This window comes from Taudactylus pleione, unplaced genomic scaffold (genome assembly GCF_031769625.1).
Source record: "Taudactylus pleione unplaced genomic scaffold, aTauple2 ptg000454l, whole genome shotgun sequence".
Taxonomy (NCBI): Eukaryota; Metazoa; Chordata; class Amphibia; order Anura; family Myobatrachidae; genus Taudactylus; species Taudactylus pleione.
The window spans coordinates 4023873-4095961 of NW_028284856.1; the positions used below are offsets into that span (position 1 = coordinate 4023873).

The 72089-nt window shown below is 43.6% G+C and overlaps 1 protein-coding gene across 1 annotated transcript; it reads left to right on the forward strand.

Moving 5' to 3' along the window:
- The first annotated feature begins 3783 nt into the window (after positions 1 to 3783).
- On the forward strand, positions 3784 to 31103 carry DCK (deoxycytidine kinase). The gene is made up of 7 exons (XM_088448240.1): positions 3784 to 4076; positions 4686 to 4801; positions 8499 to 8692; positions 9103 to 9250; positions 25563 to 25678; positions 27409 to 27508; positions 28945 to 31103. The coding sequence occupies exons 1-7, from the start codon at positions 3962 to 3964 to the stop codon at positions 28969 to 28971; spliced, it is 816 nt and encodes a 271-aa protein (XP_088304366.1). The 5' UTR covers positions 3784 to 3961; the 3' UTR covers positions 28972 to 31103.
- The last annotated feature ends 40986 nt before the right edge of the window (positions 31104 to 72089 follow it).

Here is a 72089-nt window from a genome sequence, read left to right on the forward strand (position 1 = left end):
AAGTTGGCACCTCGCTTAATTATGTGACCTGGGCCTATTGCCCAGGGTCAATTATAGCCTTAGGAGCACGGGCCTAATGCCCGCTTATTTGTGCCACAGGCTTAAGGCCTCATGACCCCTACGTGCCTACTGCCTGACAACCTGGTGGTCTAGGGAGGGGTTAATGATGGTAAGGCCTCAAAGAGGGTCTACCTGTCGGGTGGGAGAGGCTGCAGTGAGGATCTTCATTCGCGCTTTTACTTCCCAACCACTGCAGTACTCTCCGGTCCTCAGCCGCATTCTTCTGTCACAGTGCCCCTTATACAGTCCCCCCTATGCAGTGCCCCCAGTAGTGGTCCCTCTTATGCAGGCCACCAGTAGTACCCCTTATACAGTACCCCTAGTATACATTGTCCCCTGTAGTGATCCCTCTTATGCGGGCCCTTAGTAGTGCCCCTTATACATTACCCCTAGTAGTGGTCCCCCTTATGCAGTCATCCATTAGTTCCCCTTATACGGTGCCCCCAGTAGTGATCCCCCATATGCAGTGCCCCTTACACAGTTCCCCCTGTCGTAGTCCTTCTTATGCAGCCCGCCATTAATTCCCCTTATACGGTGACCCCAGTAGTGGACCCCCTTATACAGATCGCAGTAGTGGTCCCACTTATGCAGGCCCCCAGTAGTGATCCCCCTATCCAGTAGTAGTCCCCAGTAGAGCCCCCCCGATGCAGTGCCCCCAATAGTAGTTACCTCCATACTTTAGTAGTAGTCCCTAGTAGAGGTCACCTCCCCCCCTGATGCAGTACCCCCATTAGACAAACACACAAGTAAAAAAAAAAAAACTAACTTGAATCCCCGCTCCTGGTCACGCCGCCGTCCGCACCACTGCAGTCCTCCCGGCTGGCGCACTCTGCATTATGGGAGAGACGTCATGACATCTCTCCCATAACCCACTACAGGAGCTGGAAGGCGGAGCTCATGAGTGAGCTCCAGCCCAGCTCTTGCACTGGGCGCAGCAGCAGACAATGAGAGTCTGTCTGACTCTCATTGGCTGCTGTAAATGCACTGGCGGCTCTATGGGCTAGCCTTAGCCCGCCTCCCACCCTTCGCCTGGTGCTATTAGGTAAGCACTCAGGGGGAGAGAAGGGGCGCGGCTGTGCAGCACAGGACAGTGCTGGGCGCAGGGAAGCCTAGCGCCGGTCCTGAGGAAATGCTGACCGCACTCAGGAGCTCATTCAGAGCCACTCGCGAGCGCACAGCGCTCGCAAGCGGCTCGATGTTTGCGTATGCGCTGCGTCCAGCAGGTGCATGTGCGAGACCAGCTGAGCGACTGAAGGTCAGTCGCTATGGGGCTCACAAGACGGGACGGTTGTCGATGTTGATTGACAGCTCGCCCCGTTTTGTGGGCGGACAAGCGCATGCGTTCCCTTAGGAACGTCTGGCTTTTTTAGGAGGGGTTACTGACATCACTAGTGATGTCAGTAGTGAACTTCCTGCTCTATTAGAGCAGGAAGTACACTCGGGCTCGCGGCAGCAAGCCCCTACCCCAGGGTCTCGTCGCAAGCCCGATGGTCACGATAATTATGACTGTCTCCAGCCCGCTCGTACAAGCTGTGGATGGTCACCCACATGCAGAGCGAGCGGCCGCCAGCAGCCTCACTGCGGTCGGCACTACACTGTTTAACTGGGATGGGCCAGTACCGTGGCTGGCGGGGGCGTTACGCCACTGAGCACTGGACATCAGCTCCCCCCTCTACTGGGCTTGTCAGATGGTGCACAGGGCAAGGTGTCCCACACGCACCCCCTTATTACGCCACTGCCGGTGTACCAGCTTTCCTAGAGATTCCAGAAACGTGCTGAATAGTCTGGGGCTGGTTAATGTGATGGCACCACGCTAAGTGTGTGTCCCTGCTATATGTTACCCCCTTTCTCCCTATAACCAGCCTAGTGCTGGATAATGTGATGGCAGAAGGACGCCACGCTAAGTGTGTCAACCTGCTATAGTGTTACTCCCTTCCGCCCTATAACCAGCCTAGTGCTGGATAATGTGATGGCAGGAGGACACCACGCTAAGTGTGTCTCCCTGCTATAGTGTTACCCCCCTCCTCCCTATAACCAGCCTAGTGCTGGATAATGTGATGGCAGGAGGGCACCACGCTAAGTGTGTCTCCCTGCTATAGTGTTACCCCTTTCTCCCTATAACCAGCCTAGTGCTGGATAATTTGATGGCAGGAGGACACCATGCTAAGTGTGTCTCCCTGCTATAGTGTTATCCCCTTCCTCCCTATAACCAGCCTAGTGCTGGTTATCGGAAGAAAAGGTGAACCCCACACAATTTTTTTTCCTGTATTCCAATACCAGACCATGCTCAGAGGTGTGGGTTTTTTACTAATTTAGGGAAAGACCCCAATTGTCAAATTTGTTGACCAAGGCTATTTAACCCTTGAAAAACTACAGGTAATTATTCAAAATTAAGAAATCTGGTGCATGTGCCCACATTACTGCCCTATTTTTGCCCAAATCCTTGCTGGTCAAGGCAAATGACAAGTGGGTCACATGTACCTGATCACCCTATGTGGGTTTCAAGTGTAACATTTGATGACCAAAGCTAGTTAACCCCTGCACAACTACAGCTTCTTATTCAAAATGAGATAATCTGGTGCCTGTGCCCGCTTTACTGCCCTATTCATGCCAAAATCATTGTTGGTCAAGGCAAATGACAAGTGGGTCATATGTACCAGACCACCCTCTGTGGGTTTCAAGTGTAACATTTGATGACCGAAGCTAGTTAACCCCTGCATAACTACAGCTTCTTATTCAAAATGACAATATCTGGTGACTGTGCCCACTTTACTGCCCTATTCATGCCAAAATCCTTGTTGGTCAAGGCAAATGATAAGGGGGGTCATATGTACCTGACCACCCTCTGTGGGTTTCAAGTGTAACATTTGATGATTGAAACTAGTTAACCCCTTCATAACTACAGCTTCTTATTCATAATGACAAAATCTGGTGCCTGTGCCCACTTTACTGCCCTATTCATGCCAAAATCCTTGTTGGTCAAGGCAAATGACAAGTGGGTCATATGTACCTGACCATCCTCTGTGGGTTTCAAGTGGAACATTTGAGGACCGAAGCTAGTTAACCCCTGCACAACAGCTTCTTATTCATAATGACAAAATCTGGTGCCTGTGCCCGCTTTACTGCCCTATTCATGCCAAAATCCTTATTGTGCCAGGAAAATAGTAATTGTAAACTGTGTGAGGGACACAATTCTTTGTTTACATAGTGTTAGTTTAGTGATCTAACTTTTTTTAAATGTTTTAATGTAACATTTTCTGAATAAGAAGCTGGAGCTTGAATAAGAAATGAATAAGAAGCTGGCCGAATAAGAAGCCAACTTCAGCCTCGTACATCAGACTGGGTTCTGATAACCATAGTGCCAGCTTTGCATTGCTCGCACCAGGATGCTCTCAGCTCTATATAACATTGCATAACACTTCTTCGTTTTATAAAATGTCATTCATTCCTATTAGTACACCCCCACATAAATACTGTGCGCCAACTTGAGGTGTAGACGGATCAAAATAAGATGGTAAAAAGCAGTATGAAAAAGAAGTCCTGAGTGGTGCTCCGTGACCTGTGTGGTGTTCCTGAGCTGTATCAGAGATATTTAAAAACTGCTATATTATTTGCTTTTAGCTTCCGTGCCCCCAGACAGTACTGTATCTCCGGTCATTCTGAGAATACTTCCGCGTGTGACGTCACCAATGGCAGCCAGCCTCTGCTTCCCATTGGCCCATCTCGAAGGTTTGAAGCTCAGTGACACCCAGCCGTGCCGCGGGCGGGAAAACTCAAACCCAGAGAGCGAGCGGGAGAGACGAGACTGTTACTGACAAAGATCAGTAGTAGCTGCCGCATTGCCCTGTGCCCCCAACCCGGTAACCATCAGCAGCCGTATTGCCCTGTGCCTCCAGCAGTCATGGCTACCCCGCCGAAAAGGAGCTGCACTGACCTGCCGCCTTCACCCTCCTCAGCGAACTCATCCCCGGGTAAAAGGAACAAAGTGAAGCGGATCTCTGTGGAGGGAAATATCGGTAAGACGGGGGTCGGGTCCTCTCCTTCCTGCCCGGTGTCTGGGTGGCAGGCATGTGTGCGGTAGTGCGGGATATACTTTACATAGTATACCCTGCCGCCGTCATGCCTTCCCGCCAGGGGCAGCTGATCACTAGTGTCCTCTCCACTCAGGATCCCCATCCTGCCTGCGGTCACCAGTGTTAAGTTGTCTACACATTGATATTACTGACTAGACCACAGGTTCTCAAACTCGGTCCTCCGGACCCCAAACAGTGCATGTTTTCCATGTTTCCTCAAAGAATCACCAATGAAGTAATTGGCTCCACCTGTCGATATTTTGAAATGTGTCAGTGAGTAATGAATACACCTGTGCACCTGCTGGTTGATCTGCAAAACGTGACCTCTGTGGGGTCCTGAGGACCGAGTTGGAGAACCACTGCACTAGTGGATGTGTGTAACCAGCAACTGTAGATGAGACAGCACGAGACTTGCTGCTGCAGTTGTTCTCTCTAAACCTGATTGACTGGGGAGCTTTGTCATGTAAGCTAGTAGCATGTGACACTGGGCACACTCGCCCTCACCTAAATATTAGTTCTGGTACCTTCACTACTACTTTCTTCCTTTCACAGCCGCTGGTAAATCTACTTTTGTAAATCTTCTGAAGAGATGCAATGAGGACTGGGAGGTTGTTCCTGAGCCAATAGCGAGGTGGTGTAATGTGCAGAGCAGCCAGGATGAGTTCCAGGTAATACCGTGCACTTAAGCGATGGAACGTTACATTGGGGAGATGTAAGAAGCCCTGAAGCTGATACCGCTTCTCCCCGATGTATGATCAGGAGGTTGGGCGGTAAATGACAGAGGCGATATGCGCCCCTGTCATTATCGGAACTGCTATCTACAACAGGGGTGGGGAACCTTTTCTTTGCCGAGGGCCATTTTGAGAGATATATATACACACACATTATTCGTGGGTCTGGTGCAGACCATGCCCCCTCTCCGTATGATGTCACAAGGGGCGGTGCTACAATCACCGGTAATTACAGCAATGCCCGGAGCATCCAGAGGTTGCTCTGGGGAGCTGTAAGGGCAGCGGTGTGACCATCTGAAGCATTTTAAGGGCGCTACAGATGGCACTGCTGCATAAATTCTGGCTGCAGGGTGCCATTCTGGGCACCCCGCTAGCCAGATGAGACTAGCGCAAAAAAGTTCAGAGGGCCAGACCAAATGATTCCGAGGGCCTTATATGGCCCCCGGGCCTGAGATTCCCCATCCCTGATCTACAAGATAGCTGCGCCGTTAGCCTGGGCCATGTATGAACGGTCATATCGCCTGACCGTTCAGCCTGCTGTCGCTATCGACAGCGACAGCCTGGCTCTACCCTATACCAACGGCAGCTGCACGCGGGGATGTTGCGAGATCCCGCGCATGCTCAGTGGCGCCGGCCGGGACTGAGACAGTGCATCAGCACAGAGTTAACGCTCCCCCTCTCCGGCTGATGAGATGTTCATACATCTCATCGGTAGTGCTTCCTGCTTCGCCTTGGTAAAGAGTCAAAGCAGGAAGCGTTATAGCTGCATGTTAAGTGCAGCTTCAATACATCTACCCCATTGTGTGACGTACCCACTGCATGATCCGGAGTACGACGGTTATGTGCTGCATGTAGTCGTCCCCCTCTTATTTATTTTTTTCTAGCAGTTCCAATAAGTTGTTGGGTTTTGTCTGTGCATCATTTCCTCAACACAAGAGCCTCGCTCTCAAGCCTCATTATGAGGCCCACTTATAACTATTTGCGGCATGTTCCCTGAAAATGGTTTTCGGGTGATATCCACAAATAATTAGCATCCCTACAATGTATTATGGAATAACCGCAGCAGATAACTCCGATATTCGCTGCTGTCTCTCCCATTTACGACAGCAGCCGCAACCCCCATAGGTTTGTATGGGGGATGCAATGGTGTCAGATTTACCAAGCGCTGGAATGCGAAGCATTCTGGTGCTTGGCCCCCACAGCTGATGACTTTTTAAAGATAACTATGGGCTACATATCACAAAATGAATCGTGAGAGTGTTCCGGCGTGCACAGGAGTGAAGAGACAGTTTCTTCACTATGAGCACCTCGCAGGGATGGGCTCCTATTAGAGCCCCTGTCCCTGCGGGGGTTATTTGATACATGCTGGCACTAAATTCACATCTTGCAATGCGATCATGGGTGCTAGTAACTCGCCCAGATTGCTTTGCAAATGCGATTGTTGCTAAATGGGCCCCTATCAGCGAATGTGTGTGTAAGCTGTGTGGTAATATTGTGCTAATGTAATGTCTCTAGTCAGACCACATTCATTAATAATGGGATTGCCCACGTTTGTGTGAGACATCTAGTGGATTGGCAGGTGTGTACACCTTGTGTCTGTGAACGTCAGAGTTTATAGACATATCATGTTGGCCCTGCAACACAGCGGATATCAATATACAGACTCATGCAGATATATTGGTGCATGTGTGTACAGCCGACTGGCTGCAGGGACTGCTAACACTGACATCACAACTGGACAAACAAATTTAAATGTTGGCCCTACTGGTAAATGTGTGTGTATAGCTTACCAAATCGGCCGCAGAGTTGGGTTATACCCCTTTTCCACCTAAATTCCGGGTCTGACCCGGAGTTGGAACAAAGTTCCAAAGTTCCTATCCGGATCAGACCCGGAATTTTGCCGGCGCCGGCGCCGATATTCCCGAGTCAGCGCCGCTCACACCGCAGTCGGGTCTGCATAGACCCGGCTTTTGCGGAGTGAAAGTGGACGCTTGGAGATGACGTCATCTCCAAGCGCCACTGAAGCCGGACCAATCGGCCGGCTAGCAGCGCACTCCAGGTCATCGTGACCCGGAGTGCGCTGTTCTCACAGCAGGGTTTCACGGGCTAGGCCCGTGTTAAACCCTGCTAGTTACCTGGGTTGGATTGCCGGGTCACTCGACCCGGCGATCCAACTCTCCCTTTTTACACCAGGGAGCTGCCCGGGTTAACCCTTCAAAAACCCAGGTTTTAGCTTCGGTGTAAAAGGGGTATAAGTGTGTATCCAGCTTTCAGAATAGACCTCGTTATATATTCTGATTGCTAGTAAAATCATCTGCATTATCCAACAATATAGAATCCCTGTAGCATATTATTCCAGAGTTTAGAAATTAAAAACCATAAAAAGAACTTAAAATCAAACAGAACTTGAATGTATGCAGGTGACATTTTACATGCTAAATTGATACATGATGACAGGACCCTAAGCTGATAAATTAATGTGTGTGACATATTGTACAGAAGAATGTATCTCCTGATTAGACTGTAAAAGGTCTGCAGACAGGCGCTTGTATTCTTCCCACACTTTGCTGCACAAACTTCAATTAGTCAGCATGATACTCTATAAGACAATATGCTCCAATTTGTGTTTAGAGGTCAGCAAATTCTAGCGGTCAATTCAGTGAGATAAGAGTTGGAATTTAATTCCAAACTGTCAATGCATTTTCCCAGCAAATTCTCGTTTTTTTTTTTTTTTTTGTATGCAGCCCCTTGAGCAGGTGGAAAGGCAAGGAAAAAATCTTATATTAAGGTAAAAATGTTGGGACACAGTACATAACCCCTAGTACACCCCTCATAATGACCAATCATACACTTGGAGGGGATTAAATAGCATCCTTTGGCCAATAAAGACATGGAAACTGCTCAATAATTGATTAAATGATGTGGGACAGGGACGTGGAGGTGTTGTATGGATGGGAGAGGGGTTTTTGAACTTTCAGGTGTCAGGTAAAAGTATTTATTCCAATGTTTTACAAACTTATAGAAAACGCACTGGAAAATCGCCTTAAACACATTTTTCTGTGCTCTGCAATGCTGGGAAGACTTGTTTTGTTGAAAAGCACTTGCTCATTTTTCACCCATTAATAAAAAGTGCTAAAATCAGCTATGAGACACAAAACCTCCAGTACTTTCCTTATGGCCGCTAACTGCTTATATACAGTATATGGTCCTGCTATCTCAGTAGCCACTGTTTTTGAGTCTAGGATGGTTTTCCTACTTTTTCATGCTTTCTCCAAGGCTGGATTTTATAGAAAAGCTGCACACCCTCGCCACGATACAAACGAATCAGCATTTCTAATTGAATCTCGCATTTCTCAGGTAGTCATTTGTGAGATGTATGAGAGATTTTAATGCAACAAACTTGCACTTAATTGAATTGACCCCTAGCTGTAGTCACACCTTAATGCATCCTGCTTGAGCACAGCAAAGTGTAGAGAGAAGACAGGTGCTGGGCCAGCAGACGCCTATACTGTATTATGTGCTGAAGTATATGGTTTATTTTTATTATATCTTTGAGACACCTTTTAATTACCACAATAACCAGTAGATGGCAATAGTGTGTAAGTGTTTTCTCTTGCCATTTTTTCATGAGCAGGAGTTGACAGCATCTCAGAAAAGTGGGGGCAATCTCCTCCAGATGATGTATGAGAAGCCTGAACGCTGGTCTTTTACCTTCCAATCCTACGCTTGTCTCAGCCGTATTCGGGCCCAGCTGAAAGCTTTTGGAGGGAAGCTGAAAGAAGCAGAAAAGCCTGTACTATTTTTTGAACGCTCAGTCTACAGCGATAGGTAATTTGCTGGTTCATGCTGTTTATTAAAGTAGTCTAAACAAAGCATCACACAATACATAGGCTCATCAGTACAAATATTCATACTTGTGACCAGTTCCTTAATCCACCTGAATGGTTGTTCTTTGATATTGATTTCAAGCACAAACTCCAAATTGATTTTTGTTGTATGACTTTTGTTTTGTTACACACAACAGGTTTAGAAAAATGAAATCTGATAATTGCATAATTAATCCCTATGTTGTGGAAACTCTAAAAAAAAAAAAAAAAAAAAAATGTCTGTCAATTGTGTAGGTATCAGAATACTGTTGCTGAATACTGTATGTATGTTTAACATATAAGGGGGTAGTATTGATGTATTTCGTATATTTGTTTAATACTTTACCATATTTTTCTTTCTCCCCCCTCCAGGTATATTTTTGCCTCCAACCTGTATGAGGCAGAGTGTATGAATGAAACTGAATGGACTGTTTATCAGGATTGGCATGAGTGGATGAATGACCAATTTGGTGGTGATCTTGAACTGGATGGAATTATTTATCTACGAGCTTTGCCTGAGGTAATTATAGTTTATTTGTAAACAGTCAGATTATCATGCTCTGCATACACACAAAGCCCCAAACACTTTCTGTGTGAGCATTTTTTCTGTAACTAAATTAGCTTGGTTTTTTATTTTTTGGTTAAACTAGGCAACTATGCCATTGTCACTTTAATAACCTCATACTATAGGAAATGGCTGTAGGCTTCACTCCAATGAAGTGGTAATTGTGATGCCGGTCACGTACAGTAATCGCCAGTAAAGTTGAACTCTCTCCTTAAGCCTCCCTCCCCACACAAACCCCTTTTTTATATATATATATAGTTTTTCTTAAAGCATCAATTGTTAACATAACATACAGTATTGTGCATCCTTTAGGCACCCATCCACTGGACGATTAAATTGAACGATATCGTTTGAAAATCGTTCACACCGTTTAAAAAAAATTCAAAAAGTACAAGCGATGCGCACTCCCGCTGGTCGTTTAGACATCTATCATCCGGCAAATGTTGTACAACCTGATAACGCCAGGTTCAACATGTTTGCAGATGATTGATGTGCCTACACTATCCCGAATGCTCGTTCAGTGTAGGCACATCAGACTGATAAACGGCTGTCTTCTAGTGGATGTGTGCCTTTTACAGAGATGATAAACTATAACAATGGGAATGCAAAAGATTATAAAATGAAACACCTGCGCTGCATGGAGAAACAGCTGGTAAACTGAAAAGTGGGAACACCAAAAAGCTCACAGAAATAAGCACAACACAAGAAATAAATGGTAAACCGGCGCTGCATGGATAAAAACCCCTTTCTTTCTCCCAGGGCATTCCAGAATAAATGAGGCAATTTTCTCACACTCTGTCACAACTGAAACGACCACACTTACATGATCATACTTTCACGTGTACATCTCAAGGTATCTGTGCAAAACAGGATAAAATAAATATGAATCTCCGACTTACATTGGTGTCCTATCCTGCATGCACGTAAAGGTATCTTTCAGAGAAAGGTGGCCGTGGTGGTAAAAGGAAAAAGTCTTGTTCCAAACAAATGAGAAATTTAATAAAAAGGTATCCGATGAAAAAGTAAATGTCCACACTAAAACAAATCCAACACAGGGTCTGGGTGTCCCAGCGGTTTCCCCAGTCTGCAGTCCTAGGGAACCAGGGTGAGATTTTTCCAGGAAAGATCTCTTTCTGATACCTATTTATTAAATTTCTTCATTTATTTTATCCTGGCATTATCCTGTTTTGCAAAGATACCTTGAGATGTACACGTGAAAGTATGATCATGTAGGTGTGGTCGTTTCAGTTGTGACAGTGTGAGAGAAGATTGCCTCATTTATTCTGGATTGCCCTGGGAGAAAGAAAGGGTTTTTTATCCGTGCAGCGCTGGTTTACCATTTATTTCTTGTTGTAATAACAATGGGAAAGTTAAGAAATCACATTAGAATTATCGGACCCAACCATCTAGATTAGTGCATTACAATACATGAAGAGGTTAAAATGTAGATCATACACTAATAATTTATTCTTTATATCTTGTATTGACAGGAGGTTAACATAACAAAGAAAAAATCCTGCTCATTTACCTAAACTTTAAGCAAATTTAATGCCCAGGATCAGTTGCCCCACTTGTGACTTGATTATATTCAGAGCTTCTGTAATATTATTTAAGAGTAACAACCAGCGAATGTCTAAGCCTTTCTATTGAATCTGCCATCCACACCTCCCTCAGTTATGTATTTCTCATATTACATCTTGGAGACTGGCAATTTTATACGCAGAGTACCCCAAAATCAATTTTGCTTCTTGCATGTTCTATTATCAATGCAAAGGAGTTATGAAGGAGGTTACATAAATTAAACTGCATAGTGATGTCTCCATGTTGTGGTGAATACAACTGCCTGCACCTTGCTCTTGTTTTACCTAGAGCAGAGGTTACCAAGCTCTGCCATTAGAGTACAGGTTTTAAGGATATCCATGCTTATGCACAGGTGAATGAATTACTACCTCAGTCAATATGATTTAACCATCTGTGCTCAAGCATGGATATCCTTAAATGGCAGAATTTGGGAACCTCTAACCTAGAGGATACATTTCTGGCACCAATATACGATTTACATGATTAAAGATAAGGGACCTATATATTGAGTTTCTTTTTTTTTTTTTTTTTATATAATGTAAATTATAAAATATATGTAGGCTCTGCTATTTCTGCATAATTTTGTTTTGTTACTATGTACCAATAGCCTAATGCAGGAGTTTTCACTGAAAGCTCCTGCAAACGGCCTGTAGTGCTGTAGACCCCAACATCCATTATTCTCAATAGGGAAAACTTTGAACCTTATGTACCAAATTCCAAAATGTAGTTTTTCAAAGTTTGGCGTCAGTGGTTTACACTATCCTCATGTATAGCGTAAACTACTTCATGCCTGTGGAGGTATTGCATGTGCAGTGTCAGATTCTGAGGAGTCTTTTGAAAATGAGATGCCTCCAATGTGCCAAGGATGTAACCAGCAGAGACAGTGATTCTCGTAACCGCTGCCAATGTGAGTTACATTTACAGTAGTACAGTCAGGAGACTATGAAAGGCCCATAATCGTGGCATTAACGTGTAGACCACTAAATGTCTTAAATTACAAACCCCACCACCACAAACAAAGCATTTTCAGCATGTCTTTATTTAACCACTTAACTGACAATTTTTATTTTTTTTATTTTTATTTTTTCCAAAAACCGTTCAGATTTTTTTATAATTGAATTAGGTCAAGAAGATCTATTTAAAACTTATCCAACACCATTTTCTAAACAAATTTTTTTTTATATATATTTTATTTTTTTTAAATGGAGTATACCATAAAAATAGCAATTTCTAGGGTATATTGTAGTGATGTCCATCGACTGCTGTACCATCAATGGCTGATTACTTTCATCGATGGTTTGGTTTCAAATAAAATCGATTTATTTTTGTTTTCTTCTGGGGGCCATAGGGAACCACAGGGATACCATGGGGATATTATGGTTGTAAGACCAGGCACCAAACAGTTAAAGCTTTGGCTCCCAGAATGCCCTTGGTCATCCTTCATATATACTTCGCCCCTAGCCATATGACTTCAGTTTGTTCGTTTGGTGTGGCAGGATCAGACGCACCTTTGTAACAGGGGACTGCTCAGGCAGTCCTTAGCTTGTTGTTTTATGACTTTATTCTTTTGAGTTGGCAGTACCAAGCGGCTGTATCAAGACGCACATACCACGACTCAATCTACCTCCAGCAATCCTGTGACTCAGACTGCATCGGATGCTCGGAGATGTCGGGTAAGGCGATTCCTCTTTTACGGGAATCGCCTGCTGCAGTCCTTGCTTCTGGTATCGGAGACTCACCAGAAGCCGCTGCTGTCAGGACCAGGGATTGTCCGCGTCCTTACTATACCAGCCGACCCCCTGCATCGTCTGACGCAGGGGATCGGCAGCAGATGCAATCTGTTTCCACGAAGTTAGTGTACCCGGCTGGTTAATGCAGCCTAGGGGAAGTAGGTGCTCCCCCGGCAGCTCAGACGCAGTCGCTACAAAGGGTTTCGTGCATCTGTGATGCTCTGCCTACACTCCACGTGTATGAGACGCTCACGGTCCACGCTCAGTGCGCCCGGTAGCTGTTGGTCTCGGGAGGGTCTTGGTCAGCCTCCCTGTATACCACTCCCTTGGTTAATATATACGTTGCTCTATATCCTACCATTCGTTTGCGTTGCTGTAGTTGATTTAGAGCTAATTGTAATTATATTACATGTGCATTGTATTAGTGTTCACTCTAGAGAGGGCACGTTCGTGCGCACGCCGAAGGCGCTCGGCCGAGAAGGGGACGTGGTCATCGAAAAGGGGGCATGCTTATAAGACGCATCCCCTTTTCGTCACTCTTGGTGGTGTGCCCGGCACTTGCGGACACGCCAGGCAGCCCCCAAGCCCTGCAGAGAGGGAGAATAGATGCCGGGCGCATGCGCCCGGCGTCTATTCTCCGGCGGTGACCGAGTCACCGCACATTTCTTCACCCGCGGGACACTGCGACCCGCGGGTGAAGACGGTTCCCGCAGGCTGTTAGGACAGGGCGCTTTTTGCCTTCCAGAAAGAGGGCAGGGCGCCGCGCCCCGCTAAAACAGCCTACCGGGAACGCTAATGTATATGACCGTTTGCTAGCTGCTGACTATTTTTTTTTTTTTATTATTATTATTTCTATCTTTCAATGATAACTATCACTGTTGTTTATTTCTGAGTACTACACATTCATTGAGATTTTGTGAAGGCTGTCACATAACTTTGCGATTTTTGCCTTTACTTTGAATATGTCAAAAGATAAAGAAAAACAGGAGGGGAGCCACCTGTGCTAGTTTTATGTAAATCATGTGTGACTTGTGTCCTCACAGGACATAAAGGAGAGTTTGCGTGTTGTCTGTTATAAAGAGCCACCTCACCAGTCCGATTTACCTGTTATTGAACAAGAGCCATCTTGGTTTGCCTCTTTGTCTCAGGTTATGATGCACTCTGACGACTCCTTGGATGTTTACACCTCTCATGCATTCCTTTAATAAAGGATGTTGATGGCCATTCTAATCAGGGTATGGCACCATCTCATGTTGATAACAGACTGGTAGTGACTAAAGCGCCTAAATGCAAGTTGTCTATCTCAGTCTGCCCAGCATGGATTCAGGCGCGTCATCAGAGGATCATCCATCTACGATGGATGTTACTACTTTGGTGAGGGCGGTTAAATCAATCCTAGATATTCAGGATGATGAACCGACTCATAGTAAGAAGACTCCAATGTTTAATATCCACCGAAAGGTGGTCAAAACGGAGTTTCCTCTGTCGGAACAGCTCACTGAGCTTATTGAGGAGGCATGGGGTAACCCTGATAAGCAATTTTATGTAGATAAGAGAATAAAATCATTGTATCCATTCCCACCTTCTGTATGTGCCAAGTGGGAGGTACCTCCTACCATGGATGCTCATGTAACTGATTTAATCAGAAATGCTACATTGCCTATTCCATCAGTCTTCTCTGAGGGGTTCCACAGATAAAAAGATAGAAGCTTGTATTAAGGCAATATTTTCATCATCTTGAGCTGTTTACGCGTTCAGCTATAGCTGGAGCCTGGATAGCTAAAGCTGTTTGAGAATGGATTGAGGCATTGGTTAACTCTACCAAATGCTACCAGAGAACTGATGATAAATATCTCCCACATACGGGAAGTGGCTTCCCATCTGGGAGGGGCTGCAGCGGATGCTGGAATTTTAGCTTCTAAAGCATCAGCAGCATCCATAGTGGCACGCAGGGCCCTTTGGTTAAGATATTGGAAAGCTGATACAGGATTACAAGATCAAACAGGGCACTGGAAGTCTTACTTTTTGGAAAGGTACTCTTTGGAGCAAAGTTGGATAACATAATTACTACTCTCGCGGCTACAAAGTCAGCAGGTCTGCCATCTACTTCAAAGAGTAGAGCTAGGCAGGTTTATTTTCAGTACTTCCGTTCTCGTGAAAAAGCTAAAGGACAGACTTTCTCTAGGCCGACTAGTTTTTGTAAGTCAAAGCAACAAACTAAGAGCTCTGGCCAGGCAAGACGTTAGCTTCTAAGCCGGTAAATTAGTCTTCGGCCTCAAACGGCTACCGATGCCTGGGTCCGAGAAGTGGTCTCAGGGGTATGCACTCACTTTCAGGAGACATCCCCACCAGAAGTTTTTTGCCACAGAGCCTCCATCAAATGTGGTCATGGCCTTGGCTTTTCAGGAAGCCATTCACTCCCTGCTACAGGCAAGGGGTAGTGGTCTCAGTTCCTGTGTTCCAACAAGGAAGGGGTTTATTACTCAAATCTATTTCTGGTCCAGAAGCTAAATAGGGCATATCGCCCTATACTGAATCTAAAAACCCTGAACGGGTTTATCCATGTTCTCAAATCCCGGATGGAAACTCTCCGGTCAATTATTTAGGCTGTGGAGCCAGGAGATTACATGGTTTCCCTGGATATTCAGGATGCATATCTGCATATTCCAATTATCCCACCCCACGAGCTATTTTTATGATTTGCTGTCTTTCAGCAACATTACCAATTTCAGGCTCTGCCCTTTTGGCTTTTCTACGACTTCCCCGGGTATTTACCAAAATGTCAGTCATGACTGCTTATTACAGGCCTCGGAGTCAGAATACTGCCATATATGGACGACCTTCTGATATTGGCACACCATCTTCAACTGACTACAGCCTGCCTACAAAGGCACGGCTGGATCATCAATTGGAAGAAATCATCACTTTCTCCAACACAGCAGATGGTACATCTGGGAGCATTTCTAGATTCTCAAGCACAAAGGGTGTTTCTCCCAGTGGACAAGATTGTGGCTTTATCAAAGTGGATACACATGCTGCTACATAAGCGAAGGGTATCCATTCTGTCAGCAATGCAGGTGCTGGGATCAATGTTATCGACCTTTGACATGGTGGGGTGTGCTCTGTTTAATTCCAGGCCCCTGCAAAGGTTGATTCTCTCCAGCTGCAACGGACAGCATTTAATACGGTCCCAGATGATCTTTCTCACTCCAGAGGTTAGTCTTTCCATCCTGTGGTGGTAAAAAAAAAAAAGAGCATCTAAACAAAGGTGCCCATTCTGCTTTCCAAGTTGGGTGCTTTTAACCATGAACACCAGTCTTCGTGGACTCGGACAGTGACAGGTCATCACACCTTCCAGGGAAGATAGACAAATCAAGAAGGTTGTCTGCCAATAAACATTCTGGAACTGCGAGTAGTATACAAAGCACTTGTCAGGGCACAGAACCTGCTCCAGGGCAGGCCTGTCCAGATCAAGTCGGACAGCGCGACTACAGTGGCCTACCTCAATCATCAGGGAGGCGCAAGACGTTATGCGGCCATGAAGGAAGTGACAGGTTCTCATTTGGGCAGAACGTCCTCTTCCGGCCATCTCGGCACTCTTCATTCCGGAGAACTCAATTGGGAAGCAGACTTCCTAAGACACCGACACATACACACCGGAGAGTGGTCTCCATCTGGGACTGTTTCTGCTCCTGGTAAACAAATGGGTACCAGAGAGAGATCTCTTGGTGTCACGCCATGACCACAAGGTACCCAGGTACAGAGACCATCAGCAGCCTTCGTGGATGCACTGGCAGTAAGTTGGGACTTCCAAGTTGGTGTATCTCTTTCCTCCAATTTCCCTGCTCCCAAGAGTTCTCAGGAAATCTAAGCAGGAAGGCGTAACAGTAATACTGGTGGCTCTGGCTTGGCCCTGACGTCATTGGTTCACAGACATACAGAATCTGTCAGTAGACACTCTGTACCCCATCCCTCTGTGGCAGGATCTGCTATCGCAAGGTCCCTGCTGACATCTGGACTTGCCCCGTCTGGCTTTGACGACGTGGCTCTTGAATCTTCCATTTTAAAAGCAAAGCAAGTTTCCAGCTCTGTAATTCAAACGATGCTTAGAGCACGGAAGCCTGCTTCTGCTTGCATCTATTACAGAGTTTGGCATTCTTTTGTTCAATGGTGTTCTCATAATTAATATGATCCTAAGGTGTTCAGGATTTCCAGGATAGTGGCTTTTCTGCAGGCAGGGTTAGACAACGGTCTCCACCTGCCCACTTTAAGAGTGTAGGTTTCTACACTATCAGTCTGTCAGAAGATTGCTTCATTACCAGATGTTAGAATTTTTTTTTCCAAGGAGTTCTGTGAGTTAAGCCTCCTTTTGTTCCACCTGGTGGCACCGTGGGATTATTCTTTTTGTTCTTAAGGGGTTACAAGCTTCCCCATTTTAACCTTTAGACTGTGTAGATTTGAAGTGGTTGACACCAAAGACACACTTTTTCTTCTTGCCATCTCTTCTACTCGCAGTGTCTTGGATTTGGCAACGCTTTCTTGTCAAATGCTCATTTTTTATTTTTATCCAGGATAAAGCTGGTCTTCGTACAAGGGAGGGTTAACTTCCTAAGGTAGTGTCCTGTTTTTATGTAAATGAAGAAATTTGTAGTTCCAGCTTTTCAGGCTCCAGACCTTTTCTGTATGTGAAGCCTCCCTGGAAGTAGTTCGTGCTCTCCGTATTTATGTGGAGCATACAAACTGTTAGAAAATCAGATTCTCTTTTTGTATTATATGGTTTTCACAATCTAGGATGGGCAGCATCTGGTGAGATGGCTACACATGACTGTCCCAGGTGTACACGCAGTCTGGTCTTTGTCCCTAGCATGGTGACGGCACATTCTACTGTTTGTAGGGCCGTCGTGGTGCCTCTGCTGAATAATTGTGCAAGGCTTCCACCTGGTCTTCTGTCCACACTTTTCTTAGGTTTTATCCCTTTAATACTTTGCTTCCCAGGATGCTTCCTTTGGGCGACGAGTTCTCCTTTCTGTTCAGGAGCGTCCCCACCCTAGGGAAACTGCTTTAGGGCATCCCCCATGGTATCCCTGTGGATTCCTATGGACCCTGAAGAAGAAATATAGTTATGGTAGACTTACCTAGATGACTCCTTTTCTTCGAGGTCCACAGTGCACCCACCCTGATGCACCTGGCTTTATTGGGTGATTTCTTTCGGTCACATTCCCTCTTCTGTAAGAGTTTCTGGTGTACGATTATTCTTCCTTCTCTTTCCTCTTGACTTTAGGCTTGTTAACTAAACTGAAGTCCTATGGCTAGAGGCAGGATATATGTGTGTGTGTGTATATATATATATATATATATATATATATATATATAATTAGGGGTGAGCGGGTTCGGTTTTACTCTGATCTTTTTATTGGCTATCGCCGAACACGTGTTTTGGATATTGGATAGCAAATGAAATCGGGCCGAAATTGCGGTAAAGTGGCGATAAGAACCGAGTAAAACCGAACCCGCTCACCCCATTATATATATATATATATATATAATATATATATATATATATATATATATATATATATATATATATATAATGAGGACGACCCAGGGCATTCTGCGAGCAAAAGCTTTAACTGTTAGGTGCCTGATCTTCCAACCATGATATCCCCATGGTATCCCTGTTGACCCTATGGAGCCGAAAGAAAAGGAGTAATCTAGTTAAGTCTACCATAACGCTCTATTTCTGATGTATCGGGAAAATCAATAGTAACAATGATCGGGACTGACTGGGGGAAATAGGCACTTGGGATACTAGACCATGGGTAAGATACCCCACCTTAGCACCCGTAAAAAAATACTCAAGATACTTAGCTTTTATGTATCATGTGGAATCTTGGTGATTCTTTACAATGGTGTTATGATGGACACATTATAAATAACATGTAAGAGAAAAAACTAGTGCAGATTGTCATGTACCAGTGTTATTGCACTAAATACTTTGCAACAATCTCTTATTCGCAAAGTAAAAAGTTGCTGTCATATTGAAGAATCTGTTTTACTCTATAATGCATATAATAAAAACACATTTATTAAAACAGAACAGAAAAAGTACAAATATAACTCCGATATACTGAAGGGAAGCACTCAAAAGACAATGAGCTTTTCTTTAACATCAAACAAATATAAAATCCTTCACAGGTGAAGATGGCTTCCTACCAGAATCCGAAGTGATTTATGTGAAAAAAAATAACTGGTAAAGATGTTCACTGCCCGGGTCATAACCTCAGCTATCCATCCACAATGGTTCTGGTCAGGTCCTGTGAAGTTACCTCCTCTTCCAACGCGTTTCGACTCCTTAGTCTTTGTCAAGGCAATGAGGATACTTGAATGTTGATCTACTTGTATACCACTATCAATTAAGCACTGGATAACTGGGAGGAGCCATCATCATTACAATTTGTATTATAAACACATAATCGTAACATCATCCACTCCAAACATCATATATTATATATTTCAGCCTCAAACATATATCAAAATCCCAATATGAAATAAATGATAAAATTTGCTCTGTGAAACCGGAAGTGACCCTGCACTGGACTTCCGGTTTTGCATGTAAACAAGCCCGCTTGATACTGTGATCCTTCCTCTAGTCCATCCGGTCACTAAAAACCACTAGAGGTAAAGGAGTGGCCATTAAGTCCGTTAAAGTCGTTCAGTATCAGCACGCTTGTCGTATTATCAAACATGGTATAGCGTTTCCTTCAGTCCGCGATACCGGAAGTGTACGGCGGCGCTACGCATATGCTCATGGGACTTGTAGTCAAATTACCATCTTGTCTGGTACCGGAAGTCATATTCTACGAATCAACTTCCTATTAGTCCCAAAGGAGTCCACATATGATATAAACATGTATCTGTTACAGAAGTCAAAAATAAATTGTTAAGACATACAACTTGACTATTCAAAAGGTATATAAACATAAAAGAAACATATTCCTAAAATTTAATGAGCATAAATAACTAAGCATAAATATAAAAAATCCCTAAAATCAATCTAAAAACCATTTCAGCTCAAAGTCTTTATTAATCCCTTTAGGCTGCAAAGTTTTAAGGGAATTTATGTAATTCATCTCTATTTTTGCTAATATTTGTACGAGATTATTATTCCTCCCAATTAACTCTTACTTGTTTTAGAGCACCAAATTCTTTAATCTCACATATATTCTTGTTATGTACATCCTTAAAATGTGCCGACAGAGCATGGGTCTCGAGACCTTTTTTAAATGTTGCGGAGATGCTCCGCTAACCTTATTTTTAAAGGTCTTGAGGTTCTCCCAATATAGTGTTTATTACAATTACATCCAATATAGTAAATCACATTTTTCGAATTGCAAGTAACGAAATCTTCGATTTTTTTCTCGATCCCATTTATTGTCACTGTAGCACATTTCCTATCTCCTTGAACTGCTCTACACATCACGCAGCTCCCACATCTCTGGAAGCCTTTCGTCAGGACTCTTCCATTAATTTTAGGAGGAGAGAGAGCACTCTTAATGATTCTATCCTTAATATTTTTAGCTCTTCTATAAATGAATTTAGGTTTCTCTGGAAGAAAAGGTTGTAAAACTTGATCTGCTTTTAAAATTGACCAGTGCTCCTTTATAATCCGTTCAATTTGTTTATATTGCGCATTAAAATCTGTAATAAATGCAAGTTTGAAGCCTTCATCTACATCAGGAATTTTCTTTTCTTGTGCCAATAGTACATCTCTATCAAGCTTAATACATTTATCCATACCCATCTGTACTTTCTCTTTCTTGTAACCACTGTTCCTAAATTTTTGAATCATATCACTGGCTTGTTCCTTAAAGACCTCATTATCAGTACAATTCCTCTTGAGTCTCTGCAGTTGACTATTAGGAATAGAATCAAGCCAATTCATATGACGACAACTAGTGGCATCTAAAAAGGTCCCTGAGTCCGTAGGTTTTATAAAATTCCTTGTCATCAAGGAACATTCCTGTACATACATAGTCAGGTCTAAAAAATTAATCGTGGAGTAAATGATATTAAAAGTTATTTAAATGAGAATAATTTTAATATTAAATTATGTGCAAAATTCATCCAGGATTTCTCGACCTCCTTTCCAGATAAAAACAATGTTGTCTATATACCATGCCCATTCCACCAGTTTCACCCCAATATGTGGTGTTATTCCAAACATACCGTATCTCCCACATGCCCATAAAAATATTGGCATAACTAGGGGCGAATGTGGTGCCCATGGCGGTCCCGACTTGTAATTAAAAACTGTCCTTAAAATGAAAATAATTATTTTCTAAAATAAACAAAATACCTTTTAATAAAAATTCTCTTAAAACTTCTGTATATTCACTTTCTTCAAGGGACAGAGATATTGCCACTAATCCTAATTCATGTCGAATAATAGTATATAACGAGCAAACGTCTGCAGTGACCAATAAAAAGTCCTCCCATTTAATATTTTTTTAATAAATTTAAAACATCTCAGGTATCTTTAAGATGGGACTTATTCTTTAAAACTAACGGCTGTAAAAAATAATCTAAAAATTCGGAGAGGTTTGCTGTGACTGAATTAACACCTGAGACGATCGGTCTTCCGGGAGGGTTCGCTGGGTCTTTGTGGTAGTAAAATCAGCACTAACGGAGGTAGAATCAAAATTTATTATAAATAATGAACCAGCAATACCAGTGCTGTATATTCTACCAAAGACCCAACGAACCCTCCCGGGAGACCGATCATCTCAGGTATTAAATCAGTCACAGCAAACCTCCGAGTTTTAGATTATTTTTTACAGCCGTTAGTTTTAAAGGATAAGTCCCATCTTAAAGATACCCGAGATGTTTTAAATTTAGTAAAAAATATTAAATGGGGGGACTTTTTATTGGTCACTGCAGATGTTTGCTCGTTATATACTATTATTCGGCATGAATTAGGATTAGAGGCAATATCTCTGTCCCTTGAAGAAAGTGAATATACAGAAGTTTTAAGAGAATTTTTATTAAAAGATATTTTGTTTATTTTAGAAAATTATTTTCATTTTAAGGACAGTTTTTATTTACAAAAGTCAGGACCGCCATGGGCACCAGATTTGCCCCTAGTTATGCCAATATTTTTATGGGCATGTGGGAGATACGGTATGTTTGGAATAACACCACATATGGGGCGAATCTAGTGACATGGGCACGGTATATAGACGACATTGTTTTTATCTGGAAGGGAGGTCGAGATATCCTGGATGAATTTTGCACATCTTTAAATGAGAATACATTTAATATTAAATTAACTTTTAATATCAGTGACTCCACGATTAATTTTTTAGACCTGACTATGTATGTACAGGAATGTTCCTTGATGACAAGGAATTTTATAAAACCTACGGACTCGGGGACCTTTTTAGATGCCACTAGTTGTCGTCATATGAATTGGCTTGATTCTATTCCTAATAGTCAACTGCAGAGACTCAAGAGGAATTGTACTGATAATGAGGTCTTTAAGGAACAAGCCAGTGATATGATTCAAAAATTTAGGAACAGTGGTTACAAGAAAGAGAAAGTACAGATGGGTATGGATAAATGTATTAAGCTTGATAGAGATGTACTATTGGCACAAGAAAAGAAAATTCCTGATGTAGATGAAGGCTTCAAACTTGCATTTATTACAGATTTTAATGCGCAATATAAACAAATTGAACGGATTATAAAGGAGCACTGGTCAATTTTAAAAGCAGATCAAGTTTTACAACCTTTTCTTCCAGAGAAACCTAAATTCATTTATAGAAGAGCTAAAAATATTAAGGATAGAATCATTAAGAGTGCTCTCTCTCCTCCTAAAATTAATGGAAGAGTCCTGACGAAAGGCTTCCAGAGATGTGGGAGCTGCGTGATGTGTAGAGCAGTTCAAGGAGATAGGAAATGTGCTACAGTGACAATAAATGGGATCGAGAAAAAAATCGAAGATTTCGTTACTTGCAATTCGAAAAATGTGATTTACTATATTGGATGTAATTGTAATAAACACTATATTGGGAGAACCTCAAGACCTTTAAAAATAAGGTTAGCGGAGCATCTCCGCAACATTTAAAAAGTCTTGAGACCCATGCTCTGTCGGCACATTTTAAGGATGTACATAACAAGAATATATGTGAGATTAAAGAATTTGGTGCTCTAAAACAAGTAAGAGTTAATTGGGAGGAATAATAATCTCGTACAAATATTAGCAAAAATAGAGATGAATTACATAAATTCCCTTAAAACTTTGCAGCCTAAAGGGATTAATAAAGACTTTGAGCTGAAATGGTTTTTAGATTGATTTTAGGGATTTTTTATATTTATGCTTAGTTATTTATGCTCATTAAATTTTAGGAATATAGGTTTCTTTTATGTTTATATACCTTTTGAATAGTCAAGTTGTATGTCTTAACAATTTATTTTTGACTTCTGTAACAGATACAACATGTTTATATCGTATGTGGATTTAAACTATGGATCCCAGGCTCCTTTAAGACTAATAGGAAGTTGATTCGTAGAATGACTTTCGGTACCAGACAAGATGGCAATTTGACTACAAGTCCCATGAGCATATGCGTAGCGCCGCCGTACGCTTCCGGTATCGCGGACTGAAGGAAACTCTATACCATGTTTGATAATACTGCAAGCATGCTGATACTGAACGACTTTAACGGACTTAATGGCCACTCCTTTACCTCTAGTGGTTTTTAATGACTGGATGGATTAGAGGAAGGATCACAGTATCAAGCGGGCTTGTTTACCTGTTTACATGCAAAACCAGAAGTCCAGTGCGGGGTCACTTCTGGTTTCACAGAGCAAATTTTATCATTTATTTATTTCATATTGGGATTTTGATATATGTTTGAGGCTGAAATATATAATATATGATGTTTGGAGTGGACGATGTTACGATTATGTGTGTTTATAATACAAATTGTAATGATGATGGCTTCTCCCAGTTATCCAGTGCTTAATTGATAGTGGTATACAAGTAGATCAACATTCAAGTATCCTCATTGCCTTGACAAAGACTAAGGAGTCGAAACGCGTTGGAAGAGGAGGTAAATTCACAGGACCTGACCAGAACCATTGTGGGACCATAGTGGATGGATAGCTGAGGTTATGACCCGGGCAGTGAACATCTTTACCAGTTATTTTTTTTTCGCATCAATCACTTTGGATTCTGGTAGGAAGCCATCTTCACCTGTGAAGGATTTTATATTTGTTTGATGTTAAAGAAAAGCTCATTGTCTTTTGAGTGCTTCCCTTCAGTATATCGGAGTTATATTTGTACTTTTTCTGTTCTGTTTTAATAAATGTGTTTTTATTATATGCATTATAGAGTAAAACAGATTCTTCAATATGACAGCAACTTTTTACTTTGCGAATAAGAGATTGTTGCAAAGTATTTAGTGCAATAACACTGGTACATGACAATCTGCACTAGTTTTTTTTCTAGTGTTTTCTCTTACATGTTATTTATAATGTGTCCATCATAACACCATCGTAAAGAATCACCAAGATTCCACATGATACATAAAAGCTAAGTATCTTGAGTATTTTTTTACGGGCGCTAAGGTGGGGGTATCATACCCATGGTCTAGTATATAAGTATTGGAGAGGATAAATACCCTCTCTTTTAGATACCTAACCCAAGCTGTCGTGAGGGTGCGAAGAGTAAAAACATTTATAATTTTGTTTGTAAAGGGACTTGGGATGGCCACTACTGCTGGGTTGTGGTGGGCCAATCAAAAATGAGGAAGGGGCTTAGCAGGGGTGGGGCTTAGCTATGTCCTGTTGAGATGAAGAAAAACATCGGTCCTCACTCATCCATTGATGGAAGAGAACCATTGGTTCTGTGCCATTGATGGGAAAACTAGTTATCAACCAGCTGCCATCGTTGTTTGAAAATCCCTAGGGACTGCTATTATTCAGTGAGTGGAGGCAGGCTGGCATTCCTCGGCGGCTCCTGCCTGGGTATACTGTACAAACTGTGGGGCTCCTTATACCAGGTAGCTGCTATCTCAGCAGGTACATTGAGGGGGGGAGTTCCACTTGCAGCCTGATCAGTGTAGAGGGAAGCGCCGATGGCAACCTGTTTCCACGGCGGCTGCCTCTATCAGCCGCTGGGTACAGAGAAGGGAAGGTGCTGCTAGCAGCTTGTTTCCTCCATGGCTATGTTTCCCTACAGCCGCCGGGTAAAGCAAGGGGGGAAGCTTCCTTCGGCAGCTGCTTCTCCTTGCAGCCGCTGAGTACAGAGAAGGGGGAAGTGGCGCTGGCAGCTCATTTCCCCCGGCCGCTGCTTCTGTCTACAGCCGCCGAGTACAGTAAGTGGGGAGGCGCCACTGACATGTCTCCCCAGCGGCTGCTTCTCTCTGCAGATGCTGGGTGAGAGGGGCCGCCAATCGGCAGTGATCGGCACCAGCCCGAGGTGTAAACTAGAGAGACAGGGAAGTCCCTGTATGATAGGTGGGCATTTGACTGGTTGCATCAGATGCGACCATGTCAGGGAAAACCCAGCTTGGTGTGGTAGCAACTGTGTGGATTATATTGTACATTTATCACTGCCGTGATGTGATGGAAGGTTTCTCCAATAGATTAACCCTATAATCTAACCTACTGAGGCAGCATATAATTTGTAGAACATTCTGCAAGGTGTACTGCACTAGCATGTTATAGCTGAGCAATTTGCAAGTAGGATTACTTTAGACTTCTCATTTACTGTAAGGGATACATCTCAAACACCAAAAGAGAGAAAATAAAGTATTTTAGAAAACGATACAGTATAAAATACGATTTTTATTTTTTTGAGGTGGTCCTTCTGCATAATGACACTTTCAAGTGTGTACATGTTTACCATTGTAAACTAACTCTCTTCTCAATTGCTCATCCGTCTTATTTTCCAGAAATGTCTAAATAGAATTTATTGTCGTGGAAGAGAAGAGGAGCAAGGAATTCCTATGGAATATCTGGACAAACTTCATTATAAACACGAGAGCTGGCTGTATCACAGAAACATGAGGTCAGCTTTGAGCAATTACTGTTGAACACTATTACGTGATCGCATGAGTGGAAAAATTTGGGTCCCAGGGCCCCCTCACTTTAATAAAGTTGGGGTCCTACTCCACTGTTTCATCACATTATTGGAGGTGAGGGCAGGCAGCAATTGGGGTAGAGCTTGGGGATAAAGGCAGGCAGAACTTGGGGTAGAGCTACGTAAGGGGGATAGGGAGGGGCCAAGAGTTGATAGCAGCTGGAGCATTGCTGAGGGCAAGGAGGAGGTTAGGGGCAGGCACTAATGGGGGTAGGAAGCAAGCAAGGCTAGATAGCAGCTGGAGCAGTACTGGAGGCAAGGAGAGGGGGTTAGGGCAGCCAGTACTCGGGCTAGGGAGGGGGCAAATATGTATAACAGCTGGGGCAAGGAGGAGTTTAGGGGCAGGCAGTACAGTATTTAATATTTATTAGCCTTTCTATAATACGTACGTTTTTATTTCATTTTATAAAAACATTCAGGAGCTTGCTCATTCAAAGTTGCACCAACAAATATTATGCACGCAGCAGGGAAGATAAGAGGACTGAAGACTGGATAGCATTGCTGGGATTTATAACAAACGTCTGTCCTACCCTTCCCCAACCAGAAACCACTTTTGCCCTTCCCTTACACACAGGGCCGGGTTAATCTTGTTGGGGCCCTGGGGCAACTAAGTTGTGGGGGCCCCCACCAAGCCACATAAAGCTCATTCCCCCCGCCACACATTGAACACGCGCGCACACAATATATATGTAGCAAACATATATTTTATTTAACTTACACACTAACACATACATACACAGTAGCACATATATACACATTAACACATACTAGCACACTAACATACTGTATATACAGAAACACATACTGTGTATATACAATAACACATATAAAGTATACACTACACACTCACATACTGTATATACAATAATATAGATACACACAAAACCGTACACTTACATTCTGTGCAGCTGCTGCGCACTTCATTAGGCCTCGCGCCATACTGCCGCGATTCACTTGTCATATATGGGGGAGGGGCTCCGCCCCCATTTCGGCAACGGTAGAAAGGGGAATTGGTCCGTCGGGGGGGGGTTCTAGGTACTTAGAAACCCCCCTCCCCCCCTGCGTGCTCTACTGGTGGGGGACCCTCTGTGTGTGGGGGCCCCGGGATGACCGCCCCTGCCGCCCTCCCCTTAATTCAGCCCTGCTTACACAATCCTCCGGACCTCCCTGCAGCATTGTGCCGGTAAAGGCTTTTCTCATGAAAAGCATACAGGAGAAGAGGAATTATGTGCCTTAACTGCTGGAACAGAAAGGTGCCTGAGTCTTCTAAGTTGAAGAGCTGTGCAATGCGCAAACTGATTGCATTGGGGAGGGACAACCAGATTCTATTGGCTGGAGCGGTTCTTATGGGACCTAGTCAATTTTCAAATATGGTGGTGAGGGACTTGTTTTTGGAAAGAAAAACTATGGCGCATAAATGCGATCTCTGCCTTCTCATATGAGATTTGTTAATCTCTGGATTCATCTAGAACTCCTTACTTGTGGAGTGTGTGGCCTGTAACTGGTGTCATTCTGCATTTTTTTATGTACTTATTGGAAGTAAAATAAACTTTTTTTTAAATTAGAAAAAAAAAAAAATGCCAATGGAGTTGATACTGACATACTATGTTGACACCTAGTTTGCTTTATCTAAATGATTGCAATCTGATTTATTATAGGATGGATTTTGCATACCTGCAAGATATCCCCATCTTGACACTGGATGTGAATGAAGATTTCAAAGATGATAACCAGAAGCAAGAATGTCTAGTTGAGAAGGTATGTTACAACTGGGGGGAAGTCATGAGACCGGCAGCCCCGATGCCGCCGGTCCAAATCCTGATAGGTGGGGGGCGAGCCCGATAAGGGATTTAGGCTATCTTAATCCAAACGCAGTAACACAGAAGGATTCCATTCTGAACAAGGGAAATCCTAACCTCCCTTAGTGTTGGGAGTGGGTTAGGGTTAGGCACTAAAGGGGGAGGGTCAGGTTTATGAACGAAGCGGGGGGAAACAGGTTTAGGCACTAACTGGGAGGGTTAGGGGGAGTATACTTACCCGTTGGGATACCAACCATCTAGATGCCGCTGTCGGTATTTTGACAGGAGACGTCCTGACAGCCAGCATTACATACCGATTCCATTTCAACTTTATATTTATCCATTTAAGGTGGAGTATTTGCTAATGGTAGTTTGTGTTCCCACTTGTACGAAAATCACTCACAATAAAACAATGTATAAATTGTTGCAATGCTCAGCAGTTTACTTTTATATCTTTAATTGCAAGAAAGCACACATGAACTAAGGCTCTAGTAAGCGGAACAAATATCTTAGTACTTTATTAAAGGCTACTGTAGGTGGTAGTTATAATTGCTGGGACTCTCACAGTGCAGACTATTTAACAGTGATACGCATTGTCGTCCTTTCACTGGAATGGGATTGAAATGCCGGCAGCTGTGTAGCCGCTGGTTCAAATCACGACAGTGCTAGCCAGACGCGGAGGAAATCCCGGCAGCGGAGGTAAACTAACTCTCCCGTCTAACTCCCCCTTCCAACCCTAACCTCCCCCTGTTAGTGCCTAAACATAACCTCCCCCCTAGTGCCTAAATCTAACAACCCCCCCATTCCCGGCTACATCGCTACTTGCCTCCGTCGCTGTCCTGTAGAGGTCCCGGCGTCGGGATTAACATAGGCATCAGTATTTTGTTAAATATGTTAAACCCCTGCTGGGATTGTAGTGTTGGGATTGAGACTGGCGGCCTAACTACATCCCTTTTCACTATCTGGATGGGACACATGCACATTTTTTCCTCTTGCATTTATATAAATCGAAATAAAACTACATTTTTGTTACTGCAATAATTCTGGTTGATTTATCTAGGTGATGGGTTTCAACTTGCTTCCAGCTTTATATTTTTTGTAATTTACATAATTGAGTTTAAAACCTGGCAGGACATCTATACCCTGTCATCATAGGATCTGCATCTCCTTAACTCTTGTTAGTAGAATAAAGAAATATGTAATGCATTACCATTTTTCCCTGGTCTGTTCTGTTATTAGTTGTCCAGTAAGTGTATCTACTTGCCTTCATATTCACACCGTCTTGCTTCTGCACAATAAATGACTGCCTGCTCACTGCTCTTAGCAAATAATGGATATATTGATGTGCTACAACAAAATGCAATTTGAAACTAACTGAATTCAATTTCTTTACAGGTTAAAGAATTTCTAAGCACTTTATAACATTCTGAAGATCTGTCGTGTAGGTTTTTTTTTTTTTTTAAGAAGCTGTTGTTCATCTTATGGGAAATACGGAAATGGAATGAACTGTACAATTAATGTGTTTTTTGTTTTTAAGTGGCATTGGTGCCTAGTTGCAGTCATCTCAATTTAATTGAGCCATGATCATATCACACACATGCAGCTGCTTGTCACATGAGATGCTTTGTAGGAGGAGCAAAGTGCATACTTTTTATTTTTCCTTTTATATAGCAGACATGCAGTACAGCCACCATGTTGGCAATGAGTGTTTCAATTAAGTATATGTACATATTTTAATTTAAAATGAAGATGGCGCTCTGCATATTTGCTTGTATTAATATTAATAATGCTGTATTCATATAAAAAATGTGGAATTTGACAAGTCCTAATGTCATAGGTATCCTTGAATATTTTGGTCACTATTGTACACTGCTCATGCACAAAGTCGTAGGTCAAGCAAGTTCTTCAGTAAGAAATTGACTATAAACTGTCACTGACATTCTTATTTATTACCCTATTCCCCTATCTGAAAGGGGCAGATTATTGTAACCCATCCGCTGTTCTGAAACAACCTGTTTTTTACTTGTTTCTTTGTATCATTACATGGGATTGTATATTATCCATTGATTTCCGGTATTACAATTATATTGGGATTATGGAATATAATCTGTATAAACAACTTTTATACATTATACAAAAATTAAATGCAACTATTACTTACTTTCATTTAAACTAGATCTGTAACCCACTCTCACCACATAAAAACAAAATGCAGAACATCCTTGCTTAAAAAAAAAAAAAAAATTTGCAGTATTACATGCATTTAAAGCACAGTGACATACACCAGTTTTTCTTTAAAGTGTATTTGCAAAAATTGTCTTGCAATTTCCATCCATATAAAAATACCTACATATGTTGGCTCTCCTGTCTGGCAGGCAGTTATCACAAAGTTGTAAAAAAACAGGAGATGAAAATGAAGGAATAGTGTTGCATAATGTCATATATAAAAACATAATTACTGAGTACCTATTGCAGTCTCTATGAATAGTACTGCTAAATCAGTTTATCAAACTCTGCACTTATGCAACCTTATCAGTGTGTATTTTCAAGGTATCCTCAAAAGATTAGTACCACCTGTAGATCTATTGTTAATTAACATACCTGTTCTCCAGCTACTTATGGAAAATATGCACATATATGCTCGGTACAACATGACAATATATTTGTTGTAAAGCCGAGGAACGAGCTATCATCCTGACCGTGGGCCAATGTGTAAAACATACTATATCTGTGAACAAAGTCATTTGCAGATATATCAAGTAGGCTGTGCAACACAACAGATATATCCGGATCATCTGCCTGTGTGTACGGGCGACTGACCCATCCGCTGGCCGCAGAATCCAGCGACAATGGCGTCGCAAATGGTTCCTCAGCCAGAAGTATTGGGCAACCGATTGGTAAGTGTGTATACACATATCGTTTGGGACACTTACCAAATCGTTGGGCAATCCATTCATTCATGTGTAATCCACATTAGGGTTCCATGGGTTTGAGAAACACTGGGCTAAACAAATACTTTGGCTGTGTGACAAAAGCATGTTTAATTTAGCTTAATTTGGCAAAGGTCTAGAACAAAAAAAAAACACGAGATATTTTTCATAATAGAAAACTTAAACTAGGTATATAATAGATTATAGACATATCAGTGATTTTTCTACATATTGTGATTTGTGAAACATGATGTACATGTATAATTCAAATATCAACCATGACATGTCCACTTTAAAATAACACCCCTTACTTTCAATAGTGACAAACCTCAAAGTATGGCCTCCAAATAAATGCTTTGGGGGGCTATTCCATGACAACACATTAAAATCCTGAAATTAATAAATATCCCAAGGGGGGAATTGTACACACTAGTATATGATTGATATTTTTATATGGACAATTTCTTAGCAGGTACACTTGGCTCTTTTTAATCTATGAATGTGCTCTTTTGTTGTACACTTTTAAAGCCACTGTATACACAAGGATTGTATTGCATTTAAAAAAACAAAACCTGTTACATAAAGTTTAAAACCACCTGTGTTGTGCATTTTTGTTTAGCACCATGAATTTGTACAAGCTTGTAAACTATTTTGTTTTTGTTTAAATCAATTTAAAAAAAAAAAAAAAAAAAAGTTAGCATTTTTTTTTTTTTTATTGGATAACCGGATATCATATTAAGTACTCCTCTATGCAGGGATGAGAACATATCTTTGGGCCTGGTACACAAGGTGTGTGTGGGAGGGTTTTGTCAGATGTCCTCAAACCTTTTTTTTTTCTCTTAGAATTTTTTTCTTTTTATTAATTCTGACTTTCATTTTGACAAATATATATCCTAGAATGTGAAGGCTTTTAAGTCTGCTTGCCTAGTTTAATATTCTCTAAATGGATATTCCTTGACTTTGTGTGTGTGTGTGTGTGTGTGTGTGTGATAGATAGATATCGATTTTTTTATTTATCAGTTGTGGGTAAATATTCTATATGAAACGTCAGTGCAGCGTGACTTTCGGCTGTGTCATAGGATATTTTGCTGAGCCAACTACGTCATAAAGAATATTTCTTCAGGGCCCATAGTGTAGGGTGTAGGTGGGACCTGGAGGACTGGACACCAACAGCAAAGCTTTTCAATCCCAGGATGCTCTGGTCCTTCCCCCTATACTCTGCCCACACCCTACGGGCAACTAAGTTTCGTTGGTGTCTGGAAGGAGTTGAGTCACCATTTTAACGCTGCTTAAAGCAGCCCCAGCTTATATTTTTTTTATTTCATTTTCTATTTATTTTACTAACTGAGCAGCAGCGTGCGATAGTCCCTTGGACATCTGCACTGCTGCTCCTTCACCGCAGTGACACCAGCTGTTGGCTAGGTACTCCCGGTGGGGCTCTGTAGGGGACTAGCTAGCAGGCTCCCTGGACCCCAGGCTACAGCCAGGAATTCAGGGGACAGGTAAGGTATGGATCTGCGTCTGCGCAGTCTTGCCTCCGGTCTCAGGAGACACACTGGAGGCGCTGATGTGGACACTAGTTTGCCCAGGACTCCTCTAGACCACCAGGCCATATGTATTGCTGGTGCAGGACATACTTTACCGGCCAGACGACCAGGTGGTTAATGTCAACAAGGGTAGAAGGTGTGTTCTCTGCAGCCTCTCCTGCAGCTCGGTGCCATTCTACTGCAGTCTATCTGCTTCCCTGAACTCCTCCCTCAGACTCACTGCAGCCATTTTCTGCAAGCAGGTCTCTGGGAACGCTGGGTCCAGTCTCCCTGTATACCTCTGCCGAGGGCCAGGTTATACAGTGCTATAGTACCAGCCACGGCAGTCTGTGTAGTTGATTTTAGTGCCCACTGCAGTTATATTGTATTTTCTGCATTTGTAAGTGTCTTGAGCTAGTACTGATCTTGGGCCAGGTTGCCATGGCTACCAGATTTTGCAGTGATGGAGGAAGCGGATCCTATTTGGCTCTGGCGGAGATATAGTATTGCAGTGTTCATATCATGCACAGGAGTGCATGTGCTGAGTGTCGCCTGTGGTGACTGCTGTGCCTCTGTCTGTCCCGGCTTGCACTGATGACTCCTCTCCATCCTAGCCTACTCTGATCCCTGCTGTCTGTCCCAGTCTACGCTGATCCTCCTGTACATCCCAGCTGCATAGAGCTCTCCGGTAGCATGGTCTATGCGTGGCCAGGGATTGCGGAGCGGCTTCAGAGGGATAGTGGTGTGACCACGAGGGGAGGGGGGGGTTTTGTACTTTCTGACACCAATATTTTATGTGAAATGTGGTCCGTTATTACTGGAGGGTGGAGCAGGGGAGCTGTGCAGAACAGTGAGGGGGCCTCCCTTTTACTGTATTCATTCAACTGTGACCATTTTGTGGACTAGTATAGTGTGTATAATAGTTGCATAATACAGAGCTGTGCTCCACATTCCTGTAATGTCTTTTTCTGGGGGTTGACAGTGGTCTGGCTCCTACACTTTCATCCTGGTTCCTAGATTTTAGAATCATTTCTCAAGCCCTGGTATAAGGGAGTTCATTGTACCTCACATATCCATATACTTGTGAGGGCTATCACATACTATATAGTTTATTTTTAAGTTTATTTGATTAATTCATGTATGCTTCTACTCATGTTCTTTTAATAAATTAATATTCTGATATTCATTTGTGTTCACTAATGTCCCAGCTCAAGTATTAGAGCACAGTAATTTTCAGATTTGTTTCTACTAGACATCCACCTACCAAATCTGAGGACAAGCCTTTAACCTGATGGGGCGAGCCTCTGGCTGGGGGCTCCCAGGGTGGAAGGCTGACTTCTTCAATTTGCCCAGTTTTGGCGTCAGACCACAGATGCCTTGGTAATAGAAGTGCTCTCCCATGGATATGCCCTATCCTTCCTGAGGTGACCCCCCCCCCAACCCCAGCAGTTCTTTTGCATAGGACCTCCAACAGACCCAACCAAGGTCCTGCTGCTCCAAAAAGCCATTCAGTCCTTACTGATTTCAGGAGTAATAATTTTGGTCCCCTCACAACGAGGCAAGGGCTATTCTACCCTTTTCTTAGTTAAGAAGTACAACGGGTCTCATCGACCTACCCTAAACCTCAAATATCTGAACAAGTTTATCAATATGCCCAGGTTTCATATGGAAACCTGCTCTGTCATCCTAGCTATGGAGCCTGGGGTTTTATGGTGTCTGCACATTCAGGATGCTTACCTAAATGTACCTATAGTGCCTTCTCATCAACAATATCTCCAGTTTGCTATACTACAGCAACATTACCAATTTCAGGCTCTGCTGTTTGGCCTCTCAAAGGCCCCTCGGGTCTTTACCAAGATCATGGCAGTTATGGCGGCCTATCTTCATCATCTAGGGATCAGACTACTCCCATAGATGGCCGATCTCTTGCCGTTGGCCAGCTCCCCAGAAAGTCTTCACCATCTGCAGGTAACCATTGCCTTTCTACAAATGCACTGTTGGCTGATCAACTGGAAAAAGTCTTCACTGACACCTCAAAATTTAGAGTTATGGTAGACTTACCTAGATAACTCCTTTTCAAGGTCCACATGGATACCATGGGGAATATTAGGGTTGGAGACCAGGCACCAAACAGTTAAAGCTTCACCTCCCAGGACACCTCTTGGTCCTCCATATACACCCTGCCCCTAGTTATAGGACTTCAGTTTAGTTAACAAACCACAAGATAGGAGAAGGAAGAGCAAATCGTACACCAGAAACACAAAATGAGGGCATCTGTGACCGAAAGAAAAAATACCCAATGCAGCCAGGTGCGTTAGTGTGGGTGCCCTGTGGATAATATGGACCTTGAAGAAGAGTTATCTAGGGAAGTTACCATAACTCTAATTTTCAACTTCAGGGTCAATAGGGATCCACAGGGATACCATGGGTATGTCCTAAAGCAGTTACCCTAAGGGTGGGGGATGCTCCTGAGCAGAAAGAACTAGTAGCCCAAAGGAAGCATCCCAAGAGCCAAAAGTATCAAAGGCATAGAACCTAAGAAAAGTGGACAAAGACCACATAGCTGCCTTGCACAATTGTTCAGCAGAGGCACCACGATTAAATGCCCATGGTGGCCCTACACTACAGACCGAGCAGAATGTGCTGTCACCGTGTTTAGGACAGGGGAGATCAGCCTGTGTGTACACCTGAGAGATAGTCAGTCATACGTAACTATTGAGCCAAGGTCTGCTTGTTAGCTGGCCATCCTCGTTTGTGAAAACCATATATTACAAAAACCATCTGATTTTCTAACAGTTTGCACTCCACATAGATATGGAGAGCACAAACTACATCCAGGGAGGCTTCACCTATAGAAGGATCTGGAGCCTGAAAAGCTGGAACTATTATCTTCATTTACATGAAAATGGGACACTACCTTAGGAAGGTAACCCTCCCTTGTACGAAGAACATCTTTGTCCTGGTGAAAAATGGAGAGCAATAAGAAAGCACTGCCAAATCAGAGACTGAGTAGGAGAGAGCGAGAAGAAAAAGTCTTTGCTGTCAACCACTTCAAGTCTACAGAGTCTAGAGCAGGTGTAGCCAACCTCTGTCCTCGAGCTACTAACCGTTCACATTTTCCAGACCAAATAGCTGGTGCACAGGTGTATTCATTACTCACTGACCTATTTGAAAAGATACACAGGTGGAGCTAATTATTACACTTGTGATTCTATGAGACCTGGAAAACATGCACTGTTGGTAGCTCTCGAGGACCAAGGTTGGCTACCCCTGGTCTAGAGGTTTAAATGGAGGAGCTTGTAGCCCCTTAAGAACCAAAGACAAATCCCATGGTGCTACCAGGTGGAACAAAAGGAGGCTGAACTCGCAGAACTTCTTGGAAAAAAATTCTAACATCTGCTAATAAAGCAATCTTCATCTGGAATCAGAATGACAGTGCATAAACCTGCACTCTCAAAGTGGCCAGGCGGAGACCATGGTCTAAACCTGTTTGGAGAAAAGCCAGTATCCTGGAAATCCTAAACACCTTTGGATCATACTTTCTGTGGAAACACCATTGACCAAAAGAATACCAAACTCTTTAATATATGCTGGCAGAGGCAGGCTTCCTTGCCCTAAGCATCATTTGAATTACAGAATTGGAAAAACCTTTGGCTCTTAGAAGGGGAAGATTCAAGAGCCACACCGTCAAAGCCAGACGAGGTAAGTCCGGATGCCGGCACGGACCCTGCGTTAGCAGATCCTGCCATCGAAGAGTAGAATACAGACTGTCTATTGACAGATTCTGTATGTCGGTGAACCAATGATGTTTGGGCCAAGCCGAAGCCACTAGTATTACTGGTCTGCCTTCCTGCTTGAATTTCCTGTGAACTCTTGGGAGGAGGGAAATTGGAGGAAAGAGATATGCTCAGCTTAAAGTCCCATCTTACTGCCAGTGCAGCTATAAAGGTTGCTGATGGGTCTCTGGAACTGGACCCATACCTTGTGGTTGTGACGTGATGCCATGAGATCTCTCTCTGGTAGACCCCATTTGTTTACCAAGAGCTGAAACACTCCCGGATGGATAGACCACTCTCCGGCGTGTATGTCCTGGCGACTTAGGAAGTCTGCTTCCTAATTGAGTACTCCTGGTAAGAATATTGGCGAGATGGCCGGAAGATGACGTTCTGCCCAAATCTGAACCCTTGTTGCTTCTTACATGGCTGCGTAACTTCTTGTGCCTCCCTGATGATTGAGGTAGGCCACTGTTGTTGCATTGTCGAACTGGATCTGGACTGGCTTGCCCTGGAGCAGGTCCTGTGCCATGACAAGTGCTTTGTCTGCAGCTCGCAGTTCCAGAATGTTTATTGGCAGGTGACTTTCCCGATTTGTCCATCTTCCCTGCAAGGTGTGACGACCTGTCACTGCTCCCCATCCGCGAAGATTGGTGCCTGTGGTGAGCAGCACCCAATTTGGAAATGGATGCCCTTTGTTCAGATGATCCTTTCTCTGCCACCACAGGAGGGAGTGACGAGCCTCTGGAGTAAGAAGGATCCTCTGGGACTTTATTGGATTCTTTCCTGGCGGAAAGGACAGTATCAATCTTTGCAGAGGTCTGGAATGGAACTGAGCATACTCCACCATGTCGAATGTGGATACCATTGATCCCAGTACCTGCATTGCTAACAGAATGGATATCCTTCGCTTTCGAAGCAGCTTGCATATTCTCAACGATAGGGCCACAATCTTGTTATCTGGCAGAAACACTGTGTGCCCGAGAATCCGGAGGAGCTCCCAGATATACTATATGCTGTGTTGTAGAAAGTGATGATTTCTTCTAATTGATAATTCAGCCATGCTTTGTAAGCAGGCTATGGTCAGATGAAGATGGTTTTGTAAAACAACCAGAGTCCGTGCCATTATCAGAAGGTCTTCCAGTTATGGCAGAATTCTGACTCCCTGATGCCTGAGATAGGGCGTCATGACTGCCATTATTTTGGTAAATACCCGTGGGGCCATAGATAGGTCAAAGGGTAGAGCCTGAAATTGGTAATGTTGCTGAAGGAAATTGTACAAATTGGTGGTGGTACGGTATAATAGGAACATGCAGATATGCATTCTGAATGTCCAGGGAAATCATGTAATCCCCTGGCTCTATTTCCAAAATAATTGATCGGAGAGTTTCCATACGAAACTTGGTTACATGGATAAAGCTGTTGAGGGTTTTTAGAGTTAGTATAGGTCAATAAACCCCATTCAGTATCTGAACCAGAAATACAGTAGATTGGAATAATAACCCCTTCCCTGTTGAGACACAGCAGGGAGTGAATGGCTTCCTGAAGGGCCAAAGCCTTTACTGCATTTGTTGGAGGATCTGGGCAAAAAAACTGGGGAGGATGCCTCCTGAAAGTGAGGGCATACCCTTGAGAGACAAATTCTCGGACCCAGGCATCTGTTTGACGCCAACAATCCGCAAACTGAAGAAGTTGGCCTTCCACCCTGGAATCCCCCAGGAGGAGGCCCGCCCCATTAGGCAGAGGTTTTGTCGTCTTGCCGGGCCAGACCTCTTAGTTTGTTGCCTTAATATTTTGCGAAACCTAGATGTCATAGAGGAAGGACTGAAAGAAACCTGCCTAGACTTTATAGTCACCGTAGATGGTAGACCTGCTGACTTTGAAGCTGCCAGAGTAGCTATTATTTTGTCCAACTCTGCTCCAAAAAGTACTTTTCCATAGAAAGGTAAAACTTCCAGTGCCTTCTTTGATCCTGTTTCAGCTTTCCAGGATATTACCCAAAGGGCCCTGTGTGCTACTATTGAAGCTGCTGATGCTTTAGAAGCTAAAATTCCAGCATCTACAGCAGCTCCTCCCAGATAGGAACCACTTCTCATATATGGGAGATATACTTCATCTTCTCTCTGGTAGCAGTTGGTAGAGAATTTTCCAATGCTCCCATCCATTCTTCAACAGCTTTAGCGACCCAGGCTCCAGCCATAGCTGGATGAGTAATAGCTGCTGATGCTGAAAAGATTGTTTTAAGACATGCTTCAATATTTTTATCTGTGGAATCCTTCAGGGAGTATGCCAACTGGATAGGCAATGTAGCATTTCTGATTAAATGCACCACATGAGCATCCACAGTAGGACGTACCTCCCACTTAGTACATACAGAAGCTGGGAAAGGATACAACAATGTTATTCTCTTATTCACACAAAAACATTTGTCAGGGTTACCCCATGCTTCATCTATAAGCTCGGTGAGCTGTTCAGATACAAGAAATTCCGTTTTGACCACATTTCGGTGGTGATTAAACACTGGAGCTTACTTACTATAAGCTGATTCATCATCCTGAATGTCTAGGATTTATTTAACTGCCTTCACCAAAGAAGGAACATCCACTGTAGACAGATGGTCCTTCTCCCCCGAGCTAGACCCTGGAGAGGAACTTTGTGCATCATCTGAAGCCATATGTTGAGCAGACTGATAAAAAGCTATCTTGCGCTTAGGTGCTTTAGTAACTACTGGTCTGCTATCAACATTAGAATTGCCATACTCTCACTAGAATGGCCATCAACATCCTTCCAGAAAAAAAAAACATGAGGTGCAAACATGCTGTGGACATCCCATCTCAGGAGGCATAATCGGAGCAGCCATAGAGTTGCTTCATTACCTGGGATAAAGAGGCTCTTGGGTAGCCTCAGGTAAACTGGGCTGGTTTGGCGGCTCTTTATGACAAACCACACACAAACCATCCTTAATGTCCTGAGGGGACAAATAAACCATACATGATATACAGGAAACCAGATCAGAGGGCTCCCCCTCCTTTATACCTTTTATCTTTTGACATGTTCAGTAAAGGCAAGTCTGGGGTTCTCGTACAAACTGGTTGGTGCCAGTTTTTATTGTGCCAAATGAATATAAACAAACAAAACATAAGTCCTAGCCCGGCTGGGCACTAACTACACAGCAGATTCCCTCTCTATAATAATGGTAGGGCCTATTGCCCCCACCATCAACAAAAACACGTGCATAGTACTTACAGGGATTATCACCAAGTGTCTCTGAACAGGCTAGTCTGCTTGCTCTCCCAGGTGTGAGACACTCAGCCACAAACAAACCATGCTTATATTAGCCATTTCCAGCTGCAAGCCCTAATGAGCCTGTTACCAGACTGAAAGGCCCAAAACCTGGAGTTGCCTGTGGATGGAGCTCTCAGTTAATGGCACTTACATGGTATATCTGTTCTGGCTTTCTTTTCCCCGGCTGGTAAACTTTATAATTGACCTGCCCCACTTTTTCTAAGATTTCAAAGGGTCCTTGCCATTTAGCCAAAAGTTTACTTTCTACTGTGGGAACCAACAACAAGACTCTGTCCCCAGGAGCAAAGTTGCATAAGCGAGCATTGCGGTTGTATACCCTCTGCTGGGCCTGTTCCAAGTGCTGTCTTGCTATCTGTACCACAGCAGCAATTTTTTCTTGCATTTGAGAAACATGCTCAATTTCTGTTTTATACGAACTGGACTGCCCCTCCCACGTCTCTTTCGCAATGACAAGTAACCCCCTTGGATGTCTCCCGTACAATAAATCAAAAGGGGAAAACCCTGCGGAGGATTGGGGAACCTCTCTTATGGCAAAAAGCAAATAAGGTAACAAGTAATCCCAATCTCTACCATCTTTGTCCACTACTTTCCTTAGCATGTGTTTTAAAGTTTTATTAAACCTCTCCACTAACCCATCGGTCTGGGGATGGTACAAAGAGGTTCTTAATTGGTCAATTTTAAACAGGCGGCATAACTACTTCATGATTTTTTACATAAATGGGGTACCTGGGTCAGTCAGGATCTCCTTCGGTATTCCCAACCTGCTAAAGACATGGACTAATTATCTAGCAATGGTCTTGGTTGACGTATTGCATAATGGTATCGGTTCCGGCCACCTGGTAGCGTAATCCGTTATCACCAGAATATATTGATGGCCCCGGGCAGATTTCATTAATGGCCCAACCAAGGGCCTGATTCAGAGCCGGACGCTATTAGCGCTCGCTTGTACAGAAAAAGGGGGTGGCTATTCAAATGAACCGTTCGCTCCTTGTGGTCTGTTGACGCCTCCATGTCTGAACGAGCGAACAAAACATGCGGACGTTTATTTGAAAAATACGCCCCCTGGCCGCTCGCATCATACGTCATGTCCGCTATTTATTAGATTAAACGAGTACGTCGAACAGCGTATGAACTGCTCGCTATTCTTGTGGTTGGTTTTTCCTACCACTATATTGCGAGCAGTTCTGACTATAAAACAACCAAGTGACGTGGTTAATGATGCTGCTGTATTAATTATGCACACCCATAAAACGCCCGTTTTGACCTTTAAGCACGCCTGCGTTCTGATCTCCACTCCCCGTTTTCAAGCACCTTCCCCTGTTACCACCCACATACGCCTCCTCCTGTCACTCAAAATAGCAGGCATTCGCTATATAGTGAACAAACGATTTTTGACCGCACTGACTGGTTCGCGCATGCGTATTAAAAACCGTACGCATGCGCAGATGGGCGAACATCGCTTGGAACGAGCGTACTGCCGCTTACGAGCGGCTCTGAATCAGGCCCCAAATCCATAGCTATTCTTTCAAATGGAACCTCAATAATAGGTAACGGTACCAGGGGACTTTTAAAATGTGGCCTTGGAGCATGATACTGACATTCAGGGCAGGATGCGCAATAGTCAGATACCTCTTTATGGACCCCGGGCCAAAAAAACCTCTGCATAATTCGCTCAGTAGTTTTCTCCACCCCTAGGTGGCCTGCCGTTTTATGACCATGGGCCAGATCTAACACTGTACTTCTGCATGCTTTGAGAACTATTAATTGTTCCACAATATCTTCCCCCTTCTTAATCACCTGGTACAACAAATCCTGACATACTGCCATGTGAGGATATGACAAAGGACTATCGGGGTCTATGGGTTTACCATTAATCACCTTGACATTCTCCCTGGCTTTTACCAGAGTAGGGTTATTCAACTGCTCCACGGTAAAGACCTCTACTGACCTCAAGATCAGGCAGGTGGGCCACGGGCTCAATAACCCTCACCAATTCAGTGGGAGGCACACCACTTGGCGAGCCACCATCATGCTCCGCATTCTCTAGTTCGCCAATCATACTAGAAAAATGGACCATCTCTGACTCTGCTACTACGTTAGTAACCCTCTCAAACAAGTCAAGGTGATTTACCTCTCCCCAATATTGCATCATACATTAAGCCCTGTACCAAACCCACAGAGACTATCACGGAGCCACATGGTGTTTCTATGTTCACTTCTGTAGTAACATAATACTGGGTATCCCCATGTATGCAGGTCACACCATCAGTTTTCCCCTTATGCTTCAAGAGGTTCACCAGTTCAGCTTTCAGAAGTGTAACCAGGCTACCAGAATCTAACAGAGCCTCTACTCGGTTGCCTTCTATAGTGAGTATACACATGTGCTTATCTGTCTCAACCTGCTGGTCAGCAGTACAGGCTGGTTGTGCAAAAAAAAGACACCCTGCAGTTGACATGAGCAGTATCACTTTGCATAGGTTCAGAGGTAAGCGAACAATTAGCCGCAGTATGGCCGAAACCACCACATCGGAAACATTGAATTACATTAATATCTAGTCTTTTACTGGGTAGGAACCTTCCTGGCCTGGCTGGACCGTCTCCAGGTTCCACCCCCCCCCAGTCTTGAGTACATTCCACCGCCCAGCACCCTTCTCCCCTGGAACAGTCTTACCAGTGTCAATGGGAGTTCACCGATGTGCCATCGGGGCTCGGTGGGGCACACTCATCAGCTCCTCAGCCGCCATGTACCTCTCCACCAGTTCGACTAGCTGGTCTGTGGACTTAGGGTCTGCATGGCTCACCCACTCGCGCAGAGACGCAGGTAGCGATCGCAGATACCGGTCCATCACGACTCCACAATCTGTGGTCCTGTCAGCGTCTCGGGCTGCAGCCATTTTGTGGTTAGATGGACGAAGTCATGCATCTGTGAACGTGGAGGTGTTTCCATTTGGAATTCCCAGCGGTGGACTTGTTGGGCCCGAACAAATGAGGTGACTCCCAAGTGGGTTAGGATCTCCGGTTTTAACTTTACATAGTCCTTGGCATCTTCCAGGCATAAATCATAGTAGGCCTTTTGTGGTTCTCCAGACAGGAAGGGTGCCACAAGACTTGCCCACTGATCTTTAGGCCATTTCTCTCTTTCAGCAGTTCTTTCAAAGGCCGTAAGGTATGCCTCCACATCATCACTCTGGGTCATCTTTTGCAGAAAGTGACTGGCCCTTATTTTGTAAGTGTTAGTTAGAAGAGCATCTCCAGACCGGACTACAAGCTGTTGTACCACCTCTTTTAGGGTCTGGCTGTTTTCCACTATGGCCTGGTGGGTTTCCTCAATGGTGACTTGTTGCCTCTGGGCTGCCTCCAAGGCCAATAGTTGCACCTGGGTGGATTCCTGCTGAGTCCTGGTAGCTTCTTGCTGAGCTGCCGTAGCTTGGAACAAGGCTTTAACAATGTCCTCCATTTTGTCCTTGGGTGTAGGTTGGAAGCAGAATCTGGCTTCTCTAAGCATCTGTGGACGCCACCTCTATGGACTTCAAAGGACACAACTTTATATCCTTGCTGCAATTTCAGTGTGTGAATGCACGCATTCTCCACCAATATGACACAGTCGGAATAGGGGTCCCTCTCCTGGGGTAGATGGACTCCCTCTTTTCACACACAGCAGCCGTAGAAACAGGATGCAAGTCTGGGGTTCTCGTACAAACTGGTTGGTGCCAGTCTTTATTGTGCCAAATGAATATAAACATAAACATAAGTCCTAGCCCGGCTGGGCACTAACTACACAGCAGATTCCCTCTCTATAATAATGGTAGGGCCTATTGCCCTCACCGTCAACAAAAACACGTGCACAGTACTTACAAGGATTATCACCAAGTGTGTCTGAACAGGCTAGTCTGCCTGCTCTCCCTCCCTCTCCTCACATCCAGGACCCAGACCGGTCTTTCCAAAAGCTGATACTCTGGTCTGCTTACAAAACAGACTTCTCCTGGGGTTTTTTAGAAAACATGGGCCAAAAACCTAGGACAAATTTACCTGTCATTTACCACTTTACCAGTGCTTCTATCACAATTGCTATTGTGCTTTGTTTTTGTTTGCATTTAACAAAGTGTGCTCTATACTACATTTTGTGGTGAGGGATTCCTATCGCTATAATCTTCTGCTAGCCTATGGCTATCTGAAGCTGAAAGGTGATGGAGCTGAGGAGAGGAGGAGGATGAGTTCTAGCTTGACCAAGGAGTTGCTGATGAGAAGGCAGACTCGCTCCCATATGCCCCTGTTGATGGAGATTAGGGAGAACAACCCGGATGATTACCGCAACTGCCTGCATATGGATGATGGCACCTTCCAGGAGTTGCTATGTCTGGTGACACCCTATATCCAGAGGCCGGACACTGGCATGAGGAGGGCCATGCCGGCTGAGAGGCTCATTGCTACCCTGAGGTACCTAGCTACAGGAAGGTCCTTTGAAGACCTGAAGTTTGGGACCCTCATTTCCCCCCAGGCTTTGAGGTGCATCATCCCGGGGTTTGTGGGTTCGGAATGGGGTGTAGGGTGGGATGGGGTTGGCCCCAGTTATGTGGCTTGGTGGCGGGTAGGAATGGGATGAGGATGACCCATAGCATGGCTGCACCATTGTCAGGGGCAGAGGCTCATCAGTCAGCCTTGTTGTGGTGCTCAGCTGCCTCAATCGCCCCTGGATCACTGTCTCGTAGTCTTAATTTCCTTGAGACTACTGGCTATATGAGTGCCCAGGTGGTCGAACATATCCGGAGACTTTTGTAGGGCCTGCTCAACTTGCTTAAGGAGCGGATCTGGCTGCGCCTGAGTTTTGCACTGATACCTATGCCGTCTTGAAGCAGGCTGAGTAAATTCAGCCTCGCTGTCGCTTCGAGTGGCCATTTGTGGACTAGTGGTATGGTAGATGTCTGGTGTTGTAGACTGAGGAGAGAGAAAAGATTAATGTTAATAACATGTTTTGTAATCTATTTTTTTTTTGTATTCTAGTTCCCAACAATGGAGGAGTGGCAGACCATTGCTGAGGAATTTGAACGTAGGTGGAATTTACCCAACTGCAGTGGAGCCATTGATGGCAAACATATCCGCATTAACCCACCTGCCCACAGTGGATCCTTTTAGTACAATTATAAGGGTTTTTTTTTAGTATAGTGCTCATGGCGGTAGTGAACGCCAATTACGAGTTTATTTTTGTTGATGTAGGCAAAAATGGCCGTGCTTCTGATAGAGGGTAATTTAAACAAACCTTCTTTTATGAGAGACTTAACACCAACCGTCTGAATTTGACAACTACCAGTGCAATGAAGCAAGGCCTAAACTACACACAAATTATTATGATCCCGCATCGGTAAATAAGTCATTTTGTATCTCCTGTCCAGAGAATAAATAATATATCTATTAGTATTGCTCTCAAAACTCCATTGGTAATGATTACAGCTATTTTGATATTTTTAATACCAATATTTATTTCCTGGAGGTGCTCCCTGATAGCCTCAACATTATACAGTATGTATTACAACAAAAGAAAAAGATAAGATCAGTTCAGGTGCACGTATTGAGTCGATGAATTTTATTTTAGCAATTCTCTGGAAAAATAATAAACTTTTTAATCTTTATTCATAATTCATTAAAATATTGTGCTCAAAAAGAGGGCAAAATATATAAAAATAAGTTATAGTAGTAAATAAAGAAGTGTGCAAATAAATAGAAAAAGTGTTTAAAATTTCCTACTGCCATTGGTAATATTATTTCCCGATGATACACATTTAGATTTATTCTTGATAAGCAAATATAATCTTCAATAATTATTTGTGCAGTGTGATCTCTAAACTACATTTTTGTGGCTCTCCATGAACACTTGCTGAAGCCATAAGCGCAAAGGGGCCTCACGAAATAAAACTTTTCTTCAATTACCATCTATCCAGGGCACGAAGGATAGTGGAAAACACCTTTAGCATTCTCTAGAACCGATTCATCATTTTCCATACTGCTATAAATCTTTGTGTGGACAAAATAGATTCGGTTGTCTTGGCCTGCTGTGTCCTCCACAATTTCCTCCCCAAAACTTCATCTATACAACAGAGGACAGTAGACACAGCTATGGCAGACGACCCGGACCATCCACAGGAGACATTGCAAATGCCCTCTGTGGCCCCATCTGCAGTTGTGGAGACAACAGGGACTGGGCTATAGAGGTCAGGGAGCAATACCTGGCCTACTTTAATGGAGTGGGGGCAGTACCATGGTAGAAGGACAGTGGACCTCATTCAGAGTCTCTCGCAAGATGCGCTCGCTTGCAAAAAGGGGCCAGGTATGCAAATCAAGCGATCACTCTTTGCGCTGTAAGGACACCCTCTGTCTTAGTAAGCGACGGAAGTTAGCGTACACTGGACTATTGAACCTCCCACCTGTCACTTGCAGCAAACGTCATCTCCGGGAAGAGTCTAATTAATCGTGAACATCGAGGGACATCGGAGTTGCTTGCAGCGCTTGGGGTAGACCTAACCTACCACAAGCACTGCGAGCAGTTCAGGCTAAAAAACAACCAAGTCACGTGTGCAATGATGCTACTTTGCTAATTATGCACACCCATTAAATGCCATTCTGATGGTCAGACACGCCTGCATTCGCACATCCACACCCCCGTTCACAAGCACCTTCCCCTGTTACCACCCACAAACGGCACTATCTGTCACTCAAAGCAGCGACCTGAAAGTGGCTTGCGAGCTAGAAAAATCAGATCGCAACGAATGACTTGCGCACACACACTGCGAATTATACGCATGCGCAGATTTGCGATTATCGCTCCCAGCGAGCGTGCCATAGCGAGAGACTCTGAATGAGGTCCAGTATCCGCTAGTGTGATATGGACAATTGTGGACTAGCAAACCTTTTAAAAACATTTGGCATGGTGTGTATGCACTATGGGCCTGATTCAGACCCACTCGCAAGCGGCTGTCCGCTCGCAAGTGGGTCGATGGTGTGCACTGCGCATGCGCACGACGGAGGGAGCTCCGTCGTGCGCATGCGCCAGACGCGACGAGCGAAGGACTTTCCTTCGCTCGTTGTGTCTGATCAAAGGGGGCGTGCTGTCGATGTTGATTGACAGCACGCCCCCTTTGGTGGGTGTGCCGGGGGTGTGCCTCCCAGACGGGGGCGTTCCCAAGGGAACGCCTACCGTCAGAAGCCGGCCCACTGACATCACTAGTGATGTCAGTGGGAGTGATTTTGGCTCTGATAGAGCCAAAATCACTCCGGGCCTTGCGGTTGAGAAACTCAACCGCAGGCTCCGGCTCGCAGTGGCGATGGTCGAGACCATCACGGCCATCAACCTGCACGCTCGTATAGGCTGTGGGTGGTGACCCACAGCTATACGAGCGTCCAGGAGGACGCTCCATAATTATGGAGGACGGCCCTCATTCAGAGCGTGCGCTCTGCTCAGAGCGTCCGGCTCTGAATGAGGGCCTATGTCTGTACTTACCACATCCAAAGAGGACGAAAGTTTTGTTTCAGCGGGACCTCTTGCTGCTCCTCAGGGACACTCTCGACTATGAGCACTTGTGAAGCTCGTGCAGGAACTTGAGGAGGTTGAAGTACCACAAGGTACTGGTGTATACCTCATCTGCTCCCGCTCCAGATGCCCATGACTCCTGCTGGTTTTTATTTACTTTGACATACACCAGATGTAAATTCTGTATTTTTGTTTTCACCCACTTCGGGGAAGCCTCGTCATGGAATGGCTTGCTGAAAGATACAAGCTCTTCAATTGCTGTAGCTCTCTTGTATTCGTGGGCGCGATAGCTCTCAAGAAAACCGGTGACAAATTGGCGCTTTCTTGCACTGGTCATTTCTGTGGGAAAACAGAAAAAAAAATTTTAAATGTGAAAGTTTTAATGTTTTAACAGTTGAATTATTTTAATTAGTTGATATGTTTATAATGTGTTCTTTTTAAATTTTAATTACTTGATGTTTTTCATTTGTTCTAAATAAATTTGAAAGTGTGAATGTTTTACCAGTTGAATTATTTTAATTCGTTGATATGTTTTTAATGTGTTCTAAATACATATTTCTTTTTCAGGGTCCATAGGCTCCACAGGGAGACCTTGGGGTATAGCTGGATCTGGATCCACGGGCACCACGTAGTTTAGAGCTTTAGCTCCCAGGATGCACTGGGTCCATCCTCCTCTATACATCGCCCCCGAGCCACAGGCACCTCAGTTTAAGTTGGTGCCCGGCCGGAGTCGGGTCACTGTTTAACGCAGGTGGGTCTGATTAGCAGCCCCTAAGATGATTTTTCTTTTATGAGTTTTTAGTTTACTTTTTATTTAGACTCTTCAGAGCGGGCAGCAGCGGACTGTCTGTGCTAGCCGGATCTACGGGGACAGGTAAGATCGCGGATCACCGCTTGCAGTGATCCGCGTATTCAGCAGTATGTTGCCTCCGGTCTCTGGGGACAGACTGGAGGTGCTGGCAGTAGCGGTGGGCCCCCCATACCACGTGCATCCTCTAGACCACCAGGGACTTGTGTTCGGCAGCGGGAGCTGGCATCCTGGGGGTTAATAGCTGGCCAGGGTAGGCAGCCTTCCCTGTTTAGCGGCTCCTCAGCTCACCGCACCTTTATCCTCGGGTCTGGCGTTGCAGAGCTGCTCTCCTCCTACGGCCACACCCCCTGTATACCTCTCTCCTGGGGTCAGTGTATACAACGCTATGGCCTTCCTAGACAATGAATCTGGGCAGGTTGATTGTAGTGCCAAGGTGCAGTAAGGACTCCTGCATTGTATGTGACTTATGCTAGCGCTGACTGTGTCTTTTTTCTGATTCTGTCAGTCTATACCTATCCCTTTTTGATCTCAGGTTTCTTTGATCTCACATATATAAACTCAAGTATTTGTGAGGTCTGTCACATGGTTGTGTGCTGCACTTGTAGATACCTAGTTTGGAGCCTCCAGATTTCCCATAAGATAGTTATATATATATATATATATATATATATATATATATCTTATGTCAGACATATCTGACAAGGAGGTCACACGCTCCACTGCACACACTCTGCTCTCCTGCAGGCGCTGTGCTGCAGGAGTTGGAAAGGAGGCTTTATCTCAGGGTGGGCTATGTGTGCTGTTCTATCAGTTGCCTGGTCCCTCAAATCCCCCAACAATGGGACAGGACCCTATGATTTCTAAGGTGCTGGCCTCCATTTAGGATCACCTGGAGGTCCCGGTCATTTTGAACCATATGGGGTTATCCCAACCAACATTCCTCCCCTCTCAGGGTATCCCGCAATTATTGCAGTCTACTCCTGGGCCTCAGACTGTTACTCCCTATCAGGGGTTACCGCTGTCGAAGCTGGATTATTGGCTGAGACAAGATCAGTTTAAAATTGAATCGCAGCGACGCCATCTTGCGACTGGCTGCAAGACGCCATCTTGGAAATGAGATCGCAAGACGCCATTTTGTGAATGGCTGCCCAAGCGCAATTTTAGATAGATTCACATTTAAGTACATATGGAGATATTACTATTAGCACCATGCGATTGCATCTTTCACCATTCCTCATATACACATTAATACGCACAATTGCGCTGTTAACTGGTCGCATATTAGCGAATGCATGAGATCCTATATGAAAACGCTGTTTATTAGCTTTATGCGCACGCATCTGCTCCAAGTTAACTAGCGTCTTTATATCAAACCCCGCATACTTACACATTACATATTCACATACAAGGTTCCATGAGCTTTAAAGTATAAGATTTAAGTTTGTTCATTTAGTATAAATGCTGTGAAATAAAGATTATTTGGTAATTAAGGTTTTATACATGATAAATAAGCCGTGTTTGGTATTGTACTGATGCGTACTCTTTCAACAGAATTCCGGTATTATCGGTGTGGAGATCGCATCATGCATTCTCAACTTATGGACCGCAGAGACTTCAAGCAACAAAATGTATATTATATGAACAACTGTTAGGATGTTGCATGAGGTGGGAATCCAGAGACCCCCAGTTGTTAGAGGCTGGGTTGGGTCTATTTGAATCAGCCTGTTAAACGCTCTGTAACAGATGCATACCCCTTGGGAACCAATGGCATCAGCAACGAACTTCGCTATTGTTTTGTCTGTTCGGGGGGGGGTATAAATATGTGTGTTCCAACACTGGGTTTTAGTCATCGTGCTGAATGCTGATTGACGAGGGGTTTCTTGCTGATGCCTAACATCTGGTCCGGAAGCGCTGCATATGTATACTGTACTTGGGTCTGTATAATTCCTTTGCGCCTAATTGTGTCTGGATCAATAGCGTGTAACTGACTGTACTTTTACTTGAATAATACTTTGTGCTTTGGAACCACAGATTCCAGGTCTGAAGTCTTTATTTACTGTATGACTGCGTACGCAAATTAGCGTCATCCTTAGAAGGTATAGGCAGGATATTAGAAGGTAAAGACAGGAGTGTATAGCGGTTCTAATTCAGTATCGTTGGGGGTTCGTAATGAAGTCACTTACCTACTCACACGGCACATACGGTTATCGATATTTCAGCAAAGGGTGGAGTGGCCACATGCAGGGTTTAACTGCAACCGCTTTGTGCTGAAAGATCGCTATCCGTTTCCGTGTGAGCCAAGTATGTGTATGCGACCGGTCACCCAATAGCATATACATACTTACGGTTGTGCTGACACGTGTTTAAATAAAGCCGTTGAGGATTACATTTTTCAATTGTTATCAATATCTGGGTTAACGTGTATTTTTCTGCGCAGGAAAAAATGTGTAACAGTGAGTATTTGTTGGTAGGGGTAACTTGTTCCCTACAGTTAGAGGTACCGTATGACCTTTAAGGGCTAAATGCTAGTCGCTCGGTAAGCAGCTTACCGTTCTATACACAGTAGCAGGTGTACATGTTGTCTTTGTTGTAGAGAGGTGCGTGGAAGTAGCCAACATAAACTTTCATAGGTGTGGAAGTTGCCTTACTAAATCTTATCCGGGTGTGGAAGTTGCCTTTTTCAAATCTTAACCAGGTGTGTGGGCGCTGCCGTTTAAATCGTCCACAGGTAAGTGAAAGTATCTTGATTGTCCTTCACCAGTTTAAATCTTTATTGAAAAGCGTAGGATTTGCCTCAGAATGGGAGCCGCGCAAACAGTAGAGATGTTAGACAATGATGTGCTGCTAACGGAAGCGCCAATTGGATCGGCTCATCGTATTATGCATACTAAGTACGGTACTTATGCGATAAGGTATTGTGATGTATGGTTTAAAATGACGATGAAGACTGTTAGACCATTTCCCAGAATTGGTAGTTTTGATAAAAATGTACTAGATAATGTCCGGGATCACATCAGTCTGATGCGCTCCCGAGAGAAAAAGGTCAAATATTATGAATGTTTAAAGTTGTGGCAGCATGAAGGGGATGCGTGACTTAAAAATGCACAAGCAACGCAAACTAGCGTCGCGAGCGCATTGCCAGAGAATACATCCGCAACGCTGAATTGCAAAATGGTGCACACGTGCGGCAAGGTAGCATTGTCGAGAGTATTGCCTGCAGTTCACGCTCACCACCCCCACCTTATGTGGATGGAGGTGCAAGTACAGTTACCAAAAATACCCATAAAAATGTAACAAGCAATTTGTACCCTCTCTTAAGCAACCATAAAGAAAATGTTTATGAAGTGGATGATGAGCCTATTGTAATGTCTGCCATTTCCCATGCTGTGCAAATGATAGATGCTGCATCACCACAATCACGAGTGGTGCCGCCATCTCCATCGGTAACAGCAAGGGAAGTGCTAACACCCTCTGCACCCGTAGAGGAAGTTGTTAATACCATATGTAGCAGCAACAGATTAAACCCCTAGCCAGGTAACAAGGTCAAAGGTAGCAGCGCTACCGGTCTGCATCCCATTCGGACAATAACTGTTCCGAATGGAAATGCAGATGCAAACGGTGTAGTGACCACGAGGGAAGTAGTAATGCATTGTCCTTGGACAAGAGCAGAACTAAATTCCATCATAAATGATTTCCCCGATCCCAAAAAGGAACTAGCCAAATGTCAAAGATTTTTGAGAAATTTCGGTAGTTTACATGAGCCAACTAATAAAGATTGGCGTGTGGTGTTAAGGGCCTGTCTACCATGCAATACCAATGTGACAAAATTTATCATGGATTGTGTATTGGATGGTGACGTTCCCTTAACAGACCAAGTAAACCAAGGTAACATTTCCCGCATTGTAACTCAATTGGGTATATATTTTCCAGTAGTAGTTAACTGGAACAAAATTTTCACCATTAAGCAAAAGGAGAGTGAATCTGCAGAAGATTATTGCGACCGGGCTCTGCAAGCTATCACCCAGTACACTGGGATAGAAGATATTAAAGATAGCACTCACCACAGGGGAATGATAGTCACGGTATTCATGGACGGTCTGAAAGAGAATTTAAAGACCCGGGTTCAGACCTCACAGCCTGGCTGGAGGGGACTCACAATAGATACCCTCATAGAATCTGCCATAGAACATGATAAAAACATCTCAAAGAAGAGAGAGACCCAGAGCTAAAAACTAATGGCTGTCAGTATCCAAGCTCTGGAGGGAATGATGGTAACATCACAGCCAACAGACACACTTGCACCTGCACACACACGCTAAATATCACGGAAATTTTAGAATTACAAAAACGGAAAACATTGGATGGAAAATTCCTCTCATCCAAACCACCTCATTTCAAACTCTACCAATTCCAAGTAGATAGATCAGTTTTGTGTTTAAACATAACCAACCCCAATAAACCTGGGAGTTGGGAAGTGACGGGGAATAATCAGACGATGACCTTCTCACAAAGCTGATAATGAGTCCATAAACCATGATCTGTTACGCTCAATTAAATCTGGTGGGAAACATTTTAGGTATCGGTATACATTGAGTTCCACCAAAGAAATTATTGGTAAGGTGCCAGATGGTTATTGTGCTAAAATAATATAGCCAGAAACTTGCATGTATCAGACCCAGAAATAGGATTGTTTGCAAGGGAAATGTGCTTAATGATAATGATGCATACCTTTCCTTATGTTCTCCCTGATAATGTATATTTTATATGTGGAAGAAAAGCGTATAAGTGGCTCTCCCCGAGTTCTGAAGGTTTGTGTTACCTGGGAAGAGTAGTCCCAGAAGTTATGACCCTCACACATGTTGAAATGCTTGGTATACATAAGAACACACCATCACCATATCTTCACACAATATGAACACAGAGGCAAAAGAAATATGATACCTGGTGACGTGCATAAAGCCTCTCAGGTAATTAGTGAGAGAACTGGCTTTCAAGTTTTAGTTGCCCTGGATCCCACCAGGCTTGCTCGGGGTACATTAAATTTTAGGTATATTCAGGAACTTGCTAAATTGATAGATCATATCACCGAGATGTACGATGACACATTCAGGTATATAGGGAGAGAATTGCAAGCATACAAGAAAGAACTGGTGCAACACAGGCTAGTGTTAAATTATTTAACTGCTGTTACTGGAGGGTATTGCATAACGTTGGCCACCCAATTTCGAGTAAAATGTTGCACCTATGTCACCAATGATACCAGCGACCCCAAGGAGGTGATAGATCGGAAGATGGATGAAATTCTGCAGCTAAAATGGGAATTTCGTAAGAACCATAACGCTTCAGTGGCTGAAGTAGGGGAAAAGATAGAAGGATGGGTTTCATGGCTGAACCCAGTGAAATGGTTCTCAGGTCTAGGGGAATGGGTTCAGGAAGTGATCGCCAGCATAGGCAAATTCCTGATCCTTATACTGCTTGTCATCATAATAATTGGCATATGTGTCCGGTGTGTTCCTATTGTGTTGAAGTGTGGAAAAGTAAAAATAGAGTAAAATGCAAGAACGAAACTATGATGGTGGTCAGTAATGACAATATGAATACCGAGGTAAATATAGAACTGCATTACAACCCTGAACTAGGTAATATCATCATTTAATGTATTATATCTAGACGTGCATAGAATGTATTATTGAAATGTTATTTTTAAAACGCCTCAGATAATGTAAAGTCTCTATTCCCCTTCAAGACTGCCTTTATAAGGCTGGTGCATCCCCACACCTTTCACATGATCTTCCAAGATCCGCGGTGTGCGTATAATAGTAGTTTTATGTCCCCACCCTGAGACACATTATTGATGGATTAAGAACCACCTTGTGCCATCCCATAATAACACTAAATAGTATGTAAATGTAAGCCTAAAATATATTCTAAAATCAGATTGTGATAGCATGTTGTTCGCTATCAAAGGGTGGACTGTCGAAGCTGGATTATTGGCTGAGACAAGATCAGTTTAAAATTGAATTGCAGCGACGCCATCTTGCGACTGGCCACAAGACGCCATCTTGGAAATGAGATCGCAAGACGCCATTTTGCGAATGGCCGCCCAAGCGCCATTTTAGATAAACTCACATTTAAGTACATATGGCGATATTACTATTAGCACCATGCGATTGCATCTTTCACCATTCCTCATATACACATTAATACGCACAATTAACTGGTCGCATATTAGCAAATGCATAAGATCCTATATGAAAACGCTGTTTATTAGCTTTATGCGCACGCATCTGCTCCAAGTTAACTAGCGTCTTTATATCAAACCCCACATGCTTACATATTCACATACAAGGTTCCATGAGCTTTAAAGTATAAGATTTAAGTTTGTTCATTTAGTATAAATGCTGTGAAATAAAGATTATTTGGTAATTAAGGTTTTGTACATGATAAATAAGCCGTGTTTGGTATTGTACTGATGCGTACTCTTTCAACAGAATTCCGGTATTATCGGTGTGGAGATTGCATCATGCATTCTCAACTTATGGACCGCAGAGACTTCAAGCAACAAAATGTATATTATATGAACAACTGTTAGGATGTTGCATGAGGCGGGAATCCAGAGACCCCCAGTTGTTAGAGGCTGGGTGGGGTCTATTTGAATCACTCTGTAACAGATGCATCCCCCTTGGGAACCAATGGCATCAGCAACAAACTTCGCTATTCCTGGGGGGTATAAATATGTGTGTTCCAACACTGGGTTTTAGTCATCCTGCTGAATGCTGATTGACGAGGGGTTTCTTGCTGATGCCTAACATCTGGTCCGGAAGCGCTGCGTATGTATACTGTACTTGGGTCTGTATAATTCCTTTGCGCCTAATTGTGTCTGGATCAATAGCGTGTAACTGACTGTACTTTTACTTGAATAATACTTTGTGCTTTGGAACCACAGATTCCAGGTCTGAAGTCTTTATTTGCTGTATGACTGTGTACGCAAATTAGCGTCATCCTTAGAAGGTATAGGCAGGATATTAGAAGGTATAGGCAGGAGTGTATAGCGGTTTTAATTCAGTATCGGTACCGCTCTATATGCAGTCTCCTGTACCTCAACAGTCTGTCATTCCCTTTCAAGGACATCCGCAGGCTGGACAACCACCTTGGGTGGATGTGTTTTCTATTTCAGTCCAGAGTCTGGCAGCTTCATTTACAGCTTTTCAGATCGTGCTACAGAGTGAAAAACCTCAGAAGGCATTTAAACGCCCTGTTATATCATCCCAGTCTACGAAACTTTCAAACTCGGATGTGTCATCGGATGATGGGGAAATGCCTGAGGGGTCTGATTTGGATTCCCCTGTCCAGGAGGTGGAGCCTAAATCAACTATTATTGTGCCAGCATTGGTATGGGCGGTTCGATCCATACTTGATATAGAGGATGACGTTCCTGCCCTAAATCCAAGTACCCTTATTTTAAACATGCAAAAGTGACTTCGGCAGCTTTCCCTCTCTCTTACCAGTTGAGAGACCACATAGCAAAGGCCTGGCAATTGCCTAGTAAGAGGTATCAACCACAAAAATGTGTGGCCTCAAATTATCCATTCCCTGCTAGTCATTGCAAGAAGTGGGAATCACCACCTGTGGTAGAGTCTCATGGTACTCTCCTAATCAAGAGTGCTACACTGCCTATGCCTTCCATTTTGTCCCTGAAGGATTCCATGAAAAGAAAGGTGGAGACAAGCCTGAAATCCATTTATTCTCTCAGGAGCTGTGGCCCATCCGGTAATGGCTATAGCTGGCCACATACATAGCAATGTGCTCACGATCCGACATTGTGTACGATTTGGAGTGAACTCTCTACGGGAGCTCCCCGGCAGTCGTGAGCATGATTTGGTCCAAAAACCTGCTAATTTGACTTCCAATCTCACGATCCATTAGATCATACGAATCGTGAGTTTCATCTTGACTTTCCCAAAACAAAAGAAGAGGGTCTTCATGATTGGTGGGAAATTTAAATAATAATAACAAAGGGAGGGGCTATCCAGGGTGTATAAAAATGCAGCCACCATTTTAACCCTGTGCACATTCTGCTCTGATACTAGTGTGGCTTGGTTTATACCAGCTGAAACCTGTACATTACTACTGTGCTCTGCTTTGTATTTGGCTTTTACCTTTTACAAAGTGTGTTATCTACCTGCAAGTGTGCATTCTATCCTGTTCCTGAATTCTGTGCTGATGCATCCCTATCAGTATAAAGTGTTGGTCGCCCAAGCTGGGGATCAGTTCAACCAGGATAGGGCCCAGTGAAGGAGAAGAACAGGCTGGACCAAAGAGCGGCTGCAGCAATGGGATACCCACTTTTACATGTCCCTGCTGATAGATATCAAGGACAATAACCCGGACGACTATCGCAACTACCTGCGCATGGATGACGCCACCTTCCAGGAGTTGTTGACTATGGTGACCCCCCTCATCCGGTGGCAAGATACAAGGTGGCGGAAGGCAATCCATGCTGAAGAGATGCTGGTGGCTACCCTGAGGTACCTGGCTACAGGAAGGTCATATGAAGACCTGAAGCTTGGGACACTCATCTCACCTCAGTCGTTGGGTGTCATCTTTCCAGAGACCTGCAAGGCAATCGTTAAAGTGCTGCAGTTCCAGCATTGCAAGGTAAGAAAAAAAAAACACACCACTGTGAAAGAATTTTTTTTTTTGGTTCAATTTAACTCTTTATATAACTGTGACAGCCAATAAGGCTTCATTATCAAAACTGTGCTGCATAGCAGTCATGAACATTAGTCTGGCAAGACCACTACACTATGTAATTGTAAATATATTACATATACATGTGTATAAACAGTACAAAACAGCATTATCACCAAATTTTATCAATCCCAATAGGTAGCCTGCTGTATGCTATACGGCAGGTCAGATTGAACAGGCCAATACACACATGGCACAAGTACACATTGTGGCCCTGGCTTCCAGCAATGTGTACTTGTGCCATGTGTGTAGTGACCTTGTCCAATTGGTGTCATCACCACTATATAGCATACAGCGTGCATCTATTGGGATTGATGACATTTGGTGATAGTACAGAAGAAGAAGCAAAAAAAAAGCATTAAGTTTAACGTGGCAAATCCTCCTCTGCATCCAGCAGAGCATTGTAAATGGTGCTGCTTGTGGTTGGGGTGCTGGGTGGGGGAGTCATCTCCAACTGGACTGGGGGGTGCCTGACATAGGCATTTGGAGCAGGGGAATAAAGCATAGGGTTAGTAATATAGGTGGAGTTGTGCAAATTACTGCTGAGGGATTGAATGAGAAGCTCATAGATGAGCCTATGGAAATATTTTGCAGTTACCGCATCCTTTTTTCTTATCTGGCTATTTATGTGAGCGGTAAAGTCAATAGCATCAGGGGATTTTTGAAGGATGCTTTCTGTATTTTGTAGAAACAACTCCTGTTCTGTGTGTTTTTGCTTTTTTTTGGGGGGGTGGTATCAAGAAGGATGATGCTCCTGGTTCAATGGGTGTGGCCATTGTGGTGAAGTTTTCCACCTCGCTGTCCCTGATCAAAGTTAGATCCGGGATCATGGGCAAATCAGGATCTTGGGTGGGAGTCTATATAGGAAAAAAAATATATTAAAATTATGCTTATCTAAAAAATATTTTTTCTATTTTTGCAGTTTCCTAACACTGTGGAAGAGCATCGCTGAAGAATTTGAACAACATTGGAATTTCCCTAACTGCGGAGGAGCCATCGATGTAAAACACATCTGCATCAACCCACCTGCCAACACCGGATCATATTACTACAACTACAAAGGCTTCTTCAGCATCGTTCTCATGGCAGTGGTGAATGCCAACTATGAATTTTTGTTTGTGGATGTCAGCAAGAATGACCGTGCTTCGGATGGTGGGTCCTTCAAACAGACTGTTTTCTACCAAAAGCTCACCAAGATGCAGACGAGGCTTTTGCATTACATGAACATGTGATGAAGCCATTTGCACAGAGGGGTCTGACCAGAGAGAAGAGGATCTACAACTATCATCTATCCCGGGCACGGCGCATTGTGGAAAATGCATTTGGAATACTCAGCAACCAGTTCTGCATTTTCCACACCACCATAAACCTACGTGTGGAGAAGATAGATTGGGTCGTGTTGGTGTGCTGTGTGCTACATAACTTTCTGCAAAGGAAAACTACACAACGAGGACCAGTCCTAGCTAGACCAGAAGATGTAGGACCTCCGGAGGAGATTGCTCGGTGGACAACTGTGATTTGAGCAACAAAAAAACTTATGAACTGTGTCTCTACTTACCAGCAAATCCTCAGATGGTGCAATCACTTCTGCAGCTTCCTGGTCTCCCTCTTGCTCGGCCATCAGGACCGCTAACTGGCGTTGTGGCTCTTGTTCACTTATAAAACTTATAAGGTCATAGTACCAGAGTGTTTGGTGGTACATGTCGTCACTGCCAGCCTTGGAACTTTTGGATTCATCAACTTTTCGCTTTTCTTTGATATACACAGTACGCAGATTCTGTAGTTTGTGCCATACTGCGTTAAGGTCAGCATCCTCAATGAACAGTTTTGTATATTCCAAAAGGACATTCAAAGGTGCCAATTTTGCCAACTTGTGGTGCTACTGTCGACAGGATATCCTCCCAAGGTACTCCTTTTCCTGGAGGATCTCTAGGAAACCGGTAACAAATTCCCGTTCACTATCCACGGACATTGCTAGGAGGAAAAAATAAGGACATTTTAATAATCTACAAATGTGAATTGTTTTGTACAATTTTCATGTATATTGTGAAGATCCTGGGTTTATGCGTGCGTTATTTTCATCCTTTCGCTGTATCCCGCCTTTGAGAATCTCGCACAGTAACCCAGGTCCCTTATGAGTCCCTTTAGATCACACAGGAAATGACACAATAGCAAAGGTATAACGATACCTTTATTTTACATATCACTACTTCTCATGTAAAATACAGCAACTACACACTATTATACAATATAAACAGAAATATCAGTAGTATTAGCTAAACCCTGGGGATACCCAGGGGCGGATTGGGAATGTAAAGTGGCCCTGGAAAAAAAATGTGGAAGAGGCCCTAAGTGCGTGTGCCTGAAAGTGGGTGGGGCCTAATTACAAGGGGCGTGGCCTAATTAGAAAATGCTATGCCCACAAGCCACTCCCCCCATTTTTTCATGGTGGGGGCATGCCCACTGCTCCAGGAGATGATAGCCATGCCCCAAATCCCTCTCTCCAGTGAATAAGCACAGCGAGCAGGTGAATGAGTATTTTCTTACCTGTATGATCTCTCTGCAGCAGAGAACCTCTGAAGAAATTGATCCTTCTTGGACAGGCAGTTTCTTGAGTCGGTGATCACTATTCATGCTGAGATCACATGGTCCGGAAGCCGCCTGTTTGCATAGCAATAAAGCCAATGTCATCAACATGCATCAGAGGTTCAACCAGATAATACATTGTAACAGAAGTTTTGGCCAGGACAAGATGGGAGTTTCCTATATTGAACAATTTAACATTAATTAAATATATTTGCTCATTTGGTACCATGTGCATTAGAATATCGTTTCATTAGAATTGTTATCTTACTGAAGATTACTGTGCCCCAGTGTTTTCTTCTAATAGTACCAGCGTTCCTACCATCCTATATGTGTGTCTCCAGCACCATCACCTTGGTGTGTCTCCAGCCTATCCCCTCTCATGTGTTTCTTCAGTGCTATCCACCTGCGCCTATCCAGTGCCACCCCCAATTCTCTCTGGCACTATCCAAATGTGTCTCCCCACAGTGCCATCCTCCTGCATCTCCCAGGCGCCATCATCCTGCGCCTCCCCAGCGCCATCATACTGCATCTCCTCAGTGGCATCCTCCTGCCCTAGAACAGAATAGCCCTTCTTTATCACACTCAGGTCATCTCCCCTTAGCACAGAATACCCCCTCCCCACAGATTATCTCCCCTGCCCCTAATATAGCACACTCCCCCTCCCCTACAGACAGATCATCATATCCCCTGCCTTTAGTATACCAGAGCCCACTCCCCCAGACAGATAATCATCTCCCCTGCACCTAATATAGCAGACCCCCGTCCCCACAGACAGGTCATCATCTCCCCCGCCCTTAGTATACCAGAGCCCCCTCCCCCAGACAGATAATCATCTCCCCTGCCCCTAATATAGCAGACCCCCATCCCCACAGACAGGTCATCATCTCCCCCACCCCTAGCATACCAGAGCCCCCTCCCCACAGACAGGTCATCATCTACCCCACCCCTAGTATACCAGAGCCCCCTCCCCACAGACAGATCATCATCTCCCCCACCCCTAGAGTAGTGGAGCCCCCTCCCCACAGACAAATCATCCCCCCTAGAATAGCAGACCCCCCCACAGAAATATCATGTCCCCTTAGAACAAAATGAGCCCACCCCAGACAGATCATCTCAGTATTGCAGCCCCCTCCACAAAATATCTCCCCTTAGAACAAAATGCGCCCACCCCACAAACAGATCATCTGATCACAGTATGGCAGCCCCCCATCCCCCCCAGAGAAAGACCGTCTCCCACAAGTTCAGCATATCTCCTCTGCAGATCTCCCCTCCCCCTTAGACAGATCAGCTTCCCTCCGGCCTCCCCCTTAGACAGATGTTATTATTCTCCCCTTAGCAGGGCCCCCACCCCAGACATCCTGAGTCTCACGCCATCTCGCAGCCCCGTTGCCCTGCACAGTGCACTGCAAGTCTGCCCTGCTGCACCTAGCCAGATTGTCTCCTCTCTGCTTTGCCCTCTCTCCAGACTGTGAAATTAAACTTGGCACTTCACAACCTGGGGAGGGAAGAGTAGAGAGGAGATGTTTGGGCTAACAGACTGCCTGGACGGCCCCCCACCCCCGCCACAACCTACCTCCATCGCGTCGCAGTCACGCCAATGCTGCTGTCACCCATGGACCCCGCCACTTCCAATCTTGTTAAGTCCTCCGTGGCGTGTGCTGCTGACAGCATGCGGGGCGGGGCTTAAGCAGGCTGCCGCTGGCCTCTCAAGAGGCTAAGGCACGGCCACAAAGAGCTGACAGGCAGCTGGGTGCGCCTGTGAAAAAAACAACGTGGTCTCTACAGGAGCCAGCTGGTGACGTAAATAAGGGTGTGGGGCCACAACAGAAAAGCGGCCCCATATCCAATCGGCCCACCTGGAATTTTCCCGCAGAAAATACCTTCCAGGCCGCCCATGGCTACATCCTCCAGCTTGCCCACCTGGGCTGGGGACACCACACTTGTGCGAGGCTGTTGTGAGGCTCCACGCTTTCTGGGAAATGGCTTCTCCGTCCCTGGCAGGATCTCCCGACTCCTTTGTGCCCAGCCTGGGTCCTGCCCATTAGAACTCCACCACCCTCAGGTCAGAACTCACTGCATAATACCTAAGCTTGCTATATCCCACCATGAGGTGACATTCCTGAGCCCTGCTATTGGGTGATTTGAATCCTCTGTCCAGCTTAGTGATCATGTCTTACCTCACTCCAGAGGTGAGGATTCCGGTGCCAAGCTTTCTGACACAGGACCTTTTTGGACAAAGACCACTCCATCACATTGACAAGGGGATTCAGCATATCAAGGCAATAAAACCAGTTACTGTTAACCCCTCATAGTCATTTGTGATGTCACATGCCATTCAGCTGGCTATAGCTTCCTGTCTAGAGCTTAGAGAGAGGGGGTTGTGGGGGTTATCAGCTTTGTAACTTCCTATGTGGGATATCAGCAGGCACACACAGATACCAGGCTGCCTGTACATTTCAGTGGGAGGGGGGATGTCTCCCCCCTGCCTCCTTACCACACATTATAGTATTACATATGTCATATGCATCTTATACATAACATATCAGGCTTTAGAGATATAATACACTGATAGGCACAAACACTTGTATGTACAGTAGGGACTATTTCCCACAATGGGAATTACATATTACAGTTACACACAGTAACACAACATGGTCAGACTTCTTGATATAAGGTCCTATTAATGTCCAATACACAGGAAAGCAGAAACAGGCTGTAAAAAGTATACCATTTTGGGACGGGCTGAATAGCAGGTTTGTAAGATGTAGGAGGGCGGGAGGGTAGTTAGGCCATCACATATATTTTTACCTTTTTCAAAATTTTGGTATATTTTATATGTTTTTTTGTTTTTTTATATTATATTTTTCAAGGAATGTTCTGTGTTTTTATATGTATTTTAATCTGTTTTTTTTTCCAGTAATGTTCTGTGTTTTTATATATATTGTAATCAGTTTATTTTCCAGGAATGTTAAGTGTTTTTATATGTATTTGAATATGTTTTTTTACAGGAATGTTCTATTTTTATATGTATTTTAATATGTTTTTCTTTACAGGAATGTTCTGTTTTTAATATGTATTTTAATATGTTTTATTTTTGATGTTGCAATGTATATGTTTATGTTTTTGACATACATTTGTTTATGGTGGTATATTCAAACATCATAAACTAATGTATCACGGCAACAAAAACAAATTTTATATATGTATCGGTGTTGTAATTTTTTAATATTTGTTGTTAAACTACATTTTTTTTAATCAATTTATACATTTTTTGTGATTTTTTAATGTGAGGTTATTTTGTCACATGACATTGGTGGGTAGGTGGGTGGCACACATTGATGGGTAGGTGGGTGGCACATATTGGTGGGCAGTGGGAGGTTAATGCATGGCCAAGCCACCGCCTGCCTCATTATGGCAGGCGGTGACTGGGCCATGCATTTATAAATGGCTGGCACACATTGGTGGATAGGTGGGTGGCACACATTGGTGGGCAGTGGGAGGTTAATGCATGGCCCAGCCACTGCCCGCCTCATTACGGCGGCCGGTGGCTGGGTCATGCATTTAGAAGTGGCTAGCACACATTGGTGATCAGTGGGCTTGCATTAAATACAGTACCAATACTCACCAAACTCTGGTAGTCCTGCAGGCTCTATTGTGCTTTCCTTGTCAACTCTCCACGATGCTGCACAAGATGGTAATTGGGTGTGTCCAGGGCCCTGTCCGTCCAAATTTCCCAACATAGAATACGTCGTGAGTAAAAAAAAAACTCACGATTTGGAGCAAATCGTGTCCCGGATTGGTAAATCTGGCCTACAGCATGCCAGATCTGAAGATGTGAGGTGCAGGTATATAGGAAGCATACCTACATGTTCCCATAGCCCCTTCCCACCAGTGATCTGCGGTTTGCTATACTGCAGCAACACTTCCAGTTTCGGGTGCTGCCCTTTGGCCTCTTTACAGCTGCAAGGATATTTACCAAAATTATGGCTGTTATGGCAGCCCATCTGCGGAGTCAGGGTATACAACTTCTCACGTATGTTGACGACCTCTTGCTAGCAAGCTCTAAAGAGGTTCTTCTAGAGCATCTGCACCTGACAAACGCTTGTTTGCAAGCGCACGGGTGGCTGATAAACTGGGAAAAGTCCCCCCTATTTCCCTTACAGAGGATGGTTCATTTGGAAGCCCTTCTGGATTCTCATCAGCAGAGGATCTTTCTAACCCCAGAAAAAAATCCCTTTTCTGCAACTGCGTGTGCACAGTTGCCTGAGCAGCTGCCGGGTGTCGGTTCACTCGACAGTGCGGGTTCTAGGATCCATGGTGTCCACATTTGACATGGTGGAAGATGCCCAGTTACATTCCATTCCCCTGCAGGTGCTGATCCTATCCAAATGGAACGGGTTACTGCATCGGATCATGACTCAGATGCTGGTGCTGTCTCCGGAGGTGCGCCTGTCTCTGTCTTGGTTGCTTCAGACAACTCCTCTCACCAAGGGTCGCCCCTTTTGGATGCCGGACTGGGTTCTTCTGACAACAGATGCCAGTCTTCGGGGTTGGGGTGTAGTGACAGGTCCGCACTCCCTTCAGGGCCCTTGGACAGTGGACAAAGCAATTCTCCCAATCAACCTTCTGGAACTTTGGGCTGTGTAGAGGGCCTTCCAGTTATCAAGACACGTACTTCAGGGAAAAGCCGTGCAGGTTCAGTCCGACAACGCCACCACGGTCGCGTACATCAACCATCATGGGGGCACTTGAAGCCAAACAGCGATGACAGAGGTGTCATGCATCCTGTCTTGGGCAGAGTGCCACCTCCCGGCCATTTCGGCAGTGTTCATTCCAGGAGTCCTCAATTGGGAAGCAGACTTCCTCAGCCATCATGACGTGCATCCAAGGGAATGGTCTCTTCACCAAAAGGTGTTTCAACTCCTTGTAGAGAAATGGGGCCTCCCAGAGGTGGACCTCGTGGCCTCCTGTCACAATTACAAGTTGCCAGTGTACGGGTCCAGAACAAGAGATGCCAAAGCAAGCTTGGTGGACGCTCTGTCGGTGAAGTGGACCTTCCAGTTTGCGTATCTGTTTCCTCCAATATCCATGGTTCCTCGAGTTTTTCGGAAATTTTATCAAAACGGCGGCACGATCCTGCTGGTGGCTCCGGCTTGGCCCAGATGGCCTTGGTACTCAGATCTTTGGAGTCTCTCCATTGATACTCCATTCCTGCTGCCTCTACGTCCGAATCTGTTGTCTCAGGGTCCTTGCCTTTACCTGGATCTGGGTTGTCTGTCTTTAACGGCGTGGCTCTCGAGACATCCATCTTAAGGTCCAAAGGCTTCTCTAGCTCGGTCATCAGAATGATGCTTCGGGCATGAAAGCCTGCCTCAGCCAGGATCTACCACAGACTGTGGAATTCCTATTTTCAGTGGTGTAGCTCAAGAAATTATGATCCTCAGGTGTTTTGTATTTCTAGGATTTTGGAATTCCTTCTGGCTGGTTAGGACCTCGGCCTATGACTGGCCTCATTAAAAGTGCATGTATCTGCACTGTCTGTGTGGTTCCAGTGAAGGATAGCTCCGCTTCTGGATATCCGCACCTTTTTCCAAGGTGTCCTCCGGATTCAGTCTCCCTTTGTTCCCACAGTGGCGCCTTGGGATTTGTCGGTTGTTTTTCAGGCCTTTCAGGGTCCTCCTTTTGAACCGCTTGATTCGGTGGAGCTCAAGTGGTTGACGGCTAAGTCACTTTTTCTCCTGGCGATTGCTTCGGCCAGGAGGGTATCAGAATTGGGCGTGTTCCCCTGTTGTCCTCCTTTTCTGATATTTCACCAGGACAAGGCTGTGCTCTGCACTCGCCCTGGGTTCCTTCCTAAAGTGGTTTCTAATTTCCACATTAATCAGGAAAGTATTGTACTGGACTTTCAGTCACCAGACCTCTTGGCTGGTGAGGCGTCATTGGATGTGGTCAGTGCTCTCAGGATTTATGTGGAACAGACCAGTTCCCTTCGGAAATCAGTTTCTTTATTTGTACTCTTTGGATTTCACAAGAGGGGATGGCCAGCCAACAACACTTTGGCTAGATGGCTTCGTATGACTATCTCAGAGGCTTACACACAGGCAGGCCTGCCTGTTCCGTCTTCTGTCATTATACTCAGTCTGTAGGCTCCTCGTGGGCAGCTCACCATTGCACCTCAGTGGTTCAGCTGTGTAAGGTGACCACTTTGTCTTCCATCCAGACCTTTCTGAGGTTTTATGCTTTTGACACCTTCGCCTCTCAGGATGCTTCCTTTGGGCGCCGGATTCTCCTCTCAGTGCAGGAACGTCCCCACCCTTAAAAGGACTCCTTTGGGACATCCCCAAGGTCTCCCTGTGGTGCCTATGGACCCTGAAAAAGAAAATGAGAGATATAGTAAGAACATACCTTTGTTATCTCTCTTTCTTCAAAGTCCATAGGGTCCACGGGGCATATGCCCTCACGCATCTGGCTTCATATGGGCTGTGTTACTTGTCACCCTTTCTGTGAGTGTGATTCTCAATTGTTCCAGTCTTTCTTCTCTCTTTTTTCCTCTTCCGGCCTTGGTTACTTACCAACCAAGGTGCCTGTGGCTCGGGGACGGGGTTTAGAGGAGGATGGACTCAGTGCATCCTAGGAGCTAAAGCTTTTAACTGTGTGCTGCCCATGGATCCAGATCTAGCTATACCCCAAGGTTTCCCTGTGGACCCTATGGACTTCAAAGAGAGAGATAACAAAGGTAAGTTCTTACCATATCTCTCATTTTAAACCTGTGTTAGTTTATTTTCATAGTACATTTTTTTTAAACAATCGGGGGACAACTTGCGTTGTGGTACACTATCATAACATTGGCTGGGGCAGTGGGTACATTGCAGGTGCAATGGTTAATAACCATTGATGTGCTAGTACGTTGGTGGCATAGCATACATTGGTGGTGCAGTGGTTAATAAGCATTGGGGTGCAGGGGTTAATATGCATTGGGGGTGCAGAAGTTAATATGCATTGGTGGGGCAGGGGTTAATACACATTGGAGGTGCAGGGGTTAATATGCATTGGTGGGGCAGTGGTTAATATGCATTGGGGGTGCATGGGTTAATACACTGTGTGTTGAGTGGCTAATACACATTGGTAAGGCAGTAGTTAATACGCATTGGGGTGCAGTGGCTAATATGCATTGGTGGGGCAGTGGTTAATATGCATTGGTGGTGAAAGGGTTATATGCATTGGAGGTGGAGGGATATATTAGTGATTCAGGGTGTACATAGTAGAATACAGGCGATTACACACTTTTTATATGCAAGCCTCCGCAAGATACAATGCTGCTGCTTCTCTTCACTCCATCGTCTGTCACAAAATGGAGGAGGGGAGTGGCCAGGGTGATTGTAAATCATACATCGCATCGTACATCAAGCAAAACACCGTACGATGTGTGTCAAATCCTACATGATAGGTTAAAATCTTACTGCAGGTTCAGTAGATCTGCGATGCCAATACACGACGCCAGGGAGGCACATCGCCATCGTAATCATACTGGAATATGCCACTTTTACACAATTGGTTGTTACAAATGATCAAAAATGGCCAAATCGTGTACAAAAATCGCACCGTGTATGGGCACCTTAAATTAACTATACAAACACAAGGATATAGAGCATTATATAAAAGGATGTTGTGTAAGGCTGCACTCAACCTATTATGAATGATAGCTACTAGGAATAATACGAAACAGGGATCCACCTGCCCTGTTCTATCAATGTAGCCAATAGATTGAAGAAGGGGGTTTATTCCAGCGCTCACCATAAAAATAAATAATAAGAATATTATGCTTAAATAATGAAAAACTATGACACAATTTAGTTTTTAGGAAAATTGATTCATTTTATTTTAAAGGTACATGAATAATACTTGAGTAATAGAAGCAAAAGGTTTCTAACGATATTACAATATAGCAGAAAAAATATGTAGATAATTTAAAAATAGTATATATTACTGAATTCTAATACCGGTATACTAAAACCGTGTGCCTGCCTTAAAAAGTGTGAGGCACATATAGAAACCGTTGTAATTCCTACACCGGTCACCTGATTTGGATGTAATTACCCTCAAATTAAATCTGAAAGTCTGCAGTTAAAGCACATCTTGTTTGTTTCATTTCAAAGCCATTGTGGTGGTGAATAGAGGCCAAAATCTGAAAATTCTGTCAATGTCCCAATATTTATGCACCTGACTGTATAAAGACAAAACAGACCAAAAACAACAAGTATTATTTTCCATAGGTGATCCGTATAGGAGTATGCGCTGAATTGCGACTTACTACAGCTTGAATAAAAATGAGCACAGTCACTAAATATATTAGTATTCCAAATGGGTTCTGTACAGCTAATACACGCTGAGAAGCGGCTCAGTATACGTATATTCAATAAGAAGTTTTCAAGGTAAATCAGTGAGTACTGTCAGATAACTTTAGTAACCCTCCACAGTAAAAGGGTTAGGCTCCGAAGAGAGTAATAAAACGGGTATTCTTGTATGCAATTATCTGCAATGAAAGGCCATTGTTGTAGAGAGAGCAAAATCAGTCTGTTCTCCCATGTTAGCGGGTACGGTAGCCACAATTTCCTCCAAGTGGAGACTTACCTCCTTTCGGAGTTAAAGTATGGTGTGTATGGTGGTCCTCTCTGTAACCTCTTTGGCAATCCAGTTAGTAAGGTGAGAAGGTGTCTGCCAGAAGACTTGGGGATGCTGTGCTGAGATAAATAACTTGATCACTGTTTCATCGATGTCCCCCATGATTGACACGTTTCGGCTGTAGCCAGGCTTCGTCAGGATGTGGAGTCACTAATCCTTCTCTGCTTATATCCTCAGTGGATCAGCTGATTGTTATTATTACTGATTTTTGGCGTCACTTCCGCCCTTACTTCTTATGAGTCCATGAAAATACTGTTTCCCTTAACTCCCAATGTATATAACATATCTTGATAGGAGAGGGGGATATGTGCATATATTCATGAGGCACATATATACATACTGGTAACATAAAACATTTAACATATAGACAAACATATAACAACATAAAAATTTATCTTTTATAAAAAATTTATAATATTTAAAATGTCTATATTAATAAACATCTACAAATAAAATGTATATTATAAATTGAGAATTCCCTCTTAAATACCGGAGATATCGTATATTCAATAGAGGAAATGGTACAATACAATAAAGATGCAATAAAATTAATGATTAATGTAATAGGTAACAAATAGATAGTTAATAATATAAATAGTTGATATACTGTATCATCAAATTTAATGAAGAATATTAGAAAAATGTAATATTTTGTTATTTTTCATTCATAAAATCTGTGTCATAAAAGAAGTGTAAAAAAAGGAACTCATATGAAGGAAAATAGAATCCAATAAATATATAGAGAAAATAACCACAAAATAAGGGGAATATAAACTATAAGGTATAATGAGTAATGGATAGAGGATTGGAAACATGGGAAGAAAAACTAGAAAGGGAGCAGAATACTAGGTCAGGGTGCTGGATACAACAGCTACTGTGTACAAATGACAATAAAAACTATTAATGATAATAAAAAGAGATAGATTTATTTTAAAAAGGACATAAATCGAAATCTATGTTAAGTCCTTTTGGTGTCAAGGTTCCTAGTTCAAAAATAATTCTGGTTTCCTCCTTCAATAACTTGTCATTAAAGTTTCCTCCCCTCCATGGGGTCTTTACTTGTTTCAAACCCACAAAACCTAATCCAGATGGGTCACTAATATGTACATCATAAAAGATGGATCTCCAACATTCCCAGAGGACAACTAAGAAGGACAAGGAGAAATTGTACCAGAATGGAAGATTATGAAGAACAATCAACTGATTCGATGTTACAATTTAAAGAAAAAAACTACAATATGGAGAAAGTGGAAAAAGATAAAGTAGAACTAAAGAATTTAGGAAGAGATCCTTTATTACTATACAAAGAGAAAAGAGAAGAAAACAAAAATAGCCAAGATATCCTCTTCATCACTAACTTTTCAGGGCAAAGTAAACTTTTGGAGGCCAGCCTTAATAGACACTCACGAATTCTGATGGGCGATGAAGATTTGAAGACTCTACTACCCTCAAAACCTAGGGTAGTATATAAAAGAGCACCAACGATAAGAAATAAATTGGTGAAGAATCATTTGAAGGAGAAGAAAGAAACTTGGCTGCCCTAGTATTAAGCTCCCTTTCTAGTTTTTCTTCCTGGGTTTCCAATACTCTATCCATTACTCATTTACCTTATAGTTGATATCTCCCTTATTATGTGGTTATTTCCTATATTTATATATTTATTGGATTATATTTTCCTTCATATGAATTCCTTTTATTACACTTTGTCATGACCGGCTGCATGGAATCCCCTATTGAGTCGTGCAAGCTAAGGTTTCTTGGCTGAGGAGATAATCTGAGACATGAGGCCTGTAAACAAGGTCTCCTCATCCACGAATACCAGTCGTTGGCGAGACTTGACCAAAGGTGCGGAGTCTAGCCAACCGGGATGTGTTCACCAGTGACCCCTCCAAGCGGGATATGGGTTTAGCTGCACCCAGCTAGCAGGTCACGGTCCTTTGGTCAGGTAACTGGTATTCGTGGGAATAGAGAAGCTTGCTGACGTGGCCCTAACGGATGTTCTTGTAGGGGTTTTGTATACCCTTGTATAGCTTCAACAAAAACACCAGAGATGTGGACTAACAAGAGGTGTGATCTCGCACCAATAAGTTTATAAATAAATCTCCATTCCAGAGAAACGTCTTATTTAATCTTCAAGACCCTACAGTACACTTTTTACTTTACACTAACATTAATCACATATTAATAGATCTGGAACATAGAAGCACAATAAATATAAATATTAAAATTAAAAGCATATATTAATATTATAATGCAATATATATCCTAGAATTAAGGCCCTCATTCAGACCCACTCGCGAGCGGCTGTCCGCTCGCAAGTGGGTCGATTGTCTGCGCACGCTCGGAGTGTCTCATTAAAGGGGGCGTGCTGTCGATGTTGACTGACAGCACGCCCCCTTTGGTGGGCGTGCCTGCCAGACGGAGGCGTTCCCATGGGAATGCCTACCGTCTGAAGCCAGCCCCAGTGGGAGTGATTTTGGCTCTGATAGAGCCAAAATCACTCCTGGCCTCGCGGTTGAAAAACTCAACCGCAGGCTTCTGCTCGCAGTTTCGATGGTCGCGATGGTCAAGACCATCATGACCATCATCCTGCACGCTCGTATATGCTGTGGGTGGTAACCCACAGCTATACGAGCGTCCAGGAGGACGCTCCATATTAATGGAGGTGGGCCCTGATTCAGAGCGAGCGCTCTGGTCAGAGCGTCCAGCTCTGAATCAGGGCCTAAATTCCCTCCACATATAGTGACTAGACCCCACTACAATACTATTATTATTATTGCTATATGTTACATTATGCTTTATTTTATATTAATGTTTGTATGTATATCTATGTAATTAAATTTTCTCTAAATCTTGTTATTGGATCTCACAATAATTATTAATAATTTTTCATATATATGTATATATTATATTCTTTTTCTTCCTTTTGTTTTGTTTTATTTTATTTCATATTATTTTGAGCACATATATCCATATTAAAACTTAATATATTTAACATATGATTAAATTGTTCAGTATTATAATAAAAATTCTAAGCACTATTATAAGGACTGTCACAAAGACTAGGAACATGCTATAATTGTACCAATTAGGGATATATACATTTTAAACAAAAGTTAAGGGATATCTAATCTAAAATATATGATGGCAAAATGGATTTTTATAGTGCTAGAGGATAGGTACGGGTCGATTTATATGATTATCCCAATAACGGGGATAAAAGGTAAAATATTTAATCAACAAGGTTATTAATCATTTAAAAAAAGAAAATGAAGTTCTATATACTTTGTTATAACATCATACAAAGTCACGTAATGGTTAATAATAAGTGATAATGCAGGGATGATAGGATATATCATATTTATTGTGAACATTGGATAACATTAATAAGTTCCATTAAAACATACTTGCTACTAATTGATACACCTGAGGAGTGATTATACTATGGAGCGTATAGAAGAACCAATTAGAGAGAGTAACGGAGAGGAAAATTCAAACTGACCTATGGGATATCCTCTGATGGGACAAAAACAGGACACAAAATAGTAGGTATTGAACCAGAAAAAGCGCTAATAGAGTGACATGAAATTTGTAGAGGATCACCAAAGTGTGTATCACATCTAGTAGAGACACATGATAAATCACCCTAAAAGGAAGTCCATATGCTGATCCTTCAGTCTAGAGATACAGAAACCATATACGGCCACTGTAAACACACAGGATATGTGACGAACAACCTCTTTCCTCCTTTTAAATCCCAATACTGAATTTCTGTAGAAGAAATACCTTCCAGCTTCTGCTCACTCAGAGTAGTAAGTCAACCAGGGCATAGGATGACACATAGAAGATAGAACAATAATAGTGCAGATTCCTTTAAAAATGGCACAATTTTAATCACAGATAACACAAGATAAAAAATCAATGAAAGCATATACAAATCACCTCTGGTCAGAATCGGCAAATCGGTCCCAGCAGCTGTCAGCACCAAGTCCCAGATGAAATAAAGGATAGTGGTACCTGGTTCCGGATACCTAGGTCCACCTAATGGGGTTGACAACACTGACACAACCGGCACTGAAGACACTGGGAGTCCAAGCAGTAGTGAGCCACACTTAACGCGTTTCAGACCTGTGGTCCTTCGTGAGAAGCGTATATGGCTCAAATCAGTCTCTCCTTAAATACCCCATTAATGCTCCCACCTGTTCCCTTTTGCAATCAGCAGCGCTCGCTAGCTGCAGACCCAGTCCTAATGCAGTATTTCCGGGTGCGTTCCACCGTCAGCCGGAAGTCACGGGTTTGCGTTCCGTGAGTACCCGGAAGTCACGTGTTTGCATTTCAACTGGCTACGATCACGTGACATATGCACACAATATATAGAAGCAAGATAAGTAGATTAAATAATATAATTTCTTTCCTCCAGATGGAAGTCCAGTAATGAATGTCCACAAATAATCATTATTTCAAACCCAAAACATAAAAGAAAAAGAAAAAACAATTAAAAATATAAACGTCATAGCAGCAGTCATAGAATGTATTCAGACAATTTCTGATTGGTGCAAATCCGATGCAAGAAAGGTGCAGAAAGAGAATGATAAGAGGAAATATTAATATCATAAATACTAAAACAAATAAAATCATTAAAATCAGTTCACC

Bases quoted from the DNA above. Each gene is read 5' to 3' on its own strand.
- DCK (XM_088448240.1), top strand. From the start codon at position 3,962: ATGGCTACCCCGCCGAAAAGGAGCTGCACTGACCTGCCGCCTTCACCC. The intron at 8,693-9,102 runs GTAATTTGCTGG...TCCCCCCTCCAG, and splicing joins CGCTCAGTCTACAGCGATAG to GTATATTTTTGCCTCCAACC. The intron at 25,679-27,408 runs GTCAGCTTTGAG...GATTTATTATAG, and splicing joins CTGTATCACAGAAACATGAG to GATGGATTTTGCATACCTGC.